General features: G+C 42.1%; 2 protein-coding genes across 2 annotated transcripts; both read right to left on the bottom strand.

Moving 5' to 3' along the window:
• Window positions 1-6,313: 6,313 nt before the first annotated feature.
• Window positions 6,314-10,783, bottom strand: BRS3 (bombesin-like receptor 3). The gene is made up of 3 exons (XM_009875464.1): window positions 10,353-10,783; window positions 7,283-7,634; window positions 6,314-6,721 (listed from the first exon to the last, which is right to left on the bottom strand). The coding sequence occupies exons 1-3, from the start codon at window positions 10,781-10,783 to the stop codon at window positions 6,314-6,316; spliced, it is 1,191 nt and encodes a 396-aa protein (XP_009873766.1).
• An 8,821-nt stretch (window positions 10,784-19,604) lies between these two features.
• On the bottom strand, window positions 19,605-48,216 carry LOC104278477 (probable G-protein coupled receptor 112; the record flags this gene model as incomplete). Its single annotated transcript, XM_009875465.1, has 20 exons — window positions 19,605-19,636; window positions 19,773-19,814; window positions 22,030-22,128; window positions 22,676-22,965; window positions 24,001-24,094; window positions 25,294-25,562; window positions 26,377-26,498; window positions 27,896-27,999; window positions 28,857-28,902; window positions 30,630-30,752; window positions 31,554-31,703; window positions 31,827-31,992; window positions 34,764-34,974; window positions 36,044-36,162; window positions 36,644-36,776; window positions 37,684-37,832; window positions 40,710-40,762; window positions 41,063-41,157; window positions 41,592-41,672; window positions 47,599-48,216. Coding segments are annotated over 20 exons (2,996 nt in total), but the record flags the coding sequence as incomplete, so codon positions are not given.
• Between the last annotated feature and the right edge of the window lie 13,291 nt (window positions 48,217-61,507).

The raw sequence follows: 61,507 nt of genomic DNA, 5'->3' as shown, positions 1-61,507 counted from the left end.
TGAGCCCTGCGTGGAGGCTTGCGTTTCCACTTTACACGATAAGATAAAAACCTGCCACAAGGCGTAAAGCCCTGAAAATGTTTGCTCCTGCAATACTTTTTTCCTATCGTGCCTTGGACAAAGCAGCTGCGCCCAGCTCTGGAGCCCTCGACACAAGAAAGACAGGGACCAAGCAGGTCCAGAGGAGGCCGCAGAGATGCTGAGGGGCAGGAGCACCTCCCTTGAGAGAGAGAGCTGGGCCTGTTGGGCCTGGAGAAGAGATCTCCAGGGAGATCTTACAGCTGCCCTCCAGTGCCCGAAGGGAACTTAGAAAAAGGATGGAAGCCATCTTTTTAGCAAGACCTATTGTGACAGGACAAGGGATAATGATTTTAAACTGAAAGAGGGTGCGTTTACACTGGATATAAGGAAGAAATTTTTTACAATGAGGCTTGTGAAACACGAACAGGTTGGCCAGAAAGGTGGAGGCCTCATCCTGGAGACATTCAAGGTCAGGCTTGATATGGCTCTCAGCAACTTGATTTAGTTACAGACATCCCTGCTCACTGCAGAGGGGTTGGACTAGATGACTTTTTAAAAGGTCCCTTCCAACCCAAAACATTCTGGGATAACACCGAACAGTCAGGTTGCTGCAGTTAATTGAGGTCCTGTGCAGCTAGCTGGCCGTCATAATGAAAGTCAGGTTTTATATCTTGCTAGAAGCAAAAACAAAGCCAGAATGAGGTAGATGACGTGAAATTGGCTGTGCAGAATGTAAAAAAAAAAATCACATTGGTTTTGCTCCTCCCTTGACACAGGTTTCTGATGCAAATGGTTTGAACAATTAAGCTGTCTGGGGAGCAGGAGCTGCTGCTCTGTCTGTCTTGACGGCACAAGGATCTGCTTTCCACAGGACGGGTGTGACACGACGGTTGTTGCACTCTCTTTGGAAAGGGTTGATACATTGGTACATTGCAAGGGATGAGTCTTGTCTTCAAAATATTGAATTGATTTGCATTAATGAAGTCTACAATTAGTTACTAATCAGTGTAGTGCTCTGTCTGTGGATACCTAAACATTTAAGTTGAAATTTTCTTACTCGAATCAATTCTTTTGAAAGACCTTCATTCAGTGCCATCTAGTGGTTTTCACAGGGTAATCCAAATAGTGCTGCGTCAAAAACGGATTTGGTTGCTAAAGTGTATGTCTAAAAGTATTTTTATTTAGAGAATGACGAAGAACACTGTTTAGATTTTGTTTTGCAAAATTAACCTAGAGCTGTAAATGACAGGTATTAAAACTACAGGAGTTTAAAAATGAAAATTTACCTCAACAGTCCCATCAAAGCTGGCAGTGGCTGGTTGCCAGTGGCAAAGCAATCATTCCACTCAGAAATTAAAATTACATTCAGCACAGAATTTTTCTAGAGGTGACTATTCCAGGAACAAGTGTATTGCACAGACTGGAATAGTGATAAAAGCAAAGACACCATCCTGATCTTGTGAGGCTCTGTAGAGAGAGACCGACATCAGCTAACCGGCTAGTCAATGGACGGTCAGATGAAATTGCTGAGGATATAAATACAGACTTCTAGTAACCTTTGGCTGTTACACAAAGAACATGCAGCCTAGTTAATGACATCTTTCATGCTTCAAGAATTTTCTCTTGGCACAGCTATTATGATAGTTGTCCAAAGATTGTTTTGTCATCACTTATAAACTGAAAGCTTAAGAGGCGTTTGGTTTAGCTCTCAAACAGGTATCACATTTTGGTGAGGAGCATGAGAGGCTTGATGTAAGCTGTGCCTACTTGCAAAAATTGGAATTGGATATATGTTTAGAAGTAAGATGAGCAGGGCATTGAACTTAAACTGCTTATTCAATTTTGACCAGGTATTTTACATTCATAACCTGAGTAAATGTAGTGAAGCCTGTGTCCCCACAGTACAGATTTCCCTAGTGCGCAGATGTGCTGACAGCAAGTCACTGGGGCACTGTCCTAGGGAGCAGGAAATCCGAATCTAATCTCAATCTAATGGAAGTGAGAGCAGGCTTGCACGCAGCGGGGCTAGTGCACAGTAAATCTGATGGGCATGCTTTAATGTAGCTATGAGGACAAACTGCCTCAAATTCCCTCACGCTTTCTGGAGATAACAGCATGTGTGACGGCAGCTACCGCGACACAACTTCTTAACTGTGTCGCCACCATCTGTTCTCTTCCTCTTCAGTAAAGACATCTCGGTAAACCAGCTCAGGGAGCTGGAAATATGTCATTTTGGAGAGCCAAGGCAGTTTTCCGCTTAATCATGTCCCTGAAACAATGTAATGTGTGGCTGCACAAGCCCCGCTGCTGCAATCTGCCTATTCTGTGGCTGGTGCAAAGAGCTCAAGTTTTACACAGCTCAGATCAATCTAAGTTGTCAAGAAGTGGTGTTTAAAATCCTGACAAAATGTCTCAAGGCAAATATTAAAAGGAGGCACGAGTATGATGATTTTGTATCTGTGTCTGACTCAGCTGGGTGATAAAAGGCAATCTTGGTTCATCAAAGCCGACTGTTGGTCTAGAGATAACACTTACTAAAAGTACCAAAATCTTGGTTTTCATAAAGTGATGTTTGGCTAGCTATCAGAGGGGAACCAGCAATTCAGTAGCTAGTAATTAATTGGGTAAAGAGTTAACACTCTTTTCTTAAAACGCTTTGTTATCTTAAATCAAGGAGGCAATAGCTACTGGTAAAACACAGAGAGGATATACTTCTTTGGGCTTTCCCTGGGGATGGAGCCTGTAGCTGTTTCACAGAGTGAGAGTGGAGTCTTCACAATGCGAAAAATGACAGGACCAGATCCAGATGTGCTAAAATTTCGCTGTCTTTTCCTGCATTGACAAAGGAAATTCCACAAAACCCTTCCCCTTGCACTGAGGGGACCATCTGTGGCAGAGCCCATAAATAAATGCTGATTAGAGCCTGTATTTTTTTTGAAGTACCACAGATTGAAATGTGTAAGTGCTGTAGCTGTGTGTAACTTTAGCTTATTGTTTAATTTTAATATTCTCAGCAGAAACATATGAGTGTCAGTCAGCAGCCCATATTTAACTATGTAAAATAAAAAATACTGTCTATGAAAACAGGAGAGCACGCTTAGAAATGGCTGTAATTTCCTAACTGACTTTAATATTGTGTGCCATTTGCTGCAGATGCAGTCTGTTGCACTAGATCCATGCTTTGACATGGTTTTGTTCACTTTTGTGGAATTTTTTTTAAACTAAACCAGCATCTCATAGTGATAGCACAAATTAGAGTACTGATACTGCATCTGTTGCTAATGCAAATATTAATTGTTACATTTATATGTACTAAAGCTGCTAATGTGTACATCTCCTTCAGAAAACACGCTACAAAAAAGGGGCATCCTAGAAATTGTATTTACTGGTAAGACTCTGCATGAACAAGACCGTTGAGAGAGTCTTGCTTTTCAGTATTTTGTGCCTTTTGTCTACCTGTGCTGTCATTGTGGATATAAGTAATAAACCCCTAGTTATTCACACCATTTTTTTGCTAGATACTATTCAATATTTCTTTAAGTAGACATTATTTCCATATACTCTTAGAGAATCACACTTTTATTATCTAGGGGAAAGAACTGTTTTTTGGAACACTGAGAAAAGATTACAAAGGAAACAATCCTTTTCCCCTAAGTCCTGTTAGGGTAATGTGGAGACATTTTATGGATAATTATATTGGGAGAATAGATGGAATGAATATTATCAGATTGGCTGTTCAGATAAAAATAAATGTTGACCACTATATTACTCCAATACAACATGTCATGAAGATCTGAAAGTACAGAATTATAGAAGCATAGAGTACACAGAATAGTTAAATTATGGCTTGAAATATTGCCAGTCTTTAACCAAAAACATGTGCTGCATATAGTAAAAAACATCAATTTTGCAACAGAATATATTAGCAATAGATAGACCATCCAGTTAGAAAAGTAGTTACACTAGCAAAAAGTAGCTGCAGGCAAAGCAAGGAAAATAGTGATTTAGGAAACTGTGGTTTTTAAGGGCTACAGTGAGTTGTAGCCAAGGATTTTGCAGTGGGAAATTTGGTCTCCTCCAGAGACAAATTGTGAAGTCCAGAAATATGTGGCAGAGTTGTTTTCCAAAGGCCTTCATAAACTGGAGTAGAGAGTGATGTAAGAAACTGTAATGTTTGTTGATTTTCCTTTTGTTTAGAATCCCCTATAATAAGATCCAGGAAGATCCATGTCCTTAAGTGTGTAGGTTTATTATTTCAGTCCCACCTGCAGCTCCATTAAGAAAAAAGCGAAGGGGAAAATAGCAGTGCAATGTGTTTCTTATATTTTACATAGCTCATACCAGGGAGTGTGTTATATTAAGACAGATAAAAATAAGATCTCTGGAGTCTGCTTTGCTTTTAATGGTATTTCTGTGCTGTTGTATTTCCCTTTATTTCAGAGGTCCTATCTTGGTGTACAACTAGTACAGTAGAAGAGAGAATGCGTTTGAACATCAGTGCTTACAGCCTTGCAGCTTGTAACATGAGGAGTGCAGTAAAGTAAGGCCAGGCCTGATGGGATTAAAATGGGCTGTCATTAAACTGGTTTAAGATGATGATAGAGGTTGTATTCCAATGTCCTTGAGATTTATAGCTTGGTTATATTATTCTGATTAGAGCATTCAACGGAGAGAGAGACTGCAAATAGATTTTCTGCATCTTACAATGAACTCAAATAACAGCGCATGGGTGGATGTGTTTCCATCCACGTGTTGTTATGGGCTCTGTGTATTTTCAAGGGGTAGTTAAAATTCAGATTTCTGTGACCAACAGGACTATTTTGTTTAATTTATATGGTTGCAACCTCTCTTCCATACTTTAACACACAAATTCATTTTTGAAGAATTGAAGCCCCTTGGTTTAAGCAAAGGAAAACCTGTTGTGTTTCCCGTCACCAGGTCCCACAGACCAAAATTTTGGTTCAGAGTACACAGGCTTTGTAAAAATAAGTGTCATTCAATGTTTTTTTAATGGGAGAAGACTTGTCTTCTGTATCTCCTGAAGGGAAGACAGTCCCTGCCAGCAGAGCCATAAAATCAGTGGATTTGGGATTAGAAGGCCTATCTCGTAAAGACAGTCTGTCCTAATCTTAAGAGGGGGATACTGCTTGCTTAACTTGAAGAACAGAAAAACAGTACAATAGAAAAATCTGGCTCTCCCAGCATGCTTGAAAATGTGCAGACCACTTAGATAAGACCACGCACACTATGGCAGGAGTGGATCTGTGGAGAGAAACGGTTAGTCTGACACCCCGCGCTGTGAAGTTTTGGGGGCATTACTTCAAACCCTCTCTAGTCTGGTTCCATGGACTGGACACACAAGTTTCATCTGAGAGAAATCCAGGTCGTGCCCTCAAGACCACTCTGGGAGTCAGAGCAAAGTAAGGCAGGAGGGGATGTTTGAGCAGTTCACTTCAAAAGTGCAATTGTAAATCCAAACTAGAACTCTAATACAGATCCACCCCAATTTCTTGATGTTAAATCACTATAACAATGAAGAACTCTGGACTGTTGAGACGTTTTACCCATAGATCACAAAGAATTTTACAAGTCTGGTTAAAGATGATTGTAGCTTCTTAAGAGAGATTGTCACCTGCTGGTTCCATTGACTTCCTTAGGAACTGGGAAGGGTGTCTCTTTACCCATCAGTCACCTCGTATCTAGAGCTTCAAAGTAAGTCACTGACAAAGCAAAGGTTCTTGTGAATCTGGCCCAAAATGCTTTTTCTTTTTTTACTACATCATACTACAAACCTTAGCTTCCTTTGATTTCACTGTGCTTTCTGATGTGTTTACTGACTGTTAACATTCAGGTCAAGAAAATGAATAATCAAAAATCTGCCTGGTTGATTACGTTACCAAGGTACGTGGTTTTGCTTGCTCGCTGTAGATGCCAGTACATGACAGAAGGACATCTCTGTCACAAGTCAAAGAACAAGTAAACCAGAACAAAACCATCCTGACACCTAATTCTTGCACCAACTCTGCTCCTTCCTGTCCTGCCCAGTCCAGGAATTCCAGCTAGGGATCCGTGTTGGTACTTGGGAACATGAGCAATCCTTCTGAGTTTACACTGGAAAGTTCAGCTCTTGCAGCTTCTTCTCCTAAACGATTTGATTTCTTTATTGTTTGTTTTTTAAAAAAATGAAGAATTCCTGATGAAAACTCTTTCACAGGTAGGGCAAGGCATGGCACCTGTTTCCAGGATCCCTGTGATTGCAAAGGTTCAGTTTCTGTCCTTCATCCCAGATGGACTAAACACTTTCCTCTTCTTTTGTGATACTATAATCCGTTAGCAGTGTAACGCTGATTTCTGAGCCGTGCGTGCTGCCCGTCACTGACAGAGCTCTAGTAGGCGTATTACTCTGGGTAGCACTGGGAGGCTTTGTACGAAATCTTGCCTTGCAGCACGAGACTTGCTTTTTAAAATGTTGCCGGAAACTTTTACTCAGCCAATAAAGAGCAAAAGGATTGACACAGGAATTGCTGAAGGCCAAGGCACGGGAAAAAATAGTAGCTATCAGATGAAAGGTGGAAGCATCTACAGAAGCGTGGTACGTAAAAGAGCGGTACAGGTAGAGGACGTGGTTAGGCAACCAGCAAAAGGCAAACAAAGCAACCAGCACCAGCACTGTTTTTGCAACTCTCTTGCGGGATTCAATCTACAAGAAAATAATGCAGATCTGGTATTAACAGCAATTAGTAACACGTATTTATGTATTTGGTCCCGATTTACAGCGGGGTCTGAAAGTCTAAATGCATTGATAACCAGAAAAGCAAAATGAAAAAGAAACCCCGGCAAACCAACACGGAAAATAAATCTATTCCATAATTTATTTTAAAAAGTATTTCCAGTGCAGAGTGCATTCCTTTTCCATTACAGATCACATGGCAATCTCATCTAGAGTCGGATTTGAAAGTGCAGTAGTTAATGTGTCAGCTCACATGGATAAGGTTTCATTCAATGTTTTAACTCCTGAGTTTAATAGGGTCATAATAAAGCAAAAGAAACCCCGTCCCTTTTTAGGAAAGCATGTGCACTGACAATGAATTTAGAGTCACGAGCATGTGCTTAAGTGCATGGATGAATTTGAATTGTAAATATGAGCTGAGTTTATGCAATTCTTTATAATCAGGTAACAGTTTTGCACTCAAGAATTCAGACTTAATCAGATTGATAGATTTTGGAAAATTGGACACTTCGGTGCTTGATCATAGCTTACCTGCTTACGGGCATGGCCATGCTCTTCTGCTGGCATGTTGGATGTACTTTTGTATAAAGTCCTGGCGATAAGAAAATAGTAGACAGAAATGACAGCTAAGGGTACAATGTAGAACACCAAGAAGCAAGCCAGGGAGTGAGCTTCCTGCAGGATCTTCTCAGATACAGGATAGGGGGCACATGCTTCAAAAGTTACATTTTTCTCAGGATTGCTGAAGGAGTACAAATCTGAAAAAACAGCCTCTGGGATAGCAAATATCATGGAGATGATCCAAACGCAGCCAGCTTTACAACAGGTCTTCAGGAGCGCGTCCGATGTCTGCAGTTCCAAGGGCTTCACGATGGCTCTGTACCTAAAACCAACCAACATCGTTGTCAAATACAGAAACAATGCAAGGTCTGAGAATGCAACCTTCTTGAGGATAAAGAATTTTAATTCTCACTAAATTAAGGGTGATAGAATCATCTTGGAAATGCAGATGGATACTAGCTCTTTGTGATTAAGATGGAAATGTGAAAGTTAATTTTAAGCATGTATTTTAAGCCATTGGCAGGCAAGACTTGTCACTAAACCCTTCCTAAGTAAAGATGAATTCTACTGTTTGGCTTAGGATCAGTAAGGGCAAAACTAGTAAAGGTATGAAACAGGTTAACTGTTTTATAAATACATGAAACCAAGCCCGTTCACCTCTCCTTTCTCCCATGTTCTCAAGACCCCAGCTGAGAGCAGTGATCTGACCCAAAGTAATGCTCCAGTATTCATTCAGATTTCTAAAACAGGAGCTAACGCTGCTGTTGAATCATGGCTCTGATTCTGCAGCACGGGGATTGAGTCAGACGTACGAGCAAAAAATAGGTAACTCTATGGATGTGTGAAAATCTGTGTGGAAGTGGGATGTGGAAGAAGGAGCAGCTGCCACGAAGGTGGATGAAGCACAGGAAACAATATACCCAGCTCCCAAAGTATCAGCGATTCTCGCTGATGCAGAAATAAGAGAGGGCATGAGACTGGCATGAAAAGTAAGGCAGTGAAAAAGGATCCTGAGGATAAGACAACTTAATTGTACCATTTTACCACAATCTGAGGATCTGGTCTTTTTCTCCTCTAGGAATAGAAAGCGGCAAGCTAGACTGCTGTTTATTAAATAAATACCGTATTTATTGAGTTCTTCTGGTATAGTGGAATGTGACACTTTGGCATTGCATGCATGACTGATGTTCTGAGCTTTCTCAGTAAGTTTACCAGATAGTTACCCTGAGAAAGTGCAAGATGATGTAATAGCTACCATGAAGAGTTAAATACAGAAGCAAGTGTCTAAATCATAGAATCATAGAATAGCTGGGGTTGGAAGGGACCTTTAAAGTTCATCTAGTCCGTGACAGATTCTGAATTAACATCATTACCAGACCAAGACCTTGGAGCTATGATAGATAGTTCAGTGAAACCATTAGTGTAATATTCAGTAACGGCTGAAAAACACACCAAACCCTAAAAAAACCCCACAAAAAAGCAAAATATTAGGAAGTATCAGGAAAACAATGGAGAATGAAAGACTATATTAGTGTAATATTCAGTAACGGCTGAAAAACCACACCAAACCCTAAAAAAAAACCACAAAAAACCAAAATATTAGGAAGTATCAGGAAAACGATGGAGAATGAAAGACTACTGTGCAATTATCTATATCTCTGGTTCATGCAACTCTTGAAAACCATGTGCTGCTCTGCACGCAGTAACTCAAAAAACTACGTACTAAGAATGGAATAACATGGATATACTGGAGAGATGGATAGGCTTCACTGTCTTTTCTGGCACAAGAGCCATCAGATGAAGCCACATGCAAAGGAAAAATAAAAAGGAGTCGTTTATGAAACAGGCAGTGAAAGTCATTGCTAAACAAATTCAAGAAGAGGCTGAACAAGGATCTAAAAGAGAAATCTGATTGTGACAGAAACTGCATCTGCTCAGGTCACCTGAATGCTTAAGTACAAGTGTGTTGGACAGTGGGTTTTGTTCCTCCTTTGTGTCTTTCCTTGGCCCTAGACTGCCACTGCTAGAGCCTCGTATTGGCCTGCTTGGACCCTTGACCTGACCCAGTGTGGCCATTCCCCTGCTGGCTGGGTTTTTTTGGAGTACAGTAACGGCAGCATTGCTTAAATTCTGGACACGTGGACTACATGCTATTACATACAATACACAGTTGCTGGCATACAAGATGAAAATATTTTTCTCTCTTTATATTAAAATTCACTTTGAGTTTTTCTGCTCCTTGACATGCTCAGACCGATTGACCTGAAATCTCAGTTTTGTTTATTCAGAAAAGAAGTGGAAAACTGATTGTTCAGCAACTCCTGACATCAGTCAGATGGGAGCACTGATCCCTACTCACAGCGCTGTCATTGTAACCTGAGTTTAATATCAGGACCTCTGGGCTAAAATAGCTCTGTGAAAGTTAGAAGAACTATAAGAGAAAATATTCAAATTGTATCCTGTCACACTGAGCACTTACAAAGCTGAAAAGTACTATAGTATTGCAGTAACCAGAAATCATGAGTCATTTATTTGCCCCCAGTCTGTTCTGTGTTTTCTTTTGGATTTTTAACCCACATGCCAATCTTTTATGTTCTAGGATTTTAGATCCTCACTGAATGCATAGGACAAAGGATTTCCACTCTGTCATTTTCAGTTTTATTTTTCATCTTCCCTGTCTACTTAAGCACACCACTAGATAGCACCAATATACTGTCTTTTCCCTGCCTTAAGCAATTTCCCTTTCCCACGCAGTTGAGAAAAAAACACACCCTGCCCTGTACTTCAAGCTAATAAAAGGTCAAAAGACTTAAAGAGTCTTTCTTACTTCACTCTATTAAAAAGAACTGCTCCAATTTTTCTAACACACATTTTGAAATTTAATGGGAGAATGATTGTTGTTTGGGCTTTTTTTCGTTTTTTTTTTAGTCAATTTCAATGTGCCATTTAATCTTCTGCAAAATGGTAATTTCTGCTCCTTTATTCATTTCTAATTTCTCATCTGCAGCATCTCCTGGAAAATCAGTCGCATCAGACCCACCTGTCAGCACTGAGAACAGTCAGGGTAAACACTGAAACTCCAACTGAGGTTAACTGGATAAAAGACAGCAGCTTGCACCCAATTCTTCCGAAGAGCCAGGTATCCACAATATAACGTGTTGCATCTACAGGCACACAAGTTAATAAAAGCAGGAGGTCTCCAAATGCGAGGCTGGTGATGAAGATGTTTGGAACCGTCTGCATTGACTTAATCTTGAAAAAGACTTTGATGAGTATAGCATTTCCAAGGAGACCCACTGAAATGATCACAGCATATGTAATATAAATTGTGCACAGTATTTCTAATCCTGGAAAGGAGTCTTCAGTCCATTTTTCATTTGTGCTTTCGTTATCAATGATCGATTTCAGTTCTGTACCATTTGTAGATGCACACAAAGTCTGATTAGCTGAATGCAAGTATACTTGAGGCATTTCTTTAACTGTTTCTTCTCTCCAGGCTGGATTGATTGATCAAAAAATTGTTTAATATTTAGCTTGCAGCATATCGGCAAGGTCAATAGAAAGGTATAGAATTGTGCCTGAAATTAAGATTCCCGTTGCACATTAACTACTTTCATCCCCTTCTGGGTCTCAAAACATGCCTAGGAGAAATGCACACCGATCTTGTTCTGAACTGTGTAGGAGGTGGAGAATTTTTTTATTGGCTTTTCAGCTAGTGGAGAAGAGAGGGAGGAGAGAGAAAAGGGTTTTCTTTAAAGATATTTGCTGAAACGATGTTTTTTTCTTGCAGGTATCTAGCAAGTAAATACTGTATTGCATTAGGGCTTGCATATTACCTGTGAAATGTTTGTTAATAATTTTCAAAATATTCTAAAAAGGAAATAAAATGAAAACCTGAAATAGTTTTCTCAGTAGTACAGGTAAGCATATAATATACTCTTTTCACATAGAACTCTAAAGTACACCTTAATGTCAGATAAAATATCTCAGAATACAGATAGTATTTTCTGAAAGCCATAGAGACAGCCTTGCATGTCTATGCTCTGATTAGTCTTTCTGTCACAGAAGTGCAGTGACTTTCCAAAAGCCAATCTAAGGTTGAAATTTATAGCCTTCATCCTGCTAACACTTTTATTAAAGCTTGGGTTTGTCCCTTAGAACAGTCCCAATTGCCATCAAATTCATGCTTAAATTTGAACAGGTTTATAGATGGTTGCTGTACAGGAAGCCTGTTATTTTGTGATAATCCACAACTGATAATTCAAATCTTTTGGGAGGAAAATAGCTTTTTATGATGTTATTTCCAGCAGTTGAGCATGTTAGTACTATGGTTTTTCATATCTTCCCTTTAGTCAACAGTCAAATCTTAAACTGTACTCTGTGATGAACTCCTAATTAGTTTAAACTAAGGTACAAGGAATGTGACCTGTTGGGTTAAATCTCCTGAAATTAAGAAAGCCAAAATCTAATTTCTAAATAAAGGAGTGGAAAAGGTCAAAGAACTGAGGTTTATTCCTTGAAAATGAAGATCAGTAGCTGGAGTACTTTTTCCTCCAGATTCTTCTCCAGCTGTGAGCTTTGAGTGGAGAAGGTACCCTGCTCAAGTCACAAATGCAATCTTACGGCCAAGCCCTTTATCTTTAGCTGCACGCACAGAGATAGCCAAAATCAAGTTTGTTTCATTTACTCAGGAAAAGTCCTCTAAGTACTACAGATGAAAAGTCCAGTTTTCTCTCTCTATCCCAGTCACAATCCTTGCAAACACAGCTGTGCTGTAGGTATCAGGTGGTGAGAGACCAGATGAGAGGTGGCAGATCAGCTGGAAGACCTATGCTGTGGCCTCATGGAAGGAGTCACTGATACCGAAAGGATGCAGGGATTAAAAATTTCAATTATGTTTTTTGAAAGTGATTTTAGAAGAGAAGTTCTTGTCACGATCAACTGTAATATATCCCTTAATTCAGGCACAGTATGTAGGTTGCTCACAGATTTAGGTGCCTTTGAGGATGCTCGATTATGTTGTCCACCCACACCACCGTAGCACTGTGCACTATATAGAGTTCGGTGACTGTAGCAGATTGTGACAGCTTAATGTCAGATAGTTACATAAAATGTTTAGATTTCCTGTATAGAAGAAGTAGGGTATCACCAAATATTGGGAACTAGTTCCTCTCCATCAAGTGTTGAATGCTAAAGGGTGGCATCTGAACAAAATTATCAGGTGTTTAGCTGAAACCAGCATTTCGCTGAAATTGGAGTTTAGCTGGAAGAAACTTGTTTTTTGCCTTGAGCTGTGCTAGAGGTTGATTGATGCACCAAAGTCCAGCTAGCAGCATAGATCCCAACCTCTTACAGTCCCAGAGCTTTCAGAGTCGTCTGAGAGATTCGGGCTGACAGCGTGAAACCCGAGGCTCCGTTTATTCTGTCAGTCGATCATTTTGTATGGGCGGGATAGAGGACCTGGACTGACACCCCTCTGTGTAAGAGAGAATGCAGAGGGTGGAGACTCTGGAGCAATGAGGTGCTCCCAGCCCATGTTTAAACCTCTTGAGGACACCAACACGTGCCACAGATGATAGCAACTCCAGGAAGGGGCAGGGGCTTAAAATTCTGTTCGCTCCTGATACTTCACGTGCTGCTCATTCCAAACTGGACCTGAATTCACGTGTCTGAACCTGAATGCTCAGTTTGCACTTTAGAAGCCTGCATTACCTGGAAACACGGACACATCTTCCCTGCTCTCTCTCTAATATGGCACAGTACGTATGTCTACCCCAGCTCACAGCAGCATGACAGTCTACATGGCTTGCTCTTTCTACTGAAAGATTGTATTTTTCCCAGCATTCTGCCTTCTTGGGGTGATCTGGCAGAAGGAAACTCCTTTGTTTCTCACAATTCGTCCTACAGTCCTTGTATTCCTGAAGGTTTTAGCTAGTTGGACAGGTTCTCTCTTTATGGAGCATAAGATACTGTCTTAGTTGATTGTCAGGAAGTAAAAAATATTATTTTGAAGAAGCACAGAACATTCTCTAGACCCAACAAAAGCCTGAAGGACAGATAGTAAACATCGAGTATGTAATTTGTTTACAATGGTAGAATTTCAGTGTTTCTGCTCATTAATTTTGTGTGGTCTTCATTAGTATCAGGGGTAGAAACCAGACAGGAGAAAGCACACCAAGTTTTTAATACAGATTTTGATAGCTTTCATTTGTGCAAATCCAGCTGAAACGGAAGAGAATGGTTTCATTATTCCAAACAGTAAACAACTCTAAGGCGTTATTTTAGAGCTCTGTCTTCTGGTGTGAAGAGAAAAGCAATTTGGGTAATTCTGGCTATTGTTTCAAGTACCAGACTTCACAGAAAATTAATGTTCCTTTTGAACTTCATGCAGCAAATAAAACATGAGTAAAATACTCAAGAGTATATAATTTAGCTGTATTTTTAATGCAAATTTTCTGTTTTAATGCAGTGTGAGTGCTGACTTAAGTAATTTCCATGTGATGCGTAGTGTCACCCACTCAGAAAAATCTCTTTCAGAACCATTTGCTCTGCACCAAGCCAAAATGTGGAGAAAACAGCCAAAATCTTAACTACCATTAAAGATACAGATTTTCCAAAATTGTAATTAATTTGTGTAGCATGTTTTCTGTTATTTCTGTATTGATCATGCTGCATTGATCGTTAGTTATACAAATATGTCCAAATGCTTTGTAGCTAGACTGCTAGGAACACAAGGCTGATACATACTGAACTACAGCTATTTTAGCCAGCCTGGGTTTTTTAGGATTATTTTAACTCACTGTCTTAGATCATTATTTGTATCGTTTCTGCATGGAACTATTTAGTTCTCTTGATTCTTCTTTTATGTCTCAAACTCATTTTCAACCCTTGCTTTGATTGCCTCTCCTAGCAATTTCACCATCTGTTTATTGCTGGCTGATGTATCTTTCTGTCTCTCCACTGAGCAAATTGACGTTTATGTTCTTCGGGTGTTAACAGCAGAGATACCGAACAGCTTGTCTATCCTAGTCCTGCATTTTGGTAGAATCCTTTGTGGCATCCTCTTATCAAAGGCTTTTCTCAGATTAAGATCTCTTGTAATCCACATGCCCAGACTGCTCAGCACAGAGCAGGACTCTGCCGTTGGGTCACCACAGGCACATTCCTCTTACTCTTCCCTGGGGGTATAGAACTGATTTGAAGACCATCGGTCTGCCCAGATCCATGTAAATCTTCTCCTTCTCAGTCCTTTCAGGTCACCTTCTTTTGATGTAAAGATGAAGGAAGGCTTTTTGCTCCTCCATGAAGAGGTCCTAACCTGGAGTCCTTTAACAACTCTAGTTTATAAACTAGAGTCTGCAGTTATAACTAGAATTAGGTTTTTCTTCCTGGTGTTTTCTGAAATCGCCACCTTTGTGTTGGGAAGAAGAGTCCCTGCTCTAGACACAGCGTTCTTGGGGATGGGTGTGCGTAATCGCCTTGTTTCTGACTTGCAGCTCTACTACAGCTTTGGTGTTGTCTCTTTAAGCCAATAGCATGACAAATAATGGCAAGATGAGGGAACAAAGACTGTCATAACTCCCATCAATAGTAAGAATTATGCTTTTATCTATGCTTGATGGACTGTGTGACTCGTGTGGCTATTCCCAAATGGGAAAGCCTGAATGCACACCTGGAGCAAGCATCGATGGCAGAGACCACGGTCCACTTTAGAGCAAATCCCTGAGTGCCCAAGGCTGTTCCCAGTTCTGCTCTGTCCTACTGTGAGAACATGAATGAAGCGTTTCCGTGCGCTACGTGTGAGTCCCTCCCTGAACAGAGAGGACATCACCTCCGCCCTGGGCAGACACCCATTTCGGAGTGCCAGGCAATGGGGAGGGAGGTTGTGTAAGGCACTGCCCGCACTGGATTTCTTCTCTTGTGAGTGCGAGAGCTTGGTTTAAGTGTCTGTCAACCTGATGCCTTTCACCACTAAGTGGGAATGTCTCCTCTGTATTTTGGGGTTTTTTATCATTGCCCAGTGTCCTCAGCAGCTGGAGAAGAAACAACTACTGAGCTATTAAAAGGGAAAATACCTTTTCAGGACACTTTAATGAAAATTTCCTTGGCTTTGTCATGTTCATAGCAGAGTGTAACCGTTCATTGTCAAAGGCTAACCATTTAGAAGAAAAATAGATCAGTTTAATCCCTGTATCACCTGTGTGGTGTCGATTCTTCACCAAGGGCAGAGGCAGCTGTGCAGGCACTGAGACTCAGGGCACCAGATCCTGCAGTAATGTTTGATTGGAGTTGTGTCCCTATTTTTTGAAATTGAAGTTGAGCTGTTCAGTTACAATTTCAAATACCACAAGACTTGTCAGCATGTCTTGGAGCAAAAATAACACCATCCCAGCCCTCAGTGTTACGAAGGTGAGATGGAAGGTCAGCTCAGATGAGCTGTCAGGAGCAGCATTCAGTGATACAGCAACAAGACAGATATTTTCTTGGTTAAAATCTAGGCAAGTAGCTTCTGATTTTCTATCTAAATCCAGACTATTCAGTGGAGTTAGTGTGACTCTGTGCCTGTGATGAGATCTCAAATGCTGTCATTAATCAAATGGCTCCACGTACCTTTTATCCTGTTTCTCCATTCCAGCCTCCTTTTCCAAGAGTTTCCTCAGCCAGTTTCATCATGGGAATGGCCAGTGAAATACTGGTGTAATTTCTCAGAAAAGGGAGAAGAAGAAACACTGGAATATATCCTTGAATTTCTTCTGTTATAGAAATAATCAGGCAGCAAAGTAATATAGCAAGAATAATTCATTTGGGCATCCTTGAAACTCTAAATGATACATTTATTTTAGAACCATTAGAGTGCCATTACAGGCTAAATACTTTCTAATACCTAAAAGCAGAGAGTATTGTGCATTAAGACTTAACAATCATCTTATGCAGTAGGTAATTATTTTCCCAGTATTTTGATTTTTAATCTCAAATCATTTCCCATAGTGACGTTTCTTTCGTTGTCCCGATAATAACCACCTGTTAAATTTAGAAAGAATTATACATCTTGGGCATAAGTGTTGCTACCCGGTGTTGGTAGCCACTGCTGTAGGTTCATAAACTGTCAGATGAAAGCTCAGATGAGCTGTACCGACCTTTAGCTGCCATCCTATGTAATATTTATGTATCACATGGTTATCAAAGCACTGCACATACCTTGAGCTCGAAGGCAGCTTTAGCCACGTGTCCATTCAGAGACATAAAATGTCCCCAGGGACCCTTGGGTGAGCTGCCTAGACCCTGGATCTGCATCCACTGACTTGGTTGGTACGAAGGGTGGTGGTGTTTTGTGCCAGTTTAAATAGCATGACGGGAGTGGGGAGGGTTTTGCCTGAGTCACCACAGCTGCTGCAGTGATTTTACTATCATTTTCTATTTCTTTTGCGTTGTCTAACCTATTGTTAACAACCCACTGAGATCTGGCATAAAATAATTGTCTTCATAGATAAATATACTTTCAGAAATCCTTCTTCCATTGGTTTAAAATAGAGTACGCATTTCCTAGTGTATGTGTCACTAAAAATAAGCAATCTAGGAGTAAATGAGAGTGACTTAGAGATCCAAGGAGCTTTTAGATTGCTGCTTTCTCAGAGAGCGAGCAGAGTCAACTGATGCAATCAAAACCGTTGGGAGGCGAATGCGTTTGCATCGGTAACGTGCTGCTGCCCGTCAGGTCACATTCACACCAGAGCTGCAGAAGCTGTTCCCATCACTTAAAATTATTAGGATGTGAAACATAAGCACACAGCCATTTTTTTTATTAGATTTGTCTTTGTGCATGTCCTCTCCCTGTGAAAACCGTCAACACACAATTCCGTGACAGAATGTCAGCATAGGTACTTTGGGGAAGAGCAAATGTGATGGTGCTGGCGCAGAAGATATTATTTCAGCCCAAAGAAAATTACACATCTTCATTTTGACTGACAGCCTAAACAATGCCATGCTTGAAACATAAATGCTACACTGTTTAGCTGGAAAAGCCATTAGGCAGATGATGGAGAGTGGAAGTGAGCGACCCACCTTCCCAGAACAAATAGCGCTTTGCATTCTACGTAAGCAAGTTGACAGGTTTTTAAAAATTCAATTCCAGATTTTGCTTTTTGAATAGGAAGAAAATAATAGCAAGAATGGAGATCTGACCTCTCTCTGTGCCATGCAGATTGCTCGTCCTCCCGCTGCTGCAGATCCAAAGCAGGAAACAGGCTGCGGATCTGCCCAAGAAACGGCATTTCCAGCCATTTCTCAGCAGCCTGATAAGTCTCAAGTATTCCAGCACTTTTCTCACTGCTTGTCCAGCTTTTATCAAAATCTTTGTTGCTTCTAATCCTTTCATGATGTTATGAGGGCATTTAGTAAAAAATTAAGACAATCAAGGTCTGATCAGGAATGTAATAAAGCGATTACAGCATGCATGAGACAACGCCAGTCTCAGGTTTCTCTCGTATTGATCCTTGTTTGTTGCCTTTTTATTTTAAATCAGTGTAATAGAAAATAAAGTTGGGAGAACTTTCAACAGGTCTTCTAGTCCAACCTTTGCCCTAATGCAAAATTAACTTTATTTGTAACAACTCTGGTGGATACTTGTCTTATTACTGTGCATCGTTTTTAGAGGCCTGCAGTACAGGCAATTCCATGTGCTCTCTAGACCACTTATTCCTTAAAATTAGAAATTGTTACCTAATGTCTAGTCTAAATTTAAAGCCTATTACCTTCTGTCCTATAAAGTATGTGCAGAAAGAATTACTGCATGAAGGAGAACAGTGAGGGTCAAAGCAGGGTGGTAGAGAAGGAAAGAGGGTCAAACTGTCCCTCTGCCTAGACTTACTGATAGCATCACAGAGACAAACTGGTCTAAAAGGGACTCGGGGGAGGACTCCAGTTCCTCCAAGGACCTCCTCAGCCTCCTTCTTTACCTCCACAGGATGCCCCAGAGGTGTGCAGCAGCCAGGTTAGGGGTGCGAGGGGAGTCAGGCACAGCTTCAGCACACAGCACCATGGCACGTTGTGTCCTGTTTCTCATTGCAAAGCAAGAGAAACTTGCACTCAGCAGCAGATTTATTAAGGTTTAGTAATGAAAATAAAAAACACAAGCAGACGATGATAGTTGATGTGTCTGATATACAGAACTGTATTTTGTATTGAACTTCTTTGTCATTGAAAGCAATTTCAAGTTAGAAACAAGTGGGTATGAGATGGATCTTGTTTGCATGTTTTAAATGCTAACATTTCTCCCAGAAAGCCAAGGAACTGAAGATGATCTGTCTAATTTCAAGTAGGCTGGCTGCAGCTTCTCTACATTGAAATATTAATCTTTTTCCACTAATTGCCGTGTGGGAGTTATTCACAGAATGAAAGAATCTTTTGTATTTGCTGTCATACATACCAGCTCTAACACATCGCTCTGCTATATTTTTTTTACTTCTTTGTCACCAGTACAGGTTAGTATTTTACTATGTTAGCACTCATCAAAAAATATTTACTTGAATGGTAGAGAAAGGCGTTCAAAACTGAATGGAGGGGAAAGTTAAGTCTCTCCTGTGATGTTATGAAATAGCAAAGTATTACTAAAGGGCAAACTTCTTAATCGCCACCTCCAAAGATGGTAGGATTTTACCTGCTCTTGTTCTGGGTCTTTATTTTTGTCAGGAAAGGTAATCTGAAACCTATATTGTACACATGGATACCCATTTTAGGGGGAATTTCAGTTTTTCTTGTTTTCACATTCTATTTGAAGATACTGGGCAACATTTTCAATCATCACATCTACCTCTCTTTTGAGATCTAAATCCAAATCAGCAGCGTCAGCATGTCTTAAAATAAAAACATACAACTGAAAGGAACATCTTGGAAAGCCGAGTACAATTTCTTAAGGTGTAAGTTGATCAAAGCTCATTTCAGCAAAAGTAACATGAGATACTGATTGAGGAACCTAGACATTTGTGCCTCAGTCAGCCAACAGCCTCAGAAATATGACTTGAAACCAAGTATTATAGGTGTTAGGTTCTGAGGACAAGTATCAGATGAAGAAGGGAGCAGAAGGATGGCAGGAGGGTGTAAAGAGGAATAAAAGAGGGCAAACTATGAGAAGGGCTATTGAGAGAATGTTTCCAGACTCTGTTTCAGGGCTAATCTTAGAAACACAGCGGGGCCAAATCCTTATGTGGTCAGTGCTGCCACTTGACTGAAGCCTAGAAAGTTGCATCATGGGCTGTTTTAGCTCTATACATGCATTCAGAGTGACAATTGCACTTCAGAAGTAGTTGTTTAGATCAATGTTTATTCCTATGTGCCACAAAAGAGAACAATTAGTAGATAATCAGAAGAAAACAAATTCAGTATCAATGAAAAAATCTTGCTTTCTGTGGATAGTGCAGCCCTGTGTCCGTGGGTCGTCGGGAACAAGGATGTCTGGTCTCACCATTGTCTGGAGGTACAGCACTGGGGTCATAATGAACTTCAGCTACGGAAGAGACATAGGGAAAAATTTCCATTATAGTAATTTGGTTTCATATATTTAGAAAAAAACCTGCCTGTGCAGAACTCTCTGGTTTAATGTCTTTGGAGAAATCACAGAATCAGCCAGGAATCTTTGATGCTTAGGTCAGAATTCCTATAAAGGCATTCCATTTTCAGAATATGGCTGTGCAACATTTCCTCTATCTCGAAAAGCAAAACCTCCTGCTGGGATTCTTCTGGATTAAACAGGCTCACAGCAGGTCCTGTTCAGTTTTCTGTAGTCCCCAAGATCTTTACTCTTTTGGGAATGCACGGAATAGACTATAGTGCTCCCTAACTGGAGTATGTCCCGTGAGAATGACAGCCAGCTGGCCCAGGGTAGAATATCTCTTAGGTGCCTAAAGTGGAAGCTGAGCAGAGTTCCCTTCCTCTTGGAGAGGAGCTGTGCCAGGATCGTAAGGGCTTTCTTACTTCCCTTAGTACAGCAAGAGCCATCTGCAATGTAGGCATTAACCCCAAACTGAAGTCTGGCACAGACAAAGCAGTGAAAGGTTTCCTATTTATTTCTATCAGTTGGGATTTGACAGTCACCATATGGAACCTACTGCGTTCTAGTCTGTATAGTGCACACTGTTTTTCTTACCGATCCTAAAGTTTATATCTGGAGAAATCCTGGGAGGGAAATCTGAAGCACTGAAAGTTGAACTTATTCCATTAGAATTTAGACTCCACAAAGCCTGGGGCAGTGACTTGTGGTTTAAATGCCTTGGTGTAGCTCCAGCTGTTGCACCTGACCCACTCCAGTCTGAAATCAGAAAGTGGAAGGCACAGGAATAAAATTCTGTATGGCTTTGACATCTCAAACTACTACTAGAAACCAGGCAGAAGGGTCTGTGCTTGCTTCTTGTGCTATCCTTGTACCTGCCCTGAAGCTGCAGGTCCTCATGCAGCACAATGCACAATTCCTGATGTTAGTTTTCACACCAGCTTTGTCACACTTGTGTAGGTGGGGCTGGACACCAGCAATTCAGTTTTCTATTTCCCCTTTAGGGACCCAGTCTAGTAATACTAATTTGGATAAGGTCATGCCGAAGAAGGCAGGAGGCAGGCAAAGGAGAGGAATGGCAGCCTTACCCTTACTGTGTTGTACAGTGTCAAGCTGCTCACGCTCGAGGAAGGCTACTCTGTGTGCTACTTGGAGCTGAATTCTCCCTCTGCAAGTGGAAAGCTACGTATCCCTGAGCAGAACATGATGCACGGGCGTGCCATGCACAGAACATTAATACAGGATTTTTAATCTGGTTTCCTGAAAAGACTAAACAATCTGATTTATCTTCTCCTTTGTTATACCCACTCATAACGTCAACTAGTTTTGGTAGACACACAGGGATACTGAAGTTGTTAAATTCTTCCACATTTCTTTGAGTATCAGCGTCACTGGGGTAGCCCAGAATAAGCCACAGTACATGCTATATTTTGCTGAGCTGGTAGATAGCAGAATCCTAGAGTAATTTAGGTTGGAATAGACCTTTGGGGGCCTTTACTTCAACCTCCTGCCCAGAGTTGGATCAGGTTGGTCAGGCACCTGTCCAGCTGAATTTTGACTTTCCAAGGACTCTCTCCACTGCCTCTGTGGGCCACTGTCACCTGGTTAACTATTCTCATTGTGAAGAAATATGTTTCCTTATAAATAATGGGAAATTCAGTAACTGCAATTTGTGTTCATTGCCTCTCATCTTCCTGCTGTGCACCTCTGAGAAGAGTCTGTCCCTTCTTTGTAACCACCCCTCAGCTAGCCAAAACCAGCAATTACATCTCTCTTCTCCTTCCCAGGAGCTCAGCTCCTACACATAAAAAATAGCTACGAGTTTGTCCAATATCCTGCATAAATTTCTGAGTGTCAGCTTTATGAAGACAGGAAGGACACCAATACCACAGCTCATGTTGTAAGTGAACACTGAATGGCGTGTGAGAACAGAATTAGAGACGAAGCTGAAATCTTCTTTGGAAATCTACATTTTGTACTGCATGCTCTCACCCCATCGTCATGCCATATAAGCAGTTGATGGAAAAGGATAAAGACCTAGTAAAGAATAATTATCCAATGCAACGCAGAAAGGCTGTTGATGGGACCCTTATTTCGTAACGTAGAACAAATGTGACACCAGCAGCAGGCAAAGGCTTATGAGTCAAGCTCAACAAAACCCCTCAGTGCTTACCAGACTGATTACTCAGAAATCTTCTCCAGCAAACGTGTGCTCGGCACTGTTTCATTACTTCATCCTTCATTAGGCAGTGAAACACAAAGATGAAGAACCCTAAAGAAGAAAAGACAAAATCACAGTTTTTCAAGGGGATTCTCCAGCCTGCTGTCCCTTTTCTACATTTTTGTGTGCCGTTCCAGCACCGGTATGTTACATGTGGGCAGAGGGGTGGTCCCCAGGCAAGCATCATGTTGATCCAGAATTGCACCGAGTCTTTTGTGCATGTGGAAGGGTAATGGGAAGAGCTTTCTGCAGATTTGGTATAAGAATAATCTGCAAGTCACTGTAGATTATATCAACCATTTTAATGCTTGTATGAAAAGATTTTGCCAGCTCCTGACAAGATGTGTTTATTGGGACCCATGTTTCAAAGGCATGAATTAATTTCTTTACCAGTATTCCTATCACAGTAGTGCTCTCTGAACAACATTATCATCCTACAGCTATGGAGCTTTCCTATTAAAATAGCTAAACACTGTAACACAAAAGCTATATGAGCACTTCTCTTCCCCCATGCTTGAATTACATGATGTTACAATTTTTTTTCTATTCCAAGGCCCTAAACTGTTTTATTTATAGCAGTGCTCCATTCAGAAATTACCTTGCAAGGTGTTAAAAATGCTGAAGAGATACAAGAAAAATATCCTCACTGCTCCCCAAGCAAAAAAGACAAAGCCCCAAGTTAAGCCCAAAAGGAACATCAAGCTGAAAGCACTTTTGAGGTCTTGGAGAAAACCCTGTTTCCAGAATCTGGATCTCTCTTGTGTCCTTGATTTCAGAGAGTGGATTTGAAGGAGAACAGTGATGAACATGGCTGTATTCGTCAAAAATACTAAGAAGACATAGGCCACAACGGAGATGTAAAACACTGTGTTCTCTTGAATCCAGCAGCTGCAAGAAAGGGAGGTGTGTATTCAGTAAGCAGTTTTGTGAGCACTGAAACGAGTGAGGCCTGGTTTCCAAAATAGGTGTCCCTTGTGGTTCCCCAATAGCCACTACCCTCCCCCAATGAGGACCTTCACAGAATCTCTCCACTTGCCTTTTTATGGATGTTACAGAAATCCAGTAACTTTGAGGCTTTAATTTTCTGCCAAATTCAGATAAACCTGACATTTGTTTCACAATTTAATAATGCATTACACAAAGATAGGCTGCCTTAGGAAAATGGAATTAAATATGACTTAATTAGGAGTCTACATAATAGTATAATAGAGAGATGGGTAATGGCTAGCTTTTCCTCAGGCACAAATTAGTGATTTTTACTGCTGCTTTGCTAAAGATGGGTGAGAATTTTCCCTCTGAGGTGTCATAAATATGTGTTACCTGTCTGACAGGAGAGAATTCAAATATTCCAGGTAATCTTCACCAACAAGTGATCAGATTGTGCTAGACAGAAAGCAGGTAGGAAAATGGAAGCATTCTTTGCTATAAAGCCCTTTTTAAAAAGGATGAAAGAATGCAGCATTTTCCCAATGGAAAAGAGAGGAGGTTAGGGTGATTTAAGTAAAAGAATTTGAAATGATGAACAGACAGTGATGTGAATTGACATTAAAAAACCAGAAGAAAACGTGCAAAATACTAGAGCGATTATTTCACTTTTAGATTTTACCAGAAATCTAGAACATACAGGAGCACATACAGATGTCCCATCAGACCAAGTTAGTGTCGTGTAAAGAAAGAGATTTTCCAGAAAGTAAAAATGATGTTGACTGGCAGAAGCCCTCCCTGTCCTCAAGCCCATTCCTCTGATGTGAGAGTTACTCCATGTAGTAGGCATACATCCAGCGAACTAGAACCACTAAATGGAAAGGGTCAAGATGGACTGAGAAAAGACAAAAGCAAGAGAGAAGTTGTTGCCTTCTGGTTATTTCTTGTATCTTTAAAATACTCTGATGACCATCAAAAAGCTTAAAGTATTATACTTACAAATTGCTGAAGGGATTGCCCTCAGAACGTGAGCCATTGCCATAGAAGTCTTTATTTATAATGAGCACAAGAGTAATTACAACAGCTGGCATTCCTAATGTGGAAGGCAAGAGGAAAAAAGAGATATTTAGATTTTTTTTCTTTTTAAAAAGGAGAATGTGGAAAGATGTCAGAAAATCTCTGATCAGTAACTACAGCAGACATGTATATCTTAGGATCGAACTCTAGCCCTGAAGTTCCTTCTGAAATGGGTGTAATTCAATGTGTGTCATAGCAGGTTTAATTTCCTTATTTATGTAAATTACAAGTTAATAGGCATAAAAATATCTGTGTTTGCAAAATGTTTGTGAGTGTTCAAACATTTCCAGAAGGGATCCAATCTGGCAAAACAAAACCAACTGATTATTACAAAAAGCAGAGTGTCAAAAGATAAGCAGACCGCAGCATTTTGTGTTAAGATCTGATAGAGACAGACATTTTCCAGACAATGTTTTATCAGTCTTCCCTTCAACTCATTTCCCATTTCCCATATTTCTTTCAGTTCTGGCTTTTCTGTTGAGAACAGCGGCTGCCAACACCACCATTGTGGATGGCTGCCCTTGAGAAATCAGATCTGAAGTTAGAGATGATTATACGCTCCACACTATTCAAAAGCCTAAAAAAACTCTTTAAAAGAGCATCTAATGGTGACCCAAAAACTACAGACAAGTTCTGCTCTGGGTCATTGCCTCTGATAACACCTTTTGTAACAGCTGAGCCAGCAGTTTTGTTCTTTTTTGTTATGTTTCTCCCAAACAAGTCTCTGATGCTCAGTGCTTGGAGGAAAGGGGAATCAGTGAAGTCCTCAGGAGAGCTAGGAAGGATTCTCATGGGGGAATCAGGCATAGAATGCTGGGTAAGGACACGGAGCTTGGAGGAGGAGATCAAAATCACCTCTGAGCATCACCAAGGCAGGGCTGAAGGCTGTGGGCAGCTCACGCTTCCTCAGGCACACCCAGAGATGTGAGGTGCCATGATAAATCGTTCCTGGAAAGGAGCAGGATCAGTTCCTTGTTCCCACTTTCGCCTTTCCTTGCGTACAGCTCTGCACAGGGAGCCACAGGCACTTTCTGCTAATGTCTCCCTGGGCAGAAGAAACTTAAACTGAACCTGCCCGGGGAAAGAAATCCATCCTTAGGGCTCAGGGTGTGCACCAGATTTCTGTTAGCTCAGTGTCCTAACATACTTTTTGCAAATACTTCCCTATATTAGAGAATTGGACAAGCACAGAAGCGGAGAACTCTGCTTACTTACCCCAGCCAGCAATACAGCATTTTAGGATGTACTTTGGGACATAAACATTGAAAACTTTGACAAGAGTCAGGTAAAAGTGGACAGACTCCAGGCACATCCACGTGAAAGCCGCAAGAAGGAAATAGTGAAGGAGCGCAGCCACGGTGATACAGAGACCTGGCTGGTCGAACGAGGACAGCCAGGAATCGGCGAGGAAGACCATGTTCAGCATCAGGAGCGCGGCACAAAGATTGAGCAGGATTTTTGAAGGGTTGTCTCTCCGCAGCTTTCTAAAAAGAGGGAGAATGTCCAGGAGTTGCACCGGGTGCATTCACTAAGGCAAAGTAGCACAAATGTGTATTCATCATATTATAAATTGTCTGCTTGTAGTATAAATGTGTGTCCACATTAGTGTTTTATATCACATCACTAGTGTGTTTTTGAAGCAGATCTCCCATCCTGAAAAAGCAGAGGTTCTAAACGCATGGAGACCTACTAGGTTTATCGCACTTGGTGGAGGAGAGACAGACTTAATATCATCTTTTTACTATTGCACCAAGTTTTACTGTTATTGTACTGGATTGTGAAAGCATTCACAGCTCCCTAAGGCTCAGGCCCCATCATGCCAGGAGCTACTGGCACATACAGTATAAAATAAAACCTATCCAAAAGGACAAAACACAAGAAAGTCCAAGAGCAAGAGTAAAGGTTCCCTATTTTACTGTTAATATCATCCCATGTACAGTCTATATACAGGAAATATTCCAGATTGCTGATATTATCCAATGTACAATCTAGATGCAGGGAATATTCTAGATGCTCGACGTGATATCTTACCCATGTCCATGGGGAAATTAATGAAATGACAGAAATTTAGGAACATGGAAGTTGCTGAACATTTCAGACTACTGCTTGTATTGAAGCATGAGTATTTGGATCCCTCCTATTTCACCACAATCACAGGTCAAAATAAAGCACTATTGATGCTGCCAGCTCTCAGTCTTCCCTTCTGTGCATCAAATATTACCAAACCTTCTGACTACTGCAAATTCATTATTGCTAAAATAGTAAAAGTGATATTAAAAAAAAAAAAATCAGACTTACTCGAGGGCTAGGTATGTCACCAGCGTTATACCCAAAAAAAGGGAAGAGGCACCACATCCTGCATAGCTTATCAGAGTTAATATGCGATCATGTGTGATCTCTATCTCTGTCCAGGATATGTCCTATATTACAAGATAAAGAACCACAGTTGTTTGCCATAACAGTTAAAGAAAACTGCTTTCCACATTTTCACATTGATAAAGAAGTTGATTTCTGTGCTGCTTACTGCTACTTTTGAAGGGTTTCCATTAATATTTTGTTTGTTATTGTATAGTCCAATAGAATAGCCAAACTAATAAAAATACGCAATATTTCATGTATCCAGTACTAATTTGTGAAGCTAGAAAAGCTGTACTTCAGAGACCACAAATTCAATGAGGATTCCAGGATCTTGCCAAAATTATTCCACTGGGAGCTCGCTTTGTAGGAGAAACTCTACTTTGTTGCAACGGCAGCTGCCATGCTTGGGAACTGCACAAACCCGCTGAACGTCTTGGAGCACGGGAGAATCCTCCACGTCCAGAAAGCATCCCTCTGCAAAAATCAGCGGGGAGTGGGGGCCCTGCTTCTCCACAGCTGCTGCCAGGAGTGATAGGGAGAGGATTTTTTTTGTTTCCTGCCACAGTTTCTCTTCGATTTGTCAAAACTGTGAACCACGGACTGGTAACTTCCACCTCTGATGTACGATCGACAGTGCCGTGAAATCCTTGTAACTGTGCTGGTTACTGAAGTGGCAGCGCAGAAGAGGTGTGATCTTACAATCTTCTTAAAATCCTCTTTGCCTGACTGGAAACTTTAGCAAGTTGTCTGAAATATGTAACATCTGAATTCCTTCCTGCACAAGTCGTATCTTTACTACCAGAGAGGGTTTTACACCTTTTGGAGCAGGTAGTGCTGAACCCTAGGCAAGCTGGGCAAGCATCTGAAAGCAAAGGGGTGGCCTTACCCCATCGTGTAATTTGGGGTCCCCTACTGGGACTAAACAATGTTCATCTACTCAGTGTGCTTCAAACTTGCCTAACACTCTGCGTTTTTTGCAGCCCATTCTCAGGCAGTCGTCTCCTTTTTTGACGTTCAACTTTCAGAGGAAGTTTTCTCTGTATCACAGAGAAATAAGAAACAATACTTACGAGTGTCTCCCATATTTATATTAACTTCCCTTTCTGATGGAGCATAGATGAAACTTTTGGAAAGATGTAACGTCATTAGTTGCCACTGGCAAGTAATAAATTTAACACAGTATTTCCAATGCAGCAAATAGCACATTAACATTGATTAAGTTACATTGCAAAGTCCAAAGTACATCCATAAAATGAATTTGCCTTGAAGCAAGTGGCGTTTAGGAGACTTTATAACGCAAACATTATTATAACTGTTTTGTTTGTTATAACTGATTTTGGCAAAATTGCAGATATCTAACAGGTTGTATAGATATGAATCTCCCATCTCCCCCCAAAACTAGCGATGACTTTGTTTAGTGCCACGGGACTTTTCTGGAGATGATTCAGGGAGTACTTACCAGTAGGACTCCAAAATGGGTAAGATGGTTACAAAAACAGATTGTGTAATTCATATCTGTGTATTCCATTTCACACCCTGATGTATTCCAACCACCCAGTCCATCTGTGTAATAAAGAAAAAGGGATTTTTAAGCAGAGTTAGTCATGCTCAGTCATTTATAGCTCTGCAGCACGCAGAATGTGTGAATATGAGCTCAAGTTAGTACAGATTGCAGGGTCGTTTAGCAGTGCACAAGTGAGATTTCACACAGGAACACATCTTATATAGTTGCCTGAGAACCTCAAAACTTGGATGAAAGCCTCTGGTGAAATGAAGAAATATTTAAAGTCATTTACACGCGTGCACACAGAGAAAGCAGGAAGGTAAGGAAAAGTGCACTGGACTAGATTACACTGCAGGTTGTGGGACCACAGAAGGCAAGAAATATTTGCTGGGCAGATGATTTGTTTAGGTAGAGTGTAATACTGAAAAAGCCAGATCCTCACTGGTAAGGTTAAATTTATGTGGTATGCATGACATACTCAGAAGCTAAGCTCCTGATTTTATATATAGATATATTCTAACACCAATAATTACAGAAAAAACCTCTGGCACATGTTCTGAGTTTACTCAGTACACATTCCCTTTTCTGTGGCTGTTGACTAGCTGAGCCATATTCAAGAGTTGACCACAATAAAGCCCCTGCTGACTACCCTCAAGTAACTGTGAGAAGTCATCTGACATTTCATTGCATTTCTGCTTTTTTCTTAGACTAAGTCATCTTCTTCCTGTAGATGTGCCGCAGTACAATGCCGGACACGTATCCCCTAAGTCGTAACACTGATTACTGAGGTATCACCGTCAGTGGAAACCAGGCTCGGCAGAACAGCCTCAGAGTTTCAAGCTGCAAAGTCAAGGAGCCAAAGGCTCTGCGAGGCTGGTGATGAAGCAAGCAGGGCAGCTCTGTAAATAACACTTACTGTTCTTCTCAAAGTCCCAAAAGACACAGTGCACTGCTGCATTACCCTGAAAGCAGAGAAAAAGGAGGCTGTGACATTTATTCAGTATTTCCGCACACTGCCTGCACTCACAGACAGTGCAGCTTTCCTATAACTGGGGTATATAACGAAAGGCAGTTTGATTTGATTTCCTCTGTACTGAAAGCCCACTCCTCTCTGCAATTATTTGCATGGTGGTGCTGCAGGGGCTCTGTAGGTCGCTGGAGATGCCACCAGTTCAGGGGCAGTTGCACACTTGGTGATTGGGAACCAGCTGGGATATGGGCTGTATCACCCATGACACTGAAAACCAGCAGAGGAACCCAGTTTTTGCCTTCCTCTTTACAGAGAGAAATCCTGGGAGCCAGTGATTTTCCCAGTTTTCCCCACCTTTCTGTATCTTGCACTGCCTTTCCAGGACAGCAGAAAATCTGTCAAATCGTCCAGCTTAGACCAATTCCTGTGTCTGATCTCATTGGCTTCATGCGGTATCTGAGATGTCATAGCGAATTACTGGTGAAATTCAAAAGTTATGACTAAGACCTAGAATAACAACCTGAGATTTAATACAATTTAAAAAACCCACAAAACCCACCAACCAAAAAAAACCAATTCCCAACACAAGAAAACTTTTATTTTAGAATTTCAGTGTTTCCACTATCTCTGAAACCAGGCGGGAAGACACCTAAGAGAAAGTGAAGCTTGCCTGCATATTGCAAACAACTGAACAGATTTAAATGGATATTCAATGCAATGTTTTCCCTTGGGGACATTCTAGTTTATTACTCATAATGCTGCAGCAAACTTTCCCAAGGCATAGATTCAATTTTCTTTTATTGTTAATAAAGTTTAATAAAACACAGAGTTTACAGGAAGCCACTCCAACAGATAAGCTGTTAAGATGTGTGATCTGTAGACTGTCAAATATAATTAGGCAGAGAGCCAAAGATGTAGGCTAGAATGATATCTCATTAAATATTTAATTAGGATATTTTTAAAAAGTCGAGGAAAAAAAAATCTGAGGGGTGCCAGATGGTCTGTTGGAATAAAAATGATGGAAGAGAAGAGATATCTGGATGAAATTTTTTGTATATATTATTTTCTAGAACCGAATGGAAAGAGCATATTGCAAAAAAATCAGTGTTTTCGAGATCTCATTAATTTGAATTTTAATCAAATTCATCTCATTGAGTACTTTTGTTCTGCCCTGGGTTTGCAAAGTATTTGTGTGGAGGCTGGGCCGTAAAGAGTAGCAACACAGAAATGTTAAGGTGGAACTCAGTCGACAAGTTTGACCCATGCCTATCAAAAATATTTTGAGAGATTTTAGTTTTGAAACATTGTTTTGGAACAAAACAAAACAAATTCCTTTAGAAAACATCTATGCAATGTTTTGATGTTGTTGTTTTTTTAATTTACCCCTAGTGGTGACTAAAACAATTTGGTGAATTCAGACCAACTACAAATCATTTCAGTCAAACCCCAAACCTGCCTTTTTTAGCAAATAAACTATTCCTTGACAAAAACTGCCCGGATCAAAACAAGGAAACAATGACAACATCCCTTGCTGCTTTTACCAATCTGCAGGAATTTAACACCAAGATCTTAGTGGTGTGTCAGTGTTTTGGTTGATATATCATGGAAAAGTTAGGCAGCAAAATGTTTTAGGCGTATTTGTCCTGTTGCCAGTTTATTGTAAGGTAAGTGAAATAGGCTCCACTTCTACATGTCCCTGAGAAAATGAACGCAACCTACCGTATTTTGGTCTATGTGCTGAAGAGCAATAGTCACAGGCTCACTGAGGTTCTGAATTGATGCATTCTCAATACTGGCACTCACGACGTAAGTATTCAACCTCTCCTTCGTTAAACTGTCATCCTGCAGTGGAAAAATATGCACGTGTAAAAAAAAATTCCAGCTCTTCCATCCTTCCACATTTTTAAAATTGTGTTTCTTAGAAATGGCGATCAGCTCAACACTATGTGATGCCTGATGTCATTTAGCTACTTGCTATTTCGTTAGAAAATCTAGTTAGTTCCAAACTCAGGGACAGCCTTCACATCAGCTGAAGCAGAACTGAGTTTCAGATGCATCAGCTGGATTGAGAAAGCTGTATAATCAATTCAGCACATCAAACCACCCAGTTGTATATCATTAAGCTCATTAGACAGCAGACATAATTGTGAATGCTTCTTCTGTGGGAAAAGCATTGCTCAGCACACTGTATGCTCCATCATACCAAAAGAAATGTCTTCAGTTTGAATTACACTCACACACCCCTTGAGCTAAGAAAACATAGCAAATACTAGAATAGTCCTAAATACAGTGTATCAGTGCTGCTATTATTTTAATGGAATCATAAATCTTTAAATTATTTTCATGATATTTGACATCTACCATGTATGTTCCTTAACTACAAGCTTCCTAGCAGAGGAAGGTTAGCGTATGTGTGAACAAAAAGTCTAAGATCTACAGACACCTCTCAGAGCACCCTTGCTAGAGAGAAGGTTTTGCTGCCTGGGTACATTTTCCCTGCACATCTCTTAGTGCTCCGTCAGTCTGATGCTAAATGCGTCCAGAACAGATGAACATGAAGCTATTGGGAATTTCCTTTTGTGCGCACCAAGAACAGCTGAACTGATTACTGCTGTGTTAGTGTTTGTGAGGAGTTGTAGTTACCGCAAAGAGTGAAGTAGTGCCAAAAAACTTAAACTGGATCTTTGAATGCTTGTCTGGGTCAGAGTGCTCAATCCCTAGGAATTTCTTCAGTGATTTTGGCAAAAACACAGAGGCCAAGGCCTTTTTGAAAGGGTTTTCCTGAACATCGATCTGCAGGAGAGAGAGATGACATGCTCAGAGCTGCCTTCCTCATGTCAAATACACAACGGTACCAAACAGCAGGAGGATTCTCTGGTTTTGTCAGTGGTTCCCGAGGTGATATTTTGCTCTCACCTTGAGACCCACGCCTCTGTCGTAGGAGGTAACACCGAAGGCCAGTCCTCCAAACATGCTGGGATCTGGTCGTATCACCAACAAAGCCAAGGAAGTGGTTGTGACCGATGTATTTCTTTCTGTGTAAGTCACCTTATAGCCTATCTCCTCGGTTGTCTTCAGGATACTTTACCAAGAGCAACAGCAAGGAAAAGAATAATAAAATAAATACATCTCTTGAAATGTTCTCCTGAATTCATAGTATGCATCCAGAAGATAATCAGCTAAAACCCTCTGTTTTGATTTATGTTCACAAGGAGCAAACACTAGAGCAGAATAGGTCCATGCTGGGGAAGATGGCATTTGTTCTGGCCCAGGGTGAGGTGATGGCAAGCAGTCGAGTTAGCGTGTTTCAGTAGGCTCATTCTGTCAGGTGGAAGATACCCTCCTGTGGACACAACACGAGGTCGTTCTGGGAACACCTGAGTCAAAATTCACACCCAGTCAGATACCACATTTTATTTGGAAAGCAGTAACCCGTAAAACCTGCTAATTTGATTATTTGCAGTTATTTAATTGTACAGGTAAAATATCAGAGCCAGAATAATTCGATCTGCAAGGGACTTCTGGAGCGATGTCCCCCGAACCCTCACCTTCCCCAGGCAGGGCACAGCTTGCTCAGGGGCTTGTCTAGTAAAGCTCTGAATATCTGACGATGAGATTTCATGGGCTTTCTGGGCCCTACTCTCAGTGGTGTTTTATTTCTAAGTAAAGAGGCTGGAATCCTAAGGAGGCAGGAAACTAGGGCTGTTTGATGCTCATGCGCTTTAAGAGCCAGAGACAGTTCCACAACTTGTTTGGTCTCCCCTAAGGCTGTTCAGAAGTATGCAAGAAGGGATAATATTCTATTGAAATTGGCTGTGACAGCTGGCTTGGACAGACTAAAGGAAAATCTTCCTGCCCTTCTTTGTTCTGGTGTTATCTTTGTGCCGTCGTCAGTCCCAGGCACACAAGGACCCTCATGGGATCCTTTCAGCTGCAGCTGCCCTAGAGCCATGAAGTCTGGAGTTCAATTTCCTCAATATAGCTGAAATCCAAAATTTCTACCAAGGCCTGAAACAAGGAGCGTAATAGCACTTGTGAGGATATTATGCTAATACTCTTCAGATATCATCACAGTATTTGTGCTCTTCTAACATCTGATTTGTGGAAAAATGAAAATACCTAAAATTCTCCTGCCCATAAAAATGGTGAGATGTTTTTATCACAACTTCTAGATACCAACACCATCTCCATTAAGGATCAGGAATCCAAGGCCTGCCAGAACATCATGCTTGTCCCTAAAACCTTACATGATTTCACGGGAGGAGAATTCGAAGTAATGGATGTTTCACTTGAAATAAAAGCACAGCCTATCTGAGAAGGCAGAGGTGTTGAGTGCTGGCAGCTATCACAGGCCCCACTCCACACACTGCAGTGCAGTAGACTTTGAGGAGAGAGCACAGAGCAAAACAGATCATGATGCTACTCAGTGCTTTCTCTCGGGCAGATTTTCTGATCTATTTTTAGCTACTCCTCCGTGCACACGCCAGAGATTGAAAAGGCAAAGCATAGCTGTCCAGTACAAATAACCGGGTTGTTGCATAGCCTATGCCCCACCTAGAATTTAAGTGGAAAGTTAGTTTTTCTTGCTTTTGGTATTTTTCATTTTAATATTTCTTATTAAAATACTGTTTTACATTAAGTGAGACAAAATTGCAGGTAGGCACAGTCTTTAAAATGAGACATGCTGAAAGACTTTTAATGGGATGAACACATCTCTTACACTGTTGGTTAGCGTCAGATCTGCCAGAACCAACTATAATAATCTTTCCTGTTTGGAGGCTCAGGCTGTGTAGTGAGAAGTGGGTAACTGTCTTGTCCAGATCAGAAATGAGTAAACTCTGTGTATTTACATTTGCCTTTGTAAAGCATGGCAGTAGTTTTGGGAACAGTTGCTGCACAGCAACAGAAGGCAGACATTTCAAAAACAGGTAGTTGAGCTACTTTTAAGATCTCAAAGGAGAGAGATGTTTTTAAAGCCATCTAGCAACCTCAATTTCAGGATGTGCAAGAACTGCATAATGGACAGCGTATCCTAAACGGAGAGGCTGAGAGAGCTGGTGTTGTTTAGCCTGGAAAAGAGGAGACTCACTCTCTACAAGTCCCTGAAAGGGGGGTGCAGTCAGGTGGGGATCGGGCTCTTCTCCCGGGCAACTGGTGGCAGGACAAGGGGGCATGGCCTGAAACTGCGTCAGGGGAGGTTTCGGTTGGATCTCAGGAAGCCCTTCCTCATGGAGAGGGTGCTCAGGCACTGGGATGCACTGACCAGGGAAGGGCTGGAGTCACCGTCCCTGGAGGGGTTTAAGGAGAGGCTGGATGTGGCACTCAGTGCTGTGGTCTGGCCGATGTGATGGTGTTGGGTCATAGGCTGGACTTGATGATCTCAGAGGTCTTTTCCAGCCCCAACAATTCTGTGATTCTGTGAAATACAGATTTTGAAGTCTAACGTTGAATAGCTATATTATATCTTTATCAGCACAGGTACAGCACTCCAGCCTGGTGTGCTGGGGGAACAGATATGTGTCTCCAGGACGACCTACCAACAGACCTCACTGCTGAGCTGTAAACATCACCTCTGAGATGAGCCGGTGGCTTGGTAAGTCTCCCTGATCTGCCTCCAGGCTGAGATGCCCACAGAGAACAACTCCATGATGGTGACTTCTGCAGAACTGATTCTGGTAAAAGCACTTTTGACAACACAATAACCAATCTCTACTGCTAGGAGCAACATACATGTTTAAGATCTGAGTACAGAAATTGGTAACTCTTGTGGTGGTGTCTTAATAGACTGAATGAATTACTCCACGGTGCCATTTTAGCTTAGGGAGCCACATCTGGGCAAATTATCTTACTTACCTGTTGGTCATTTTTCTAATGTTCTGCTCTTCTATTTCTTGCAGCAAAATGTGGTTTATTATAGACAATATAGTTTCTGCAAGTGTCATGCTCATATCTGCAAGCCTTATGATTTCAGAAATTTTACTTGCAATGATATCTAATTCTTCCATATGCAGCGTGGCATCTGGCAACAGGTATAAAATGTGCTGTACAATGTCTTGTGCATTCTCTGAAAAAAATGAAAGTAGAGATGATTTATCTGGCATAGATATAGGTCTAGTTATATAGCTACACGTCTTTATGTCAAAGCAAGGAGTTAGTTTGCTTTTCCTCTCCATATGGTCATAGTATTTCTGATGTATTAAAAAATTACAGCCCAAGAATAAGTCAATAGGCCTTCAACATGCCAATGAAACTGGCAAAAACTTCAAAGTAAAATCTGAATTATCTCAGGTTGTATTTTAAAGGGAGAAATATTCAAAACAATATTATCTCCTGCTTTTGGATTATAAAGATTATCTGTAAATAATATTTAGTTTTAACTGTAGTCACATTTACAAGCATTTGTGAGTTCAAAATTGTACAAGATCCACCCCTTTCCCCAAATGCTGCTTAACTGGTAAAACAGCAAAAGCAAATTCTGAATGATATGGTTTGAAAAGTCATCATCTCATCATCCTTGTATAATTTTTTATAGAAGCAGAGCTTTACACCCTGAGAATCAGACAGACTGTATGCAACGGGAGATATCTTTCAATGAGCTGTTATTTGATGCCACTGCTGCGTAGGTGGCTAAGCTACGGTATTGCTTTTGTTCACCATTCAAACAGCTTGCCTTGTTTGGCATAGCTTAAAAAAAAGGTATAATACGGTGGCAAAGGTCACCTTACAACTTACATGAATTACAGCACAAAATTTTCAGTTCCATACACTGATTTGTGCTTCTTTGTATAAGATATTATGAACTGTTTTGATGTGGTAACAGAGAGAGTACAGACAGGCAAGACCTGTCACATTATTCCTTGCTTATTTACTTAGTTCTAAATCTAAGTGTAGGATCTGAGACAAGTCTTCAAAGGGCTAGCTAGAGAATTTCAAAGCACCTGCAAAACTCACCTACATTAAAACCACTTCAAAATGACCAGGTAAGTAGGATGCACATAAAGTGACCAGGGAAGTAGGATGCACATAAAACAACCTTGTTGGTTCAGTCCTTCGGATGTCCAACATAAGCATTATCTGAGTATAACTATTTTTACTTGGATTCCCCGTGTCACTGAAGCATCTTGATATCTCACCTTCTGTTATCATGATATCATGGAGGTCTAAAATATTATTTGGAAGTTCTTCCAGTAATTTACATTCAGCTATATTCGGTTTCTTCCAGAAAGTTTGCTCAAGTTCAATATTAATTGCACTGAAAAATGAAAACAGTGTACATTGCTACAAGAAAAATATATAACTGATGTTCCTTGTATTTCACATTGAAGTTGCTAAGAATGTAATTACTTAGTCCAGTTTTGAAAACTGACTTGAAAGTCAGATCTGACAGCACTCAGTTAGCAGGGTGGGAACAGAGCCCCAATGCCAGAGCAATTTGAAATGCATCCGGAGGTATGGGGAGGCAGAGAGCCATGAATGGATGGCACGAAATGCTCCAGTGCATCTGTTTCACCTCCCTGCTCAGGTGGAAAGTCAGCTTCCTCCTGTGCTGGCCTGTGCTTGCTGCTGGTGATGGAAATGATGGAACACTCCCTTCATCCTGCCTCTTTCCATCTTCCTTGGCACAGTGCTGCTGTGTGCCAGGACAGACAGCTGCCTGGTGCCCCATCACACAGAGCCTGGCGCTCCCTCCTGTCCCCTTGCAAGAAGCAGAACGAGATGATCTCATTGCTCACCAGCTCCTTTGAGCAGACTGCAGCGGGTTTTTCCTGCAGCTGACCTCTGCCTTGGTAGCTGGACTTGTTAGCGGCCAGGAATAATTCCCCTTGTAGGTCGTGCGTGAAAAGCTTTCTGGACAATCCATTAGTGCTGAGGATGAAATACATAAGAGCTCTTTAAAAAGATTTAATAGTCAAAAAGAAGACACACACCCCCACCGCCCCCGACATCCAGGAACCCAGTTGTTCTCTGGACATCCTTTCCTGATTGGAATGAGCTGTAATTTGCAAACTGGATAGAAGGATTTTACAGGATTACTGGCTGCAAGAAAACATTTTGCTTAAATATTTTGTCTGTTCCTCTGCAATCTTTTTCTCTTTTGTTTGACAAGGTCACCTCTTAGGTAAAGTGTTGGTTTTGCAGTACCACAAACCAGAGTTAAGGACAGTACATCCTGCAGGCTTCTCTTATCTATCTGAATGTGCTTTCACACTGCTCCTCATTATCCCATCAATGCCTTGTTTCCAGGCTTGCAGTTTTATTGTCTGCAGCTGGTCTTCAGTATAAAATGTAGTTTTGAAGTTCAGGTGCAGTCTGTTAGCTTTTATCTCTGGTTTACTTCTGTATTTTAAGGGACAATAGAGATGGTAACCAAACCATCAAAGAGATCATTTGCCATTTGAGGCTTGATCCAAGATGCACGGGCATTGAGCAAGTGTTGGCAAAGGGTTGGTTTCAGTGTTTGGCTCCAGTGTTTGGCTCCGGGCTCCAGAGCACTGGCTATGGGCAGGGGCTCCTGGATTTGCAGCTTGACTTTGCCTTCATTGCAAAGGTGCTCAGATTCAAGTTTTAGCTTACCTCCATTTGTCTGGATCTCCAGTTACTCATCTTGCTGTCATTGCACGATCTACAGCTTCTGCATCAGATGAGGTCAAGTCTAGCTACTTGTAAGGATGTTTTCCAGCCTAATCTCTCCACAAGATTTAAATTTCCTAGAACACTTGCAGCTAGAATTACCAAGCATGTGATTTCCAATGAGGTTTTAATGAAGCATTACCTATTGGCTTGACAGCCACATCTTCAGGTTTCACATATAAGGATAATGGTCCCTCTTCGTAAGTGTCATTCAACAAATGTTTGATCTTGAGACTCAGCACTTGTTGTATTTCTAGTGATGTGGCCTTTATAATGGCCTTACAGATGTAGCTACAAATATAATACACAAACAAGGCTACCTTATTAGTAACATTTCACAACTCTAAGTGATTACAAAATGAAGGAGTAACCCAGAAAACTATATGTAATTGGATCATTTATGAATGTATTTTGTTCACCCTAAGTGCAATCCTAATGTGACCAAATGCCACTTCTTATTTATGCTAGTACCTTATCCCTGGAAATGCTTTCTAAAGTACTAATTATTGGGAATACAGGTAAAAAAAAAATCTATTTATAGTTTCATTGTAAATGAAACTGTAACTAGGAAACGTCAAAAGGTTTCCTAATCACGTTATCTTCGCAAAGGAACATCTTTGTCACAAGTAAGCACTTCTCAAGCAAATTTTAAAGTTTGGAGTGAACTAGTCATAAAACAATGAGGTGTGTGAATACCCCCGCGTCCAAACAGAGGTGACAGACTTCAAGGCTCCCAGGAAAACTGAGATTGAATTAACAGTATCTCTACTGATTTCCAGCTTTTCCTCCTCAAAACACATATTCTTCTTGAGAACTATGTTTGCTGACTTCAGGAGGTTTGGAAAGACCTTATTGCTCTCTGAGTGGCTTCAGACATGGCAGAAAGATGCAAGAAGCCAGCTCCCAGCTATGAATGGATCACCTCAATGAACCTCTAACTTCACGGAGGCCTGAGTGAGATTTCCTTAGGATTGGGATGTTTCAGGTGTTTCCAACTTGCTCCTGTCCATACACAGTGGTTCCCCACTCAGCATGGCCTTTGTAAACCATCTGCAACCCCTTGAAAGTGATAGGAACCAAGCTCCCCTTCCTCTACTGGCTCAAGGTCAGAATGTGTTCAGGATTTCCTGCAGAAGAGGGGAAGGATTCATCCTTGAAGCCTTCTTAGGTACTCTCCACTCACTGATCTGGTCCCAGTGAAGGATATTGCTCACAGCCAGCTCCTACAGTGCAGAACAAACCCCCCGGCTTGCCATGGAAGCACTCCGAGCCTCCCAAGATTTGGGGTGTGAGAGGGAAACCTCGGCTGCTCAAATACATTTCCCCAAGTCAGGGATTACTGTGGTTCTGACATCACTTGTGCTTTCCTATTTTATATAAATAAAGACTCCACAGTTATTCTGAAACTGAAACAGCTGAGGAGTGGTATAATTCCTACACACCCTAAAAATCAAATCAGTATGAACTATGGAAACCCTTTCACAACCATGAGTCTTACCTTTGCGACATCGGCTTTACCTTCGTCTTCAGTTTGCATAGAAGGACACAAAAAATTAGAAGCTGGTTAGAATCAACTGGCACAGGTTGGATTTTAAGGAAAGCAAGCAGCAGAGACTCAGTGCGCTCATTAAAATAGAGCCTATTGCTTGAAATGTTATGGGGACTTGACTCTCCAGAGCAGCCTTTGTTTCACAGTACTTCTAGAGGTACATCAGGATAAAACAGTACATCATTGTGCCTTGATCCTGTCTCATACAGAGAGCAGGCTGGATCTATAGCCAATGCGGCTCAGCGAGTGTGCTCATCGGAAGATATTGCAAAGTAGACTGCTTGAAGATACTGCTGGGCACACCCAGCATTCCTTTTTCAGCACAGAAATTATCAATATCTATTGGACACAATGGCTCTCCAGCCTAACTATTTACATGGGAAACACCTACCAGACTGGAGGTCAATGTTTAACAATTTCAACAAAACACAATAGTATCAGCATTTAGACCATGGACCTACTATATTCTCTATGAAGAGATAAGAAAGTTTTAAAATCAGAAAATAACAAATTACATACGTGAGTTCTCTTATAGACCCTGCTTTTTGGATGATTACCCCTGCAAGCAAAAGAAAATAGAATAATTATTTCATAGTAAGCATATAAATACAGCATGCCCTATTCTTCTCTCACCTAAAAAAAATAATCTTACAATCACTGTGAGCCAGATCTTGCAATATAGCAGTTGTTCTGAATTCTGCACAGGTATATCTACATAAATCTCCAAGGCCAAGTACAGTAACAGATATGCACCCTGGCAAAAACGCTTCTTCCATAATGGGACCCACCCTTCTCTTACTACTTTCCAAATCGTATTCACGCCACATAAACAGTGTTACTGTATTGTCAATTGTATAGCAAGCAGTAAGTGTGGAAGTTGGAGAAGAAAGTAGAAACTGAAATACACATGAAATTATGAAAATCTATGTCTGTACAAGTGATACTTTCATGAATTACTGGATTGAGCTAAAAAGGATGAAATAGAGGAGTCTTGTGCAACAAGTAATCTTTTCCGAGCAGAGGTTTGGAACTATAATATCCTTTCACTAGGCACTGCAGGACCCAGTGTGTACCTACTTACAAAGACTAGACAGCCCTCACGGGTCTGTGACCTTCACTCTGTGATGGCTGTGACCCCTAAACTCCTTTGTGCTCACATGCAATCACTGAAACAGGGCTTCAGCAGTACCAACGTGAATGAACCCTGCAGGTACTGGTGCTCTGCTCTACTTCTCATCTCCTGCAAGTACCAATTTCTATACTTCTTGAATTGCAACGATAGCGTAAGAGATACACCATCCCACCTGACTCATTGCACACTGCAGAGGCAGCAAAGGTTTCATCTTCATCATGAACCAATACATATGGCCAAAGATGAGGTCTCAGTTTGGCAGCAGCTACTTGCCTTGAACTAGGCAGGATATATATTTTTCAGGTGAGTGAGCTCAGTAAACAAAATGTGGGTGTTCCACATGATCACAGTTGTACAGATCTGAGAGTTTGATTTATACCCTTGTCACAGGACTGGTCAGTTGTGAAATGGGTATTTGGAACCTGACTGCAGTTTCACTCAAAGCAGAGAGGGTCAAGGTGACACCACTATGCGGCCTGAGACCTACCTGACTTTAAAGTTGGTCACAACAAATTCTTCTCCAGTAAATATGATACTAAACTGGAAAGAGAACAATAACATTTTTATTAACGTGTTGATACTTTGTAGAGGCCTGCCTCTAAACTTAGAACTGTCAACAAAATTCTAAATCCTGATGAAAATGGCTAAAAATTCCCCTTCCTTCAGAATTTCATTTTATCCTATTAAAAATGCATTGGATATACGATTCTGAGACTCCACAATATTGTTACATGGATGCTTATTTCTGTGTTGTCCCATCAGTTTGCATTCTGTACCAGCTGTCCTCGTCATCAGGTACTTCCTGGAAATACGTGAGGATGAGAAAAGTGAACTACTCACCCAGCTTTCAAGAAGCTTCCTTGCGTCATAGTAATCGGGAGCACTCTCAGTTTTGTAGAAGAGAGAAAAGTTCATGTCAACGTTAAAGAAGCTGACTGTAAGAAGAGCAGGTAAGTGAGATGCATCCCGTAGTTTGCACAGAAGATGCCTGCACCCCCTCCCACCTCCTCACCCCTCTGCTGAGCCACGGTTATGTTTCCCCTTCCCATGGTCACTGAGGGTCTTTGGGAAATCCAGATTGCTGTTGCATGGCTAGAAACATTGTTAAAGAGCCTAAGGGCCTGAACACATGGTCAGGTGATCACAGCTTTAACAAATAAGTCGTGGCTCATACTTGTGGGTGCACTAACTTAGTTTTTACTGCCTGATAATGCATAGGAGGAGTTGGGAAGCTCTGCTGTTAGGGAACATCTTGCTAAGTAGCAGTAGATTAAACCTGTGAACAAGTCTGAAATTGTCACGTGTATGGTGTCAGTCAGTGTCAGTGATGATCATGTTGGCATTTATAATGCCTTCATTTAGCACTTACGTGGGACAGTACCGTTGCTACTACTGGTTGGCGGTGACAGAGGCAGCGTAGGAACCCTTGTTGACAACGCTTCACTCGAGCCTGCTGAAAAGAACATTAAAAGGCCTAAGAATCCACAATGGCAAAAGTGTAAGGAAGAATATAGTCCAGGTGAGAGAGCGGCATGTGTCCTGCAGCGAGGGCCATTGTAACGGAGAGCTGCTGCTGCTCCCCAGACCTCTGCAGGGGGAAAGCAAAGAGGGGGAAAAAACACCTGCACGTGAGAGCTTTTTATTTCTCCAGAGGTAACTACAGTGTAAAAAGGGGGGAAATGGCGTTTGCAGTTTAGATCGCAGGGAAGACCAGAGTTTATGCAACGTGATCTTTTTTTACTGCTTGTGTTGAAGAGCAATTATCTCTCCCTTCCCTTCTTGCTGGTGTTACCTGTGCCAGCCTGCAGGAACAGGCATTTGCCAAACACTGAACTCTAATGGGTTAACAGGCAGCAAGGCAAGGGAGATGAACATTGATATTCACAGCCTCTGGCTTAATGATAACCTGGCATAAGGGTTTCTATTATAAATGCTGGACATCCTGCCTATTGTTTTTCAAAGTAAAGAATTCCAAGAATTCATTTGTAGCAAATTTTCCTTGAAGTGAATCACCTTGTCAACCCAGATACGGTTTTTGCATTTCACAGACAATCTGCCACATCACCAGGCAGACAGGGACAAAACGGGGGATGTTTGTCACATGTACTAGAGAAAATTGCAGTGAACCGAATCACCGTATAACATTACAGGCCTCGGTGATGAAAGAGAAGCAAGATCACAACATTTTGCTGTAGAGGTACTGTTTCCTTGCTGTACTGATAATTTGTGGTTTTTTTCTTCACTCACGTGACTGTCAGAGACTTGACATTCTAGCTCTGACTGAGAGAAATAAGCTTAACATATGAATACGAAGCCAAGTGTCTATGAATAAGGAGCGTGGCTGGAAATAAGTAGAGTCAGGCCATGCTTCATAAAACATTGTTTTCTCTGCTGTAGTTCAAGGCAAGGAGAATCACCCATGCTCAAAATACAACAGCCCATCTCTGACCCATTCAAATCAATGGCAATACATCCACAGGCAGTAACAGAAACAGAGACTATTAATGACTTGGAGCCTCCTATTTTTATCCTAAATAGCTTCAAATTATTTTGTGAAGGTGAAAGGACAGCTGAAGTGAAAAGCCCCTTCTCAACAGGCATGCTACACTACACAAGCTTCTGCTTCCCAGACAAACAAGCAGTTTTACCCCTTGCGCTCATCTGTGAAGTCAAACCGGAGCAATTTCTGACTTCCAACTTCATGAAGAAGCAGACAACAAAGCTATTGGAAGTCCAGCTGTTTCTCCAAGGCTGGCTCTTGTAAGCTAAGCTCAGACCCTTCAGTCTTCAGCTCAGGCCTTCAGCTTCCAAATGCTCCTCAGAGGTGCCTGTCTGTGTTTTGGTGTCACCTCATGATCTAGAAAACAGTGGTTTCAGCCCCTGTAGCATTATCATCAGCAGAGGCAGCACGCTCAGAGCTGAGCCAGGAGGCTCCTCCACACCTGGAGGCAGTGGGATGGGGAGCAGGAAGGTTACACGGGCTGTTCTGGAGGTGAAGCTCTCCAGCAACCTGCGTCTGCAGTGCGCTGCTCTTTGTAGTGCGATCCCTGCTTCTCCCAACACGTCCAGAAAGCTGTAAAAAATAGCAAGCCTGCTTTTCCCATGGTGCTTGATGAAGCTCAGATTTTCATTAGGACATCTCTTTACTGAGGCCTTTTACTTCTAGGATAGTACTAAACCGTTGGGGTAAAAACGGACTAATTTACTCTCCTTTACTCTTCCACTAAAACACTGGCAAGTCCAGGAGCAAGCTGACACGTTGTCATTTCAAATCCTTTGCCCGTAGCAGGTCAGAAACATGACCTGACATAACAGCTATTTGCTGATTCTTTATTTGAAAAAGATCTGCAGGCTTAGATCATCCAGCTGCAAGACAGGCCGAGATATTCAAAACACAGACCTCCCAGCAAGAGCCACTAACACTGACATGCACATGAATAGGCAAAAAACAAGGAGCAAGATCTCCCAAAAAAAAGACCCTAGAGACCAAGGAAAACAACTCCTCTAAAGAAAAAAGGACCTGAAATTCAGGGGATGTGATTTTTCCTCCAGCACCCGTGCACACCAAGCCCTCCCCATCCTCACAGCACATACCACCGTGAGAATACAAAGAGTAAAGCCTGGAGAACCTGACCCCAGTGCTGCCGAGGCAGGTATTCCAGCATCCCCAGTGACTTTAACCCCACAGCTTAAACTTCTCACGGAAACCTGTGTGCCTTTCTGTCGTGCCGAGCTGCAGAGACGGGTTCTGTGAGCCCCAGTGCGATGCTACAAATAATTAGCCGCTGTTTTCAAGTGGATAGAAAATGAGTGTCCTGTTACAGGCTTTTTTTAAGAGCTGCTCTCATAGAGGAAGTGTAATAAGAATGCAGAAGGGCCAGTGCTGTGCAAATCACTGGAATAAAACTCTTTTTCCTTTCCTTACAGAAACACAGACATGATTTTATCAAGCAACAAACCAAACTGTTTGGCCACTTAGGGTTTACCTTGTCCTCCTGACTGTTACAGTGCAGCAGACCCTCTCCAGATAGAAGGAATTTGCATGTAGCTGGATAATTACAAGCTCCATTCTGTTCCTGTTGTTATCAGACTAATGTTTCAAAACCCAGTGCCTCTGGGGTGATGTATGGTATCACCCAGCGTCAGTCAAGAGGATCAGAAAAAAACTGCGAGGGAGAAGAAAAATAGAGAAATGGCCAACCCAACCCCAAACCCATTCTGATCAGGAGTGTAACTCACGATGTCATTTTCATCTCCTGACAAAAGAAGCATAATTATAATTTCACAGATTCTAATTTATTTCTTTCTTTCTCTTTCTCATTATCACCTGAAGAAAAAAAAGTATCTGTTTATTCTCACATGTCAAGGATCATTGCCAGCAGGCAGGTGTCGGATTAGACACCTGAACCCCGTACCTTCATTTGTTTTAATTAACATGCATGTAATTCCATTCACGAAGTGAGGGCTAAGGCATAATGACAGATGAGATCTGAAACTAGAGAAATACTGACATTTTAAAGTCCTACATAAGGATTTTGGTTTGATAATTTAGTAAGTGGTTTATTTGGCATCCTGTAAATATGCATGGTTTCCAATAGAAGAGCAGCAAAAATTAGACCAACCAATAAGAGAACTGTAATATATTAACTATATAAATATATAAATGTATTATTAGCAGTCCTTTTCAGGTATTGCATATTCATCCCTCTCCCAGATTATTTAAAATTAAGAAGAAAATCAGAAATCAGTGTGTGGGTGAGGCAGGGGGAGGAAAAGATGAAGACTGTGAGTCAGTGAGAGGATGAGAACATGCACTTTTACTGCTGCACTTTTAGCAAAGGCCCAGCTGAGCTGGTAAAGTAAAGGATCATCTTCAAGAGCTCTGGGAAAAAGCAAAGGCAGAACAATAACTTTACTCCCACTTTCAAGCAAAGCCAGTGCAGTTGCTCTGATAATCATATCACATATAAAAGTCAGCACACCTCCTTAAGGATGCTTCTTGCTACTTTTATATCATAGAATCATAGAATGGCCTAAGCTGGAAGGGACCTTAGAGATCATTTTAATCCAGCCTCCCTGCATGAGACATTTCACTTGCTTTGCCTAAATCAGCCCTTGCTTTCCAAAAATAATGCAGGATTTTCCAAACAAAGCAGGCTGCCCAACTTCCCAGCACAACTGCATAAACCATTCACTGTCAAGGTGACGGAAATAATGCACAGATCTATAAGTAATGTATATAAACAGAAGTAAACCTTGCATCAAGTAACTGTTATAGGGCATAAGTAAAAATTTAAGTCATGACATTAGCATTGAAATGGCACCTCTCCATGGCATTTCATTACAAGGCAACACTTTGGCACAACTATTTCTTATATGCATGCTCCAGATGTTCTCACACAGGGAGAGATGGCCCCATAAGGACAACCCATACGAACTACAGTCAAGTGAAGCTTCCCCTACCTGACAGACAGGATGTAAATCTCAGTATGTATTTACACCACTCACTGTTATCCCCATCTCCTGTATGCTCAGTATGTCTGTGTGCAATAGCCAGCTCATGAATTTCAGTCAATTAAAGGAGTAGATTTATAGTGGAAGCAAAGGTCTTGCTCAAGATCTGATACATATCACATTCTCAAACATGATTACATGTTATGAACATCTCTATAACTAGGACTTCACAACAGTTGTCTTCGTTACTGCTCTTGGAAAAATATCAGACTCCAGTAACCCTTCTCCCAGCATGGAACACAATGTGGATCCAGTGGTTCATGGCAAGAGTAGCCTCAGTGCCTGCTGGTCTAGTTCATCACTGGTAAGACATGCTGCTCTTTCTCTTTGCTGATAACCTTTGAATACTTGGACCAACATTTTCCAGACTGAACGTCCAATTCAGGCTGCACTGGAGAATCCTAACTAGAGGAAATCACCTGGTTCTCGGGAATGGCTTTAGAGGGAAAAAATGCTTTGACCATTTAAAGCCTGTCTCTCATATGCTTTGCCTCACTAAAAAGCTGCTCAAATTAATCCAGGTTATTGTTTTTGAAAAATCAAAGGCCAGAAACCTTTAGTGGCAACTTTGATATTAGCTGGTAAAGTTTGCACCAGCAAACATGACTAAGCACACACCTTTCGCACAGAGTGAATGGGCCCAAGGGCAAAGGTGTTAATCAGAAAAGGGAAACTGAGCCTTCCTCCTCCCTCCTCATCAGATGATGAGCCCTCCAGTCAGGGACACAACTGAGGAAATAGCTCCAGCAGTGCAGAAGGAGGACTGCCTGGATAATGGCAGTGGGGCAGGGAGCCAAGAGACAGATGTTAAGGCTGTAATTTACAGGAATTGTTATTAGTGCCTATGTTCTTTGGTGCAGAGCAAGCGGATGTGCTATGAGGGAAGGGGGAAATCCCTCCGAGCACAGGTTTGAGCACCAGTCAGTGATTTCAGTCAGCTCAAGCCAGGACACTGATGCTCTTCTCACTGCCTTTGGCCCTGGTTTGATGAAACCTGGAGCAGGAGATGGGAAAGTGCAGTGGGAACTGCGGTGAAGTCAGCAGCTGCTACACTTGACAGAGATGCGCTATTTGATGGGACACTTCTTGAATTCTCAAACTAGACACCAAAAATGGCCAATTACATCTGACTGTGCCTCTGCTTTCCCTGTGAAGCCATCAGCTTACAGACAATTAATAAAGATGCATTCACTACTATTGTGGATCATCTAAATGTTATGGCATGTCATTAGTTTTACATAATTAGTCAGCCAATCAGTCAATGTGTCAATGACAGTCCCCTGTTTCAATATTGTGCAGTTTAAATACTGTGTAGCACATACACACATCAGGGTTGAATAATGAGATAACCACTGCTAAGAATGCTTTTCAGTGAGGCAACATCCATCTTGGGCACACAACAGACTGGAGCCTTGCAGAAAAGTGATTACCATATCTAATTAATGGCCTAGTTAAATACTGTTAAACATATCAGAAGAAAATTCCTGTGTTCAACCTACCTTGCTCAGTGCCAGACCAGCCGAGCAGCAGGTTGTTGCCCCAGCAGAGGGATGAACCACTAGAAGGTTCATCTGAAAGATGTCACCTGCCAAGGAATTTTGGTGGCAGAGCCTGTCCCTGCCCAATTGCCTTCATCCACAGCCTCTGTATCTGCTTCAAGAAAAGCCTGTGTGCCATGAGTAGGCAATGCCATAGGCATGCCTGCAGTTCTGCCCACTCCTGGTCTCAATCACAGCACAAGCAACTCGGAAGCTGTGTCACACAGTCCTTGTTATCCTAAGCAGTAGAGGGTTCCCTACCCTCTGTGTGTGATCCCCAGCAACACACAAGCCCCACAAAGACAAAATATTGCAGAGACTCACCACAGCGCAGGTGACGGTCCACCGCGGGGAGGACGCTGCTGAAGTTCCAGTACTCTTCCTTCCAGCTGACGGTATTGCCCATGGCGCAGTCCAGCAGCTCCTCCCGACCCATCGCACGGTCCCACATTTGGAAGTAGTACAAGCTGCCGATGAAGCTGTTGCTTATCCGCACAATAAAGCCATCCTTTCTTTTGTGCAGATGACCCAACACCAGGCTGCCATTGGGTTTCAGGCACTCAGTGCTGCCGATGGTTTCGGTATGCACGAGACGACCGTTGCAGTAGACCTCCAGCAGTTGTTTCATGGTGTCCCACAAGCAGCACACGCTATACCACACAAAAAGGGCCAGATCGATCTCGATGTCTCGTCTGGTGCCAAAGAGATACAGTCTCAACTGCTTGTTTTCTCCAGAGAGTCCAAGCTCTATGTCATTTATGTCAGTGGAGGTGGTGTTAGTGTCATATGAAAACGCTGCCCACGAGCTGACATTGGCAGTCCGGTTTAGGTCAATGCACACCGTGAACTGACACAGCTGAGGGATGCTGAAGTTGACCAGAGACACATACTTATCGTTCCTTCCCAGAAAATCCAGTCTTTCTCCATACAGATAATGTGTTTCTGTAAGCAAATGACATCAGGAAAGGCGGGAAATAAAGTGTCATTTCCAAAGAAAAAGCTGCAGTATGACCTTATTTGGGTACTTCCCTGAATGATCATGAGAAAAAAAATGTGTTTTTTCTTCTATTTCTATTTCTAGTTTCTGCTGCCTTTGAAATTTAATTCTGGGACCACCCACACTATCAGTAAAGAGAAGACTAGTTTAATTCTGCAAAGGAAAAGTTGAAGTCCTTGAGACTTGCCAAATAGGAACTGATACAGAATTCAAGCCTAGGGCCCATATAATCCAGTATCAAGATGGCTGCCCAGAGCAAAAGTATTGGTTCAGCACACTCTGGATATAGAGTTAGCTGCAGGTTGGGCTCCTGGTGACATATCACACCCTCAACCTTCAGTGTTCAGATCAAGGTTTCTGCTAAAAACAAAAAAGCAAATCATAAGAACTTCCTTTTCTGAGGCTCTGGAGAATTTGTTTGGGCATATTTTTTTTTGTTGTCCATTACTTTCAATTATCTCATTATATCTTTATAACCTACTCAGAAGGTTTTGCTGACAGAGACAACCTCCCTGAGCTAATACTAACCACAGACCTACTCTAGGTGATCCTGCTCTGGCAGGGAGTTGGACTAGACAATCCTCAGAGGTCCCTTCCAACCCCTGACGTTCTGTGATTCTGTGTGACCTACACTGTGTGACGGGCACTGAGTATGTGGCCCGTAAGTGGCCCCAGCTCTGGCTGCAGAGTAGCAGAGTAGTAGCTGCAATGGCTCTCACTCAGCCAGGCTTGGTCCCTGGAGCAGTCTGGCAGGGGCACCGGCAACCTGTGGAGGATCTTCCCGTCAGCACAGCTGGGTTTTGTACTCCACAGTAAATGTCCATTGTCTATCTGGACAGGAGGCAGCCCAGTGCAGCAGTAGGACACATATCTCCTTTCTGGCTCCTGGATTCACCACAGTCTCCTACTCAGTGAGTCCCACTGCAGTCACTGGCAGCCACGACAACGTTCCTTCCCCAGGCATGAATGAATCTCTGTGAACACTCAGAAAGCCACAGAGCACTGTGGATCCACAGGCAACACGTTTAGCACAATGCAGTCAACAAAGGCAGGAGCTCATCTTCCCACCAGCTGCATCTGCCACCAGCCAAGTGTTTCTGTATGGGGTGAGGTGGCCCCACGTGCACCATCAGAGCAGTAATTAATCAGAATCAAACTGTAACCCAGGCCCCTCCTGTATAGGCGATCTGCATCTTTAACTTGCCATTATGCTCACATGTTTACATGTGTTTCACTCATTTAATGTACATTTCTCCTAGATAAGAAGTGCCATTATGTCGAGTCTTTTATAAAAACATGTAGGGTCTGTTGTCATGGCATTTCCCTCAAATGAGTTCAAAATTTTTCCAAACCTGATTGCCAGCCATGCAAATTAGGTATTATCCCCCCAGCCTAACCTGACCATTAAATATCCAATGACTGTTTGTACTTCTGATAAAGGTTATACATGTCAGGGACTGCAAAAGAAACTTGAACTTCTTATCTGCTTCACGTGCTTCAAATTGGAGGCAGGTAGGAAATGATCCATCCACAGAGTCTGATTCTCTGTAGGTGCTCAGGGGGACTGCATTGCTGTCTTAGCATAACCATGTGCGCCTGAAGCATAAAGAGAACATTTCTATTACACATAAGAGCACCCTGCTCTCTTTCATGTCTGTCTCACCTCTAAAATCAGCTCTGCTGAGCACCTCAGCGTGTTGCAGAGCATGCACCCACATCCTGGTTTAGTTTCCACCACCGTGACTCTGCTAAGATGGTGGTTTGCACCCAAAATAATTATTTTCTCCTTAGGTGGGAGGCTTTACTTGGAAAGAGCTCATCTTTTCTTTGACGCTACTATGTGCTGGAACTGACCCCAGTGCTACAGGGCGCATTTTAAAAACACGAGTTATCTCTGTGCCCTGCTTTGCTCTTGAGGATAGGTCAAAGAAAGAAATACAAAACCCAGGATAGAACTAATTATTGTTTTGCTGGGATTTATGGTAGAGGGAAAGGGTGGTGAGCGTGCTCATGAAGCAGAGCTTACTGTGTTCAACTCAATGCCTGAATTGTTAGTGAGGGATTTGTTTCTGCCAGTAGCGTTGTGCTTTCGCCAGAACACCATGAAGTGAGTAAATGCACAGCTCTTATGTTACAGTGACCAAAGTAAAACTAGAAAAAAAACCCAAGAAACATACAGAAATGCAGAAAGACACCCAGGAAGGAAACGAATGAATAATGACAAAACCAAGAGGCTTTCACCTCCATACATGGAAAATGCGATGCAACCAACATCTGACATTTCACTCCTTGCCGTATTTTTCTCATTGGTACTGACTCATCTGTGCCCCAGACTGAACCAGCATCCCGGGAGAGGATCTGCATCACGCCCGGACCTGCAGGCCTGCAAGCCAACACGTGCTCAAGGATAGACAAGGACCCCAGTACCAGTTGCGGTGAGAAAGGAGAGACTGGAAATAAGAATAACTGCTGCACTGGACAAACAAGAGGAAAGTGGGCTTCTCTATAGATATACTGTGTGCGCCCAAACCAAGAAACCAGCAGACGTCCCCTGGGCTGGGGGATGCCCAGAGCCCACTGGCAGCATCATACCTATAGTTAATCTTCAGGGGAATTACTGTACCTGCCAGGAGAAAAAGATGAGCAGCAACCACCAAGATGCAAAAAATCTTGTCAGAAGAGTGCTGTCCAGGGGCACACGTGAACCTCTTCATTCTTCAGGCATGTTCTGAAAGAAAGATTTTGGTGAGCACTCCTTTACACACACTTGGCTGAGAAATTCAAACTGCTCCGGCAATTTGCTGAAATGGCATTCACAGCAGAGGAGCCCAGAAGTCCTCACTCCCTGTGACCAAGCTGAGTCACTAGATCGGTAGTCTCTGTAAAGGTCACAGCTATACAAATCCTCTGGATCTGGTGTTTTCTCAAGAAGATGAGGCTTACGCAATTACACGGGGCATATTTTGTCCGTCTGTCACAACTCTGCAAACCTGTTAGCAACTTTCAACCTGCTTTTACAAAAGGAGCCCATGTCTGAAGTGGTGAAGTTCCTACAAATGTGGGAAAAACAAGAAGAAAAAACCCTTCCAGTGAGGTTAAGCTGGATGTGCTGACTCGTAGTTACACCCTACAGACTCTGCTTGGAAGGGAGGCCACAGGGCAGCACACGGGGCAGGAGGCACATGGAGAAATAGGACACCAGAATAGCTCATGGACTGCGCAGTCCCCCCCAAAAAGTAATTGTTCTCACCATTGGCCTTTAACTACAAACAAACTTTAATCAGTTTAATTAAGAGCTGGGAACATACTCCTAATTGCGGAAGGGCTAATTCTGGGGCATAAGCATACACTGAACACTTAAAGCAGAATCCAAATATGCTGCTCTAAATTGGAAGGAGTTTGTCCTATTTTGTGCTTCAGTTTGACCAAATTTGCTTCAAAGATGACTGTGGTTAAACCAGAGCGTCTGAGCGGACAGACAGCCTCGATGCCTGAGAGCCTCAGGCTCACTCCTAGTGCCCTGGGGTGCTCTGCTTTCTCTACTCACTTTGCCAGGCATCAAAGGCAAGGGCTTATTCTTGGTTTAGGACCACGCTGGATTAAATCTTCAGCTGCTAATGAGACACATAAAACGGCTGTAGGGGATGGACCAGATCCTCAGGTTGTGTAAGTTGGCCAAGCTCCGTTCAGTGGAGTCACCTGGCTTCACATGAGAAGCAGCCCTCGCCTGGGCTCCCCACTAAGGGTTACTACATTCTGACCACCGGCAAAATGGAAATCGTCCCTTTGTGTCCAGACATGTAAAATAAACAGTACAAAATTTTTTTAAAAACTGAGCTAATTACAACTCTCTCCATTTCCTTTTAAAACTACACTTTACAGAACTTAAAGAGTTAGGAAATGTCATCCAGTTTTCCACTTACTGCTGTGACAACAAATCTCTTCTCCCAGCCTTCTCCTTTATTACTCCAGCAATCATTTGCTGATTTCTGCAGTAACATTTAAGGAACAAATCGTTATGCTTCCAGCCTGTGGTACCTAAACAGAATGACTTATATATTTCAGGTGATTCTTATTTTCTCCTAAAAACACCATAGTCATTAAAAAGATGCTGCTCAAAAACTCACCTCCCCGTGTAGCACAGAAATTCAGGTAGATTTTTGCTGAGTGCTCCACACTGTTTCTTCTGGCAGATGCTAAAAGACCAATGAAGAGAAATACATAGAGAAAATCAGGTGGGATGTTGTCATGTTCTCAGTGGGTCAGGCAAGGAAAGGCAGGTGATTTCTGTTCTGAAACCACATTTCTTAGGTGCTGGGAAATCTGCTGTGACAACATATCTCTGCTCCCAACCTTCTCCTTTATTACTCCAACAATGATTTGTTGACTTTTGCAATAACATTTAAGAAACAAATCATTATGCTCCCAGCCTGTGGTACATCACAGGGTTGTATTAAGTTTTGCCCAGAGCAAAGTCCAGAATGTAGAGCATTACAAAACACAGATTAGAAAGAATAAGCTGAACTGGAGAGTTCTCCTTGTTTCTGATTCAAAAGCAACTGCACTAAAAAATATTAGTTGTAATTTTCCCACAACAGCTATCTAGCCTGTGCGTGTAGTATACAGCACTACAATGTAAATAAAAACCAGTATCTTCTCTCGTGCAAGATATTAATCAGTCATTGCCAAGTTAAAAAAAATATTAAATATTGCTTGCTACTGAGAAGGACTGTGAGTTGAACCCAAGGAGTGGGTGACACTGAGAAAAGATGGTCCTGGCTACATCTTAGCTGGAGGCCAAATGTTGAATTTTGAGAGTTAGCTCTGGAGGGAAGAAATGGTTTGCATAGGACCCTGGAGGGCTTGCTCTCATCTCCAACAGGAGTGTGATGTTAAATGCTTTGGCAGTGGCTCCCAGCAGTTCTGCTCCCAGCATTTCAGCTCTCTCACCGATCTGATTAGGGACATAAGAGAAACTGGAGAAAGCCTGAACCTCCCAAGGCTCTTTAACACCGCGGTTCACCCAGCTCCTCCAGACACTCTAGTCTCCAAACAGGATGGATGTGTCCCTCTCTTCCACTCTCCTAAGTAATCTAATCACCTTCTTCCTGACAAATCTGCCTCCTCCTCTTGGTTACCCCTGTATAAAGACCCCAGACTTCAGGTTTCTCCCCTTTAGGGGAGCACTACAGCACCCCTTAGCCAAACTGCACCGTATCCAGGAACAACTCTCCTGCCTTGTCTTCTCACTGTGCACCAGCACAGACCCTCTCCGAGCCCAGCAGCTGCAGCTGAGCACCCTCCTGCCACCCACCAGGCTCAGCTGGCAGGTTTTGTTCTTTTCACGGGCAGATCACATCCATGGAAATGGCTAGGCGTACACTGCTTGTCTCATCAGATCCATGCTGCGTCATCTCTAACATCCACATAAACTCCTGCATGGAGAGCCCTTCTTCAACTGTGGGACTGAACAGGACTTTTCAAGGGTAATTGTTTCAGAAATCATCTTTTTGTAGCTGTCAACTTATTGTACCCACTGAACCAGTATCGTGGCATCACGATATGGAAAGAGTTTTCACTGCAACCCCAAAGCAACTATTGAGAAGTTCTAGCTCTCTCCTTTCTCCACTTCCTCCACCTCCCTGGTTTTCAGTTTAGTTTGGTGGTTTCAATTATTCAATGCAAGTTGTTTATCAGCTTCACCTTGCAAAGAGTCTGGAACACCATGTGAGGGCACCTCCTCCCTAACACGAAGAAGCGGGCAGAGCCTGATCTGGTGGCCAGCATCCTGCCTCCATTTCTGGGCAACACTTTCCTGGGAAGTTTTAGGACTCAGAGCAGGAAAAACCTCTGTGATTAAGGAGTACAACGAAATGAAGAGGAGCAACAAGTGAAGACAGAACACATTCAGACTCACTGGGGCCGTTCACATAAAAAGGAATTTTGCTTTACTTTGGATGTGTGAAGATTTTTGCCAGGAGGTTGCTATGGTGACTTTTCAGCTCTCCCAAACCTCCTCATACTGTAATTACATCTCAAAGCCTGTGAACTGGGAATCTTTGATTCTTTGGAGGAAGAATGTGGGTGGCTGACTCTTCAGGATGTTTTTCAACCAGCCATTTTTATTCTAAAACAAACTAAAAAGACTCATATATTTGTGCCTTTAATGGCTGCGTATAGTTTCTATGAAACCTTCTGGCCTCCCTGGCTGCCATGCTCCCAAGACTCTCTTGAATAATTTTTAACTAAAAGGCTCCCTTTTCAGAACACCTCAGTGCTGCATTATGCATCAGCAAAGGTTATTTAGAGCATGTTTAGCTTCCAGTTGGACCGAGCTTTCTTTATAAATTTCATCCTAAACTAAAATGTGCATTGTGACAGGAGTATTTTTGCATTTTCTCAGCCTTTGTTATTTACTCCCATTGTCACTGACTGAGTACTGAAAGCACAGAGGCTGTGTAAATATTCTCCACATTTTCTAGTCGACGCATTTACCCAGTTCTGCACAGCTCCCGAGAGAACACGCCGTTAACAAAGAGTTAAAGCCCCAAATACAAATCCTTTGAACAAGAAACATTCAGATGACTGTTGTTTAAAATGAACAGCATGAAATATTTGACAGCAAAGGGTTCCAGTGTTAAGTTAGCTTGTTTTTAGGTTTAGTTTTTGTCATTTTTTTCCTTCAAAACAGAAGCATTGAGCACCTTGCATGGCCACATAGCACAGAGACCAGGCTGTGTGGGGCAACTGGCCAAGCAGAGGGAGGGCTGGAACTGCCCTCTAGATGCTGACCTGTAAATAACTTGCTTGATCATGACCCATAATCCTGCGTATTTTATTGGAAAAGATTAGATTAGTTCACTAAATAAGGGCAGGAAAAGATTAGCAGGGTGTTAATCTCTCAGAAACCTTGAAGGATGCAAATATTACAGAGTATTTTCTGTGACAGCTGACAGCTAGCCCGTACAAGATTCTCAGTTACAAATTGGTTTTAATACAAAATCGGCTTTTTTCATTCCTTTTCAATTTCAAAGCTAGGAGAAAATCTTTTTGATCATGATTTATTGAAGCCTTTAGTAGATATTTTAGAAACCTGTGTAAAATGCTTGTGAAGTTGTAGGCATTCAAGAAATACAACTTAAAGAATAAAACCGCACCTTCAGATTTACTCAGGTTCTTTGCTACAGGCTGATTCTGGAATGATACATGCCGTGTTCTGTCAAAATATCCCAAACAGGTATTTTTAGAAGAAAAAAAGAAGATTTTCTACCTTCATTTTTTTTAGAAGGTTTATTCTTTTAAAATTCAAAACGGAACAAGGATTTTGAGTGACCCAGGCAAATGTATTTTCTTTTTTCTTTCTTGGTTACATTTCAACATGAGAAGTAGTAGAAAGTTTACTGAAACCAAAATCCTGCCTCCTAGTTATCAGTGGCTCCTGAAAGAAACCTAGAGTCAGCGAACATTTTGCACCTTGTTTATTGCAGTCTGCTGTGCCACCACCTCACGTTACCTTTCTACACAGTCGAAACTCTGCGTGAACTTCCAGAACGTGACGTTTGCCAAGATCACAGCTGCTCTCTTTCACCTCCCGCTGTGACGCAGCCCCGCTCTTTCAGCAGAGTTCCCTGGGCATGGGCTTTCAGCGCCTGTCTCTGCAGCCCTCACTGAGGAAAACATGCCCCAGTTGTTTATCTACTTTCATCCAGCTCATTGCCGTGCAACTGCTGAGATGCTACTACCACTTTACTCACCAGGTATTACAGCTGGGCACAGTTTGCAGCTGCCTACACATCCGTCTCATGCAGCCACAGGTGAGCAGTGAGTGTGTGCTCACTCTTAGCAGCCCTTAATCTATTAGCAGCCCCTATTTTTTTTTTCACTATGGCCACAAAAGACACAGCTGTAAAAACTGCATCTGGACGTCGGTTTTGCAGCTATTCTTATTTGGACTCCACCTCTGAAATCCTCTCGGGTCCCCCAGCTGGTGCTCAGGCACTGAGCTCGGGGCTATTCCTCTCCCCACAGCCAAGCACCTTTCCAGATGTTTGTGCCAGGGGCATGGCCATAGCACGTTGCATCTCATGCGAGGTTCCTGATGGTTCCCTGTTGGCTGGAGTGGCTCAGCCCTGCCCTTTCACCTGTCAAAAATAGGGCATCACCCCCAAGGATCAAGCCTCGCCAACATTTCTCACAGCAAATTAAGCAGAGAACCTTCTGCACGACCCATGAATCTCTCTGCAGTACCTATCAGGTGGTTCAGCGATCCACTCTGCTACTGCTGTTACAACCCCAACACGTTAATTGCTGGGATGGAAAGTGCCACTTCCACGCAACACACCTACACTCCACTCCCTGGCTTAATGGCCCCAGAACGACTGCAGCAGGGGGACAGACACAGATGACGATGTCAGTCTCACAACTGATTTTATTAGTAGTGTCGCCTCTTAGTCCTCTAGAACTATGGATTATGAAAATTGCCTTGAAGGTAGTTTGATGTTATGAGTCTTTGGAACAGGACCTTTAATGGCTTGAGGGATTAATATTGTATTAGACTCACGTTGCAGGACATTTAAGTAATGAAAGAGGAAAGCAAAGGAAAGCTGAGGGAGGTATGAGTGGCTATGGTGGAAGTTTAAAAGACTGAGAGATTTGTAGCAAAACTTGCATGAAATGAAAACACATTCTAGAATGACCTGTTTAAACCTGGCTTGTCTTCACAATGTGGTACAATTAAAGACACCTGGTCTGCTCTGAAGGAGCTATCTCAGATGCACTGCTCTGCACAACCCGATTTACCACCTTTCTGTCCAGAGCACAGGACAGGTCAGAAGTCTCAAACACATCCATGAGACTAATGTGTGTGCCAAATAGGACTCTGATCAAATCTCCCCACCTCTGCCATAGCAGTCTTCACTATTGTGAAGTGCTTGACTGCATTTAGGTGCCCTTGACGAAATCAGCTTTGTCTGAGGTGCTTCCTCCACCTCCCAGGAGAAGGAGATGCTCAGAGACTCCCACCACAGATTGACCTGAGGAGCAGACCGATGGGCATGGGGCTTTGAACTGGGGGAGATGGAGGGAATGTTCCCCACTTTCCTGGACTTCTTCAATTTTCTCCACTGGAATCTCAATCCCAGACATCTTCCTACTAGGTTATAAGAGCCAGCAGAGGTTCTTTTTGATGCAAAAGAAACTTAATTAAATACAAAGCACTTTTTACCTGCAGAACTCTGGAACTTTAAGCTTTGGCTTGAGAAGCATGAAGAGCGGGTTGTCAGCGTAAGGGTTCAGCTTAACTAGACGTCCTACCAGATGAGCACAGCAAAATATATGTCACAAATAGCTGAAGGACCTGCAGTCATTTTCCATAATGGTTATGCAGATAAGTCACCAACACAGCTTTTTTTTTTTAAGGTATTTGTGACATATAGGAGGAAAAATTTTTTACATAATTTAATTTATATCATATTGTGAGCGAGTTCTTGTCTTTCATTTGTCAAAAGCGTAATGATGTTACATTCAAGGTCTTAATTTATAGGAAATTTGAATAACTTAGTTTAATGTCTCTATTAAAGAAGTGACAAGCATCCACTGACTTCAGTGAAGACCCAGTTTATTCATCACACAGTCCGAGCTGATGCGTGCAGATGTTTGCAGCTCATGGGTGGACGTGGGACCACTGGATGTCACTGTTACCCCACAAAAGTTTTGCTCATGGGCCTTTTCCTGGGCATGCAGCAGGTGGCTCTTACAAAGAAAATGCTGGCATTGAAGCAAGAGTAAAAGCAGCCTGAAAAGAAAGCTGGGGGGGGTTGTTGTTTGGTTTTCTTCTCTTTTTCTTTTTCTTTTTCTTTTTTTTTTCCAAAAGCGATCTTAAAAAGAAAGAGTAGAATTGCAGGAAGCCGGGAGTGAATGTTGCTCAGGGTCCACTGCTGTCCTCCGAGGGTGACGTAAGCTCATCTTCTTGGGGTTTGCAGCAGCGTGAACTCAGAGCCCAGCCAGACACTCACACTCAACCCACCAGAAGGGAACACATGCCAAGCTGACACATGCTGGAACGGCACACGGATCGCACACCTGACAGCTACACATTACTGCTTAATGTATGAGCCCGAGACTGAAAAGGCTGTTGAGCGTGGCTCATGGTGCACTGTAATCCATCTGCAGAACAGGAGAGCGGATCTGCAGCATCAGTTAGCCCTCTACCTCCCCTTCAGCCTCTTTTCAAATGCGCTCCTGTCCGGATCCTGGGCACATGTACAGTGCAGGAACAAAAACAGAAAAATAAACATAACAAGAATCTGTCCAGTGATTACCAGTTTCCATTGGCATTCTCCCACAAGTCAGAAACACTTTCTGGAAGAAAAGTAAGAATTGTAAGCTAGGTTCAGACATTTCTTAAACTTACCTTTAAAATCATTTCTGCCAGTGAGACAGAGCACCTCTTGCATAAGACCACCAAAATTACAAACCAGAGATTTTGCCCTGTGCCTTTAATCTGTGCCAGGATACACTTTAAATGCCCCTTTCTTTGGTAAAATACTAGTGATACTCATGTAAATACAATGAAGAAATAGTTCTCCTCTGAGCTGAGCACCACTGCCCAGGCAGGAGCTTAGAAAAATGGGGACCTGCATAATAGTCTGTAAAAGGAGTTTCCCTGAAGTTACTGATGTCTGATTCTTCTCTTTGACTTTTTCATGCCTGGTAGGTGTGGTTTCAGGAAAAACGATCGCCTGCTCTGAATTTTGCATTGGACCATTTGCATTAGAAACATTCACTGCACTCACTCTCTGGCTGTTCCTCCCCATGGGCAGGGTTCATATTTGGATTCCTAAATTCTCCCACATTTGCAGCTTTTCTCAACGCACATGAATGGAGGAAAACCCTGATCCCAAGTTTCCTGATACACGCACCTCTATTTAGAAGTGACTTAAGGGCGGGAAACTTACTGTTTATAACTCAGGGATGCTGCTGGTCAAAAATATGAAAGCTCCAGTTGCTCCAAAAGCCACCAAAATTGGGTGGTGCAGCAGTGATAACGGACTAAATATTTCAGATGGTCAGCTGGGTCCAAATACAGACAAAAGCAATAGGAAGAAATCTCGTTCCATAACAGTCCATGGACATATGGCTGCAGATGTGGAAGAGAACGCGATCCACATCAGTGGCAGGATTCCCTCTGAGGCCACTGCATCCAGCTGGGAGTTGGAGATGCCTGAACTATGTGAACTATTCTGCTAATAAAGTACAGATGACACAGAAACTCGAATAGATAAGTGTCATAGCCAAGATTTTTTCTGCAGCCTGAATTCAGTGTGTCACATCATCACTGCTTTTCTCATTCCCTGTGGCTGGGGAGTTTCTTAAAGGGATAATAACATTTTCACTAGACATGAACCAAACCCCTGCAAAACTTTGCAGTTAAACACAATAGGGTGAGATTCATATCTCATGTAAGTGGATATAGATTTCTCCCTCTGCTTACACTGAACCTCTTTGTGCAGTCAGGGACCCAAAACATGGGGGCTGTTCCCAGCTCACAGGCCAGTGCACTGTCACGTCAGCCTTTGGTTGCCCTAGGACAGGCTGGACTGCTTAAGAGAAAACAGCCCTTCTCTGTAACATGACTTACAGGCTATAATTTACTACCAGATTTTATTTTACTACCAAGTCATGCTGGGAGTCTTTTTAGTCTTCTGCTTACCAGAGAGAAATGTATTTGGTCCATTAATTATGGGTGCTAGAAGTGAGTGGGAGGAAGAGCTTTTGTTTTCTCTCCATTCCAGCTCATTAACCACGTGTATCTGGTGAGAAGGAAAAATAGTCATGCTGATAGACTGAAATGTTGCTCTGTGGACTGCCTTGAAGGTCCTGGTGATCTTGGTGCACCTCTCATGGAGATAGTGTTCACCACACATACAAACTCCACCAGCAGATCCCAGTGACTCCCCTTTCCACGAGCTGAAAAAACAAGCCATGCCTATCCTTTCCCATGACAAGTTCATCCAGGCAAGTGGTATTCAGAGGGAGAAAAGGAAGATGGTACCTTGTTGTAGGATGGATGGATGAAGACCAGAGCCGTTAGGCATTCTTCAACTGTGTGTCCACCCACCTTCACCATCACACAGGGAAAAGGGCCCAGGGGGTGCTCAGCGTGCTGGCTGCCAGCAGGCTTCCTTCCCTGCCTGCAACATCCAGACCACGGCCACAAAGGTGCCCACGTGGCCAGTGTTTGCTGAGGGTAGAAAGGGGTTTGTCCTGCGGCTTCCGACTCCTGTTCGTGACTGGGGCTGCTTTATCTCTGCCAGCACAGGGAAAACCTCAGCCAATTCGGTGGTTTGATCCAGATGTGTTTATTGTAAGTGAATCCTCATGCCAGCTGCACTCTGTTCAGAAAACTTAGATTAGGAATTTCATAAGATACTCCTTTAACTCTTTTAATTCCTCTGTAAACAGGCAATTGCCTTTACTTGGCAACTGCCTGACTCATTCCTCTCTGAGCAATCCTCTGGGTTCACTCTGCAGTACTTCCTCTTCGCATTTTCTACATCTTCTGATATTTTTCCTTTTTTAGCTGAAGCAGGCCATCAAAAATAGTAACAGGATTTCACTGTGTGTTTGTAAAATCAATACTACCACTCCAGAGATCTCCTCAAGCCCTTTCACAGAATCATTCCATTTTCAGTTGCATAATTACTCTTAAGTATTGAAGCAAGAGAAAGGATGCATTTTTAGCAGTCCTAAAAAAAATTTTTTTAATTTGTGAACATGTAAACTTCTTCAATATAATTCGTATCTGTGTTTTGAAATACTTCTGAACTGATATTGATATTAATAATCTTGCCAGAGTAGGAAAACCAGACTTTTTGCTATCTTTGTATTTTCACCAGATGCCTAGAGGAAATACTGGGGTTTTATGCATTTTTTTTTAGCTATTTTACACTAATTATAACCTATAACTGTGCTAATACAGAGTTAATTTTTTACTACAAAGAGACAGCAAAACTCCAGTATGCTAAAGCTCAACCCCTGTAACTACTCAGTGGAACAAGCTGTACTGACCCAAGCAAGATCATTTCAGAAAAAAAAAATTTGTTACCTGTTTTTAGGTAAAAAGAAGGAGTTTGGGATTTACCACCTGCGGTAACATTGCCTTAAGAAAAAGGTGACCCTGTCCCATTTCAGGGTAAGGACCTTGTTCAGACCATGGAGAATAAGGCTTAACTCTGA

Source organism: Apaloderma vittatum, unplaced genomic scaffold (assembly GCF_000703405.1).
Source record: "Apaloderma vittatum isolate BGI_N311 unplaced genomic scaffold, ASM70340v1 scaffold6038, whole genome shotgun sequence".
In the NCBI taxonomy this organism is placed as follows: domain Eukaryota; kingdom Metazoa; phylum Chordata; class Aves; order Trogoniformes; family Trogonidae; genus Apaloderma; species Apaloderma vittatum.
The sequence above is the reverse complement of the archived record's forward strand: the minus strand, read 5'-3'. Positions and strand labels throughout refer to the sequence as shown.

Coding starts and splice junctions, on each gene's coding strand:
- BRS3 (XM_009875464.1), bottom strand. CDS start 10,783: ATGCCTCAAGTATACTTGCATTCAGCTAATCAGACTTTGTGTGCATCT. Junction 7,635..10,352: donor ACTGTTCTCAGTGCTGACAG/GTGGGTCTGATG, acceptor GGTTGGTTTTAG/GTACAGAGCCATCGTGAAGC. Junction 6,722..7,282: donor ATGGCCATGCCCGTAAGCAG/GTAAGCTATGAT, acceptor ATTTTCTTGTAG/ATTGAATCCCGCAAGAGAGT.